General features: G+C 37.2%; 2 protein-coding genes, 1 long non-coding RNA gene and 1 pseudogene across 4 annotated transcripts; 3 read left to right on the top strand and 1 right to left on the bottom strand.

Annotated features, from left to right (window-relative positions):
* The first annotated feature begins 9,285 nt into the window (after nucleotides 1-9,285).
* On the top strand, nucleotides 9,286-10,474 carry LOC113318189. The gene is made up of 3 exons (XR_003344311.1): nucleotides 9,286-9,393; nucleotides 9,745-9,869; nucleotides 10,337-10,474. It is a non-coding gene; the product is annotated as an uncharacterized LOC113318189 (long non-coding RNA).
* Nucleotides 10,475-29,257: 18,783 nt separating this feature from the next.
* On the top strand, nucleotides 29,258-29,812 carry LOC113315584 (annotated as a pseudogene).
* Nucleotides 29,813-43,959: 14,147 nt separating this feature from the next.
* Nucleotides 43,960-44,328, top strand: LOC113315583 (multiple organellar RNA editing factor 6, mitochondrial-like). Its single transcript, XM_026563845.1, has one exon. It carries the CDS (start codon nucleotides 43,960-43,962, stop codon nucleotides 44,326-44,328), a length of 369 nt encoding a protein of 122 aa, XP_026419630.1.
* A 10,837-nt stretch (nucleotides 44,329-55,165) lies between these two features.
* Nucleotides 55,166-59,867, bottom strand: LOC113319580 (exocyst complex component EXO84B-like). Of its 2 annotated transcripts, XM_026567833.1 has the most exons (8): nucleotides 59,523-59,867; nucleotides 59,345-59,442; nucleotides 57,979-58,469; nucleotides 57,443-57,888; nucleotides 56,820-57,305; nucleotides 56,626-56,690; nucleotides 56,385-56,521; nucleotides 55,166-56,241 (listed from the first exon to the last, which is right to left on the bottom strand). In XM_026567833.1, exons 1-7 carry the CDS (start codon nucleotides 59,748-59,750, stop codon nucleotides 56,434-56,436), a joined length of 1,902 nt encoding a protein of 633 aa, XP_026423618.1. In that variant the 5' UTR covers nucleotides 59,751-59,867; the 3' UTR covers nucleotides 55,166-56,241; nucleotides 56,385-56,433. The 2 variants fall into 2 exon arrangements, with proteins under 2 accessions (XP_026423618.1, XP_026423617.1); XM_026567832.1 differs by having other exon boundaries at nucleotides 57,443-58,469.
* Between the last annotated feature and the right edge of the window lie 12,222 nt (nucleotides 59,868-72,089).

Raw genomic sequence — 72,089 nt, 5'->3', positions numbered from 1 at the left:
TTGAGGAACTTGAAGCTGAAAAAGTAGAACTCGCAAAGAATCTTTCTTCTCGCAATGACAAGTATTCTAGATTAAAGAATCAAATCAAGATCACTGTTGCGAACTTTAAGAATGATGCTATGCATTTTCGCAATCAAACTATTCTAATGGTTTGTGATGACCATAGTATTCCTCATTCTGATTATCCTTGTCTCTTGGAGGAGATCCTAAAGAACATTCCCAATCTGATTATTTCTGATAGCAAAGCTGATGATGAAGAATCTGATGGTGATGAAGGTTCTGATGGAGATGAAAGTTCTGATGCAGACGAAGAAGGGAACAAGTCCGATGAAGATGATGAAGGATCAACTAAGAAGTAGTCTTTGTTTCTTTCTTTAATCTTCTGTAATACTTTTACATTTATTCCTCCTTTCTGTATATTTGCGAATTCTTTTGGTTTTCCATATTCCTTAATATATGAGTTTCTTTCATTTTGACCTGCATTCATTAAAACAATTCTTCCTTACAATATGGTTAATCAATATAATCATTAATTTTTTTTTAATTTTTGCGTAAATCTATCATGTGGAGACAAATAACATTTTCTAATTTCATTCATTCCCATACTTGCCTCTGTTATTTGTATCCAAATGAGAGATTTTGCAGATTTTTCTTATTTTGTGCCTCAACTTCGCAGTTGTTTATTTATAATTTCGCAATCTTATGCGAAGTGAATTTTGATTCTTTTCAAAATCTCATTCATGTGTGGTCTTATTTTGCCTTCATAATTAAAGGTCTTATTATGCCACCTCTTGTCATTGCGACAAAATCACATGACGTTCTTGCACTCTCATGCAAAAACCCATTGATCTTGCCTTAACTTTTTATTTTGTATTATGGCCTCTTCAGGAATGTTGCGACAATATGATAGGCCTAAATATTCTTGCGAAAATAAAGCTCCATGACATTGCCTTCTTGCGACGAAATCGCAGGACGTCTTCGCACTTTCATGCGAAAACCCATTGATCACGTCTTATCTTTTTCTTTTGAATTATTGCCTCTTCAGGATTGTTGCACAAATATGACAAGCCTTAATACCCTTGCGAGTAAAAAGCCTCATGAAATTTGTGTATTAAGACACTTATCAGCTCCCTAATGGAGGGTGCCTCCCTTATCTTCCCCCTGGTTGCCCCTTCAAGGAGGCGTACTTCTACGATACAAGGTTAGCTCCTCCCATCCATCTTAACAACAACCAGTTGTTTTCGCATCCTATTATCCCTTTTACCTATAGGTCTTATGGTTATGAGACTGCACCCTAAGTGGGGTTTCCTTTGGGACGAGTACAGTATAAGCCAAGACTTGTCAAGAATGGCAAGGTACGCTTCAAACGCCCCTGGCACTCTTGACTCAACCGTGTACCTCGGCGCCTTGATCAGATTTTGCACTCCTTGGGAGAGTCCTTATTACCTTAGTCGCCCAACCTAAATCATATGCTTAAGCTGAGAATCCAAGGTGCCTCTCCCGGATGGGCTTTATTGACCCCAAATCTCCATGACTCAGGTTCCGGTGGCCGTGTAGCCTTTCCCTGAGCCATGCAACAGGTACCCCCTTATATGACGTACTTTAGGTCTTACATTTGCCTCTTGCGAAATTGTATTCGCGAACTAGGTTGTACGCCATAAAGGTTCGCCCCTTTCTCTTTTGTTATTGTTCTCTGATTGTCTTTTGTAGAATTCATTATCTCTGCGAGATTCTTGCACATCATAATATTGTATTTGCATTTCGCAATCTCAATTTTGTCATTCAATAAAATGTATTTTTGAGAATTTTATTTATTGCGAGAGTGTCTCAACAAATATATCATTCATACATTACCTTTTATATCCTCTGCTTCTTTGTTATTTCTGCTACTGTTTCCTTGGTAGTGGTATCTTTACCATTTTTTATTCTGAGCTAGCATTAGTTTCACAACATCTCTTCTTCTTTTCTTTAGATTGCATCCACCATCAACCTATCACTTCTTTGTGTCTCTTTGATTTTATGTCGCCAATTTTCCTTCTTGTTTCCTCTTCCTTCGCAAGATTCTATCTCAGTTTCGTAACACCTCTTTCCTTCAACCCAATCTCCCTTTATGATTCCTACACCGCTGGGGTGACGGAATTTGATGCACTGGTGGAAAGTTGAAACTACACCTAGAATCCCATGTAGCCAAGGTCGACCAATTAATGCATTATAAGGTGATTCTACATCAATGACACAGAATAGGATTTCAGAAGATATTCCCTTCAATGGAATTCGCATAGTAACCTCCCATTTAAGCTTATTGGCAGTACCATTAAAACCATATATCTTATATGTTGATGGTATAAGAACATCATCTCTTCCTCCCATAGTTTTATAAGTATGATAAAATAAGATGTTCACAGAGCTTCCAGTATCGATTAGAATCCTATTAATTTCCCATGAATCTTCAGCTTCATAATCCTCATATTCTTTCGGTTTTGGATTAATTTCTAATTTTACTACCAATGGATTATCATGTACCTCTTCACCTTCAAGGATTTCTTCTGCGGTAAAAGACATAATCTTTTTCTGCCATTCCTCTAGTGGCGAGATTTTCGCAATGTTCATAATTTCTCTTCCATCGTTATCTCTTGCCAACACTCTACTCAAAACATTGTCATGAAAATCTTCAATTCTCTTGTATGAATGTACGATAGAGTGACAGAATAGATTCTTTGCTTTTGCACCAACTTCTATGAAGAATGTTTCCTTCTTTTTCACCGTGTTTACTTTGTGATGTTCTGGTGGCGGTGGAAACGGTTGAGATTGTGGGTACCCTACCAAAAAGTGGTTTAGTTTTCCTTGATCTATCATTCTCAGAATAATTATTTTTACATTTCTGCAATCATGTGTAGTATGTCCATAAAAATGATGATAAGAACAAAACTCATGACTTCTGTGGTTTGGAGGTGGTTTTGTTCCCATGTTCCATGGTGTTGGTATATTCTCCGTCAAAATTATAGCTTCCCATATTTTCTCCACACTTGCATTTAGAGGTGGCATCTTGATTTCTTCCCATACTACCTTGTGACCTCCTTGTCCTCTATTATAGTTTTGTCTTTGCCTCCATAAGTTTCTTGTGGCTGATCGAGTCTTTGAATCTTGTTATTTCCACCACGATTGTAGAAATTTCTTTCTCCTTCATACTCCTCTTGATCTCGGCTTCCCATATCCACAAGTTTCTGTTGATTGTTACCCGTCACCTTTTCTTGTTGTACTTGCGAAGTGTTCGCCACTGTGTTTATTAGCTTGGGTAATAAGCTTGCATTCGCTGTTTGTGAACTGGTGTTCGCAACTGGGTATGATTCCATTTCATTTTGCCTTTCCTCTAGAGCAATATATTCTTCTTGAAGTTCTCGCAATTCAGTCATTGTGATCGTATTCTTGACTCTGAAAATTTGGACATATAATAGGTTGGTTGCAAACATAGCATTGATAAATGATAATATAAGATATATCTCATCTACACGGCCAGCCATTTCGCTACACATAGTCCTCCATATTTTAGTTAGGTGCTTCAAACTTTCGCCAATCCTTTGTTTTAATCCAAACACGTCTTCAATACCAGGTCGCGAAGAATTATTACTTATATATGCCCCCAGGAATGTAGTCTTCAAATGATTGAAGGATGTTATTGTATTCTTTGGTAGACCTTCAAACCATTTTAACGCCTCCCCTGTTAAGCTGGATGTGAAATACTTGCATGATACAGCATCATGATTTTCCCATTGCAACATGCACCTCACGTAGGCTTTAATGTGTTGAATTGCACAAGTTGTTCCATCAAAAATGCTGGTTAATGCAGGCAAATTGCATTTCGGTGGTATTCCTCCTAGTTGTACTTCCCTTGTAAATGGAGTTTTCGCAGCTTCTTCTATAGATTCATCCAATTGTCTTATGCCTACTTCTCCTCTATTATTTAGCATTCCTCTCATTTCTTCTAACTCTTTCAAGATTTGTTTATTTACACCTGAATTCTGATCCATTGGTCTTTTTAATTTCGCCTCCCTTATTCTGCGTTCATGTCTTTCTTCTCTCGCGAAATTTTGCATTTCTTCTTCATTATCCTCATCTCGTTTTCTTCTGCGAGTCTCTTCTTCATCTCTATCTTGAATTCGCATATGATTATGTCTCTCATTTTCCCCTTCATGATTTTGTTCATTTGTTATTAATTCCATTTGTTGTCTTTCAGCCATCCTCTGTATTCTATCATACTCTTCATTGATATTACCGCTATTCCGGTTTTGTGTACGCCTTCTTTCTCGATTGCCGTGATTGTTCTGGCGAATTGTCTCCTGAAGCTCTTGTTCTTCCATTTCCGCTCTCAATATTTCACGTTCGCAAATTAAACGTGCTTGTTCAGCATAATGTCTTTCAATTTCTTCTTCAATCGTCTGTTGATTTATTTGAGTTTCTCTTTCATGTAAAATTCTCCTTCCTTCCTCTCGATTTCCTTCGCCATCTTGGTCATTTCGTCCCTGACGTTGTCCGTTCTCTTGATTTCTACAATTTTTCCTATCATCAAAAGTTTCATTTTGTGGAACGTAACGATCATCAGTTCATTCTCTATTTTCGCGATATTCTTCATTAGGATTTGATATTTCTTCTTGAATATTGTTTCCAGCATTAATTGTGGGTGAGTTTCGCCTCATTTCTCTTCTAGTCGATCTTGAATATGATTTTGTAATACTTCTCGATCTTCTACTTTGTAGTCTCATATTTTCCATCCTCAATTCGTGATTTTTCCTTGTTAAATTCACACGTTCTTCTGCCTCAGCTCTTCTTTCTTCGTGTATTCTTCGTCTCAACGTTTCTAATGCTCCAATTTCCTCATCTCCATGAATTATTCCTTCATATGCTTCTTGATTTCTCTCTACCTGTCAATGGTTTCTGGTTTGTTGCTCTTCTTCTACTTCTTCTGCTGAATTTGATTGCCAAGTGTGTATACTCACCCTATCATAATCTGTATTCCTCCCTTGTACTAGTGTTTTTTGATCTGGTGGTTGAATTTGATTTTCTCTATTACTTCTCATTCTAGTAAATTCTCCTATTTCACTTCTTTCCCTTCCAGCAATTCTCTTGCTTCTTCTAACAGTAGTTGGTTGTTCTGATGTGTTTATTCTTCTAGCCATTTCTTCAATGTTAACGAATTGCAAGAAATTATGTAAAATTATTAATCAATCACTCCAAATCTTCACAAATCTCAATATTAATCTTTAATTTTTTTTAGAATAATCTTCAATGTTCCCTGTTTCTAGCACCATTATATAGTTGCAGGAAATCCTACACTACACCCCTCATATGATTTCACTAACATTCAGCTCATTTTAGATTAAAAATCTTAATTTTATTGATGAATCTTTGAACAATATTACAAGAAAAGATAAAGGAATCAAGAATAACCCTTGCTCTAGATTTTCTCTCTCCAATTTACTTGCTTCTCACCCAGAAAAAGATCTCTCTCTTTCCTTTACAACTGAACGACTATTTATATGGAAGTACATAGTGGATGACAGCTAATCTGTCCTTTATTTTCGGATATATCTTGCGACATTCTCGCAACCTTACTAATGTTAATCTCGCAAACTCTCTTATTTTCGCAGAATCATCACATTTTTCTCATGATTTTAGCTGACGTCGTTTATTATGTCATTTCTGAAATTGTTCTGCGACGCTGTTGTGTTGTGTTGTTGATAATTTCGCTGAGGCATTATTTCTGCGAGATTCTGATCCTACAAGTCCTTCAGAATTCTCGCGTACTTGGGGACTTGTTTAATAGCATCTATTAGTGGAATGTTCTCATGAATCTCCCTGAAAATATCTAAGATCTCCTTATCTTGTTCCGCCTTTTTAGAGTTAGCAAACCTGCGAGGAAAAGGAAAAGGGGGAACATAAGTAGAAACAAGAGTTTTAGAGTTTTATTTAGGTACCTCATCGGTTTGGGAAGAGTCAGTAATCTCTTTCTCCAAAACCAGCCCCTTAGGGTTTTTGTTTTTCTCAGCATCTTCCAGTTGCACAGTTCGTGTACCACTTCTCAATGTCACAACTTTGACATAATCTCTTGGGTTAAGAGGTTGAGAAGGGAGTTTCCCACTATTCTGCGTCTCCAAATGGTTCAATCTACCTGCCATGGTGCTCATTTGTGTCTGCAACTCCTTGATTGCACCATCAGTTGTTTGTTGATTCTTTTGCACCATTCTGGTTAGATTCTTCATCATAGCAAGCATCTCTGATGATTCTGGGTTCTGCGCTGGTTGTGGTTGTTGTTGGAAACTACTAGCGCGATTAAAAACTGTCCCTGGAGCTGTTGCTTGCTTGTTTGCATAACTGAAGTTGGGATGATCTCTTCATCCTGGATTGTAGATGTTGGAATATGGATCATATCGTTGTCTCAAGTGATTCGGGAATACCGCATTCACTTGTTCAGCTTCTTCCTCATAAGAGGGAATGATTACTGCGGCAATTTGTTGCATCATCTTCTCCATATTACCAATCATATATTCTAAGTTCGATGAAGAAGTAACTTCATTAACCTTTCGACTCATTGACATACCTCTTGTGTTGAATTGTTGCGTGTTTGCAGCCATATTCTCGATCAATTCTGTCGCTTCGTAAATGGTTTTGTTTGTCAAAGCACCACCACTAGATGCATCGATAAGATTTCTCTCGGATTGGATCAAACCATCGTAAAAATATTGCACTATGAGTTGCTCAAAGATTTGATGATGTGGGCAGCTCGCAACAACTTCTTGTATCGTTCCCAATAGTCGTAAAGAGTCTCACCAGTAATTTGTTCAATCCCAGTATAATTTCTTTAAGAATAGTTGCTGCTTAGAGGCGGGAAAGTACTTTTTTAAAAATACTTTCTGCATCTCATTCCATGTTGTGATACTTCCAGGTGGAAGACAATAAAACCATTCTTCTGCAGAATCAGTCAGAGAGAATGGGAAAGCTGTCAGTAAAGCTCTTCCTTGATCAGCTCCAGCTGGCTTCAAACTTGTCAACCTATGTTGAAACAGTTAAAAATAACGATTTGGATCGTCTCCTGAAAGCCCTTTGAACTTCGGTAACCAATGAATCAACTGAGATTTGAGCTCAATTGAATCTTCCAAATTGACATACAACTTATGTTGATCAAATGATGGGGATGTCAGATCTTTGAGTGTCTTATTGGGAGGTGGAGGTGGTGGAGCGCCGTCATTTCCATGGTTACCAGTGTTTTGGTTTTTCGTTCCGCCCATCTTCTTGTTGTGATTTTTGAGGTTCTTGTAGTATTTTTCCTCTGCGAGTTGAAATTTTGCACCTTTGGTAATCCCGATGTTTGGATGCCAGAGATCAAGTACATGAAACAATATTCTCAAAAAAAAAATTAAAAATTAAAAATGAGAAATCAAAAACAAAATAACAATCCGCTATGCCTTCCCGGCAGCGGCGCCAAAATTTGATCGATTGTCAGTCGATGCAAAAATAATGTAAGTTCTTTCACTTCAGAATTATAAATAATAGTATAGTTATAAGAACATATTTGTTCCACAGGGAGATATGGATTGTCAAATTGTTTTGATTACTTATAGAAACTTGGGGGTTTTGTTTGTGATTATAACTAAATAAGAATAAAGCAAATAGAATAATACGAATATCAAAGATAAAAAGTACTGGCTAGAGTTTTCATCTTCCATCTTCCAACATGTCATGAACTGAATCAATCTCAACATTCATTTTCTCTCAATATCAATAACCTTAGAGCGTCCTATCGCAGGCTTACTCCGGAAAAACTCCTATCTAACTCCTTTAAAATCCTAACTCATATGAGCCCCACATTGAACGGTGACCCTCACCCACTCTTACCCTCTCTTAGAATTGCTAAATTCCACTTTTCCTCAAAGGAGAGAAAAACAAGGCTTTTTTCCATAAAATAAAGAATTTTATTTATTTATTATCCCGAAAAAACAAAAAAAAATGAAAACAAAGAAAAACATTATTAGGGATTGCTTCTTCTTCGTCGTAAACGGATGCCACAATAAACGATGGTGTCCTAGAAAATCCCACAGCTGTTATATCTTCATTCCCTAAACACAATCATGCTTTCAACAACCAGCCAACGAAAGATGGTGTCCCAGAAAACCCCACAGCTGCTAGAAGATTTAGAAGGCAGCAAATTAATTCTCGCAGACATCAGCTCAAGCATCCTTTAAACCCTAGAGTTCCTGCAAAAAAAAACTGTAAATAAAACCAAGTTACGTTTTGAGTTAAGCTTTTAAAAAACCCTATTTTATTTTGTAGAACTTTTAGTCCATGATTTTCACCATGCTAAAGAAATAGATGACATGTATTCCTAATTACTGTTATTAACCTAATCATTGAAGGAAAAACAAACTTAATTGTTGTCACTGCTGCAGGTGTTTGCATTGTCTTAGTGGCACATGTATCGGGTCTTTGGATTCTTCCCTAATTTCTATATTGTGTGGTCTTGGGAGGCTTCTATTTTGTTTGTCAGGATCTTAGAGCAAAGGTGCTACTGACCCTGTCGACGGTGATGATATTTATTATACCCTTCTGATGAAGTCATTGATCTTGGTTCGTTTCCTTTTAACACGTTTAATAAAATATTTGATTTTTATTCCAATATCATTTTTATTTTTGTTTTGTTTTGATTTTACAGCCATCAACTCTATAACTCAAAAGGGTACTTTCAGTTTCTTTTTCTGTTTTCTACAGGTGCAAAATCATTATTGTTCTACTAATTTTATTGTTGTCTGTGAACTTATTGTGATGGTTATGATTTATGCAGTAGGTATGGATGTACGTGATCATATAGTATAAACCCTACTGCCACCAGTGCCTTTGCAAGGAACTTCCAATCGAAACAGGTATATCCAGCCAAATCTCTAATCTAATAAGTAGCATCTTTAGGATTTAAGGGTGCCTATATAGTAAACTTACACTAGCCGATCATGTGCACCTGTAGGTTCTCATGTAAGGTCACGTCATAAACCAGGTGGTAGAATCGCAGGGACGGAGGCATGTGAGCGCAAATGGGTGCGCTTGCATCCACTGAAATGCCAAATTTAATAAGATTAGGTTTGGTTTTTCTGTAATAATAGAGTCTTGTGGGTGCAAATATAAATCGCGTAATTGAAGTCTTACCATTTCTAAGAGGTCAAAGTTAAACTTATAATTTTTATTATTAGCTTAGTTTTCTTCATCTTTCCGAGTTACCGACATTATCTCTTTGCAGACTACAACAAAAGAAAAAAGAGAACCTTCTCTTCTCTGTAACTGTGTATCTCTTCCGCAAGAGATTATTAGCTGATGATTCTGATCACAAATCAGTTAAAGGTGACGCTTAAGGTACATTCATCACCATGATTTCCTTTTTATTCTAATTTTAATTCAGAAATATATACGATCATTTAGTTCGATTTGGGTATTTTCAAGCTAGGGTTTTTATTTTTTTCTTAATCAAAAGCAAAATTCGTCTTCTCTATAACTATAATCACAGTTCACATAACTAGAGTGAGATTCGTTAAAATACTCATTAATCCATAAGTAATCAGACCCTTGTCTTTTATTTGAATTTTTAGGGTTTTCTCAAAAAAATTTTTAATTCATATTGTTTTTAATTGAAGCATCAATCTTTTGTTTTGTTTGCTTTTGTAGATTTTGTTTATTTACAATGTTCTAATTGAAGCATCAATGTAGGTTTATGCAACCAATTCCGTGATCTATGAAAACTCAATTGTGGATGGAGAGGTATTACAAAAGGAAGGCGACAGTTGATTTATCATGGCCTTCAAAACGAGGTGGTGGCAGTACAAATAAACTTGGTGAGCTTGCTTTTTCTTTACAAACTGAAGTGCAAGAAATGGGGGAGGCTGTAGGTTGGTACTTGCGTATACAATGTGAAATGGGGAAGATGATATAACATAGATTAATTAGCATCAGGTTGGGTTTACATGAATGATTTATTTTCTCCATCTTTTGGGCAGACTTATGGTTATGGATCTTTTGATTTTTGCAGTTGATGTAATTACAGATGTATATTGTCTATCAGACAAATCAACTACAAGATCCTTTTTTTGTTAATATATATAATACTCTTTGGAAAAGAGATGTTACGTCTAATTTACATTTTGCCTATTAGATTCATGTTGTGGTTGGTGGGATGAGTTCATCTATTTTGGCGAAAATGGAAAGCTTTACATTTCTGTATATAAGTATATTAGTTGGAATAAGTTTGCTTGCTAGCTCGTTCAACAGTCATGCTTTTGAACTCCTTCTGTCTTTATTGCAGGTATCTCAACCCTGGATCCAAAGGATAAAGTTTGCATATGCAAAGCATAATCCAGTCCTGTAATTTGTTTGGTTGAGGAGGAAGCTGTGCTAAAAATGCTTTTGGAACTTGAAATATATCTTGATGGTTGTGTCCGAATACTAAATTGCAGTGGAACTTGTACGAAGGTAAAAATTTTAAACGACGATTTTGATTCAGTTAAAAAATTTTTTTGTGAATATTAGAAAAAAATTTTCGACCCCACAACCTTTAAGTCCTGGCTCCGTCCCTGTAGAATCGTAGATGTAATTGGAACAATATTGTACTCCGTAGACCATGAGTGGTATCAAATTAACTTGGATACTCTAAGAAAATCACTCAACTAACCATGAGGGAAATTTCTCTTGCTAATCGATTTTTCTTAGAAAGAAAATAAAAACTAATGGACTTCAGAGGCGAACCCCTGTCCCCATGTCTGTCAGCTTTAGATACAATACATAATAACCTTAGTACAAAGACTAAAATGTAAAACAATTTCTTTATTTTGACGTAAAATTACGTAAAAAAGATAATGGATCAGTGGCTAACTTGGACGTGACTAATAAAAAAGAGAAAAAAACACTTAAATTTATTGCCCCTAAGGCTGCTGGTAGGTTCTTTCCATATACTTTCAAGTGGTGGAAATATTTTCAGGTAGTTGGCAGTGCGGCGACGGAGCAAAAAAAGAAGAAGAGGAATTTAGTTCGCATCATTTGAATAAACAAAGCTAACAATGACACGTACTTAGTGAGAAATAGGGGTGGGTATTTATAATCATCAATCTTCTTAATGCACCTGAACCATCCACCGAATCTGTGAAAAAACCATCCAAAGAACCAGGTATGTATTTATAATCAATCTTCTAGCTTAAATTTTGTTTTGTTTCTGTTTAGGGGTTAAGTTTCACAGAAATTAAGAGTTGTTAGCTCTCTAACATTCAATTGCTGATTACAAGATGGATGTGCAATTTGTATTTGTGGCTTAATGATGCACGAGCATTTTATGTTTTTTTAGGAATGTTTTTAATCTAGGAATGTCCTATAAAATAGGGACGTTTTTAGTTGTTTCCGTATTTAGTTTAGGATTTCTTTCCGTAGGGGTTATCTTTCTAGTATAGATAGGTTATTAGGTTTTCTTTAGGAGGAAGACTTTATTATTGATTTAAGAAAATAATCTTTGAATTATCAATGAGTAATTTGGATTCTATCCCTAAACTCAATTTATCAACGTCTTGTTGAATTCCTATCGCTTCTATTCTTCTAATTTCTGTCTTCTATTAGTTTATGCCTGATTGTTACTAGCCATTCCGCATCAATTGGTATCAGAGCCTAAATAGATCCTACAAACTTCATTATTTGGCGCTAGAAAACAAAACCCCACAAAACCTAGCTAGTTATAATGGCAGAAAGAGCAAGAAGTCGTGGTGGAAGAGGTACTCAAACTTATCAAGCAGAACTTAAAGAGATTAGAGTTATAGTTGACAACATGTTGCGATAGTTGGATACACTAGAGCAACGTAGACGTGCGGAAGCCCTAACGAAGAACCTGGAAGGCAACCGTGGACCTGTTGAATTTTCGGAAGGCAGTCAAGAGGATTATCTTGTTACCGATCACACATCTATTGAATTATCGGAAGATAGTCGAGAGGATTGTGACCAAGGAGTTTCTAAACATTATAAACATGAAGACGTGGTAGTCGATGAAAATCTTTTTCACAGACCTGTTATTCATGAGGAAACACCATTCTCATTGTACGAGAGTGAAGACGAACTTCTTGTTCGTGAGGAAACACCATTCTCATTGTGTGAGAGTGAAGAAGATAAAGTTGTTGTGGATTGGGACTTAACACCAGTCTACGATAGTTACAAGGATGATGAAGTTCAAGACATAGTGTTGCTTACTTCTGCTGGTGTTGATACTTTTGTCAGGGAAGACACAAGAACAGTCAGCCGAAATCATATTATTTACAGTAATCAATCTTTGTATCCAGTACACAATAACAATTCGAAATCAGATTCTTATGAAAAAGATTTTAGTCATGAAGAAACTTGTAGAGAGAATTGTACCATAAAATTTCTTGGTCGGATTTTCTCTAACAACAAGATGGATACTACAGGGGTAGTTTTAGGAAGCTATTTCTGTTGTCGTAAGGAAATATGTGGAGAAAACTACAAAAGTAGAATTTGTGGTCGAATTTTATCTAACATCAGGAAGAATACAATGACTGAAGATTTACCAGAAAACCTTGAAGTGGAAACATGCTACTCTGTCGAGCATGAAAAGACTTGTGGTCAGTTCGTACTACAAGGTGAGACTTTCGATTACAGTATTAGTAAACAACCTGGTAAGACTGCATATGGATATTCTTATCCACTTGTTGATGGTGGATTTTAGTTCAGGGATAAAATTGTAAAACCAAATTTATGCACTGACATCCTGTAAAGGATAAATCCACTGATAAGTGATGAATACTTCTTCACTTCGCTAATTTACCTAGTGTTCATGGTGGATTTTCATTAAAGGCTAAAATTGTAAAGGCCGAAATTATGCGCTAACATCCTGCAAAGGATAAAGCCACTGATAAAATGGTGAATACTTCCTCACTATAAACTTATAGCATTATCAATTAATGCATGACCAGCCTTGTATTTTCTGTACTGCTCCACTCTCATTATTGGTGCGGCATGACGACCGAGTGTTGCTCTCAGCAGAGCAACACGAATCTCCAAGTGTTAATAATGAAGCATATACGAAATACCCGTACAGGCTGCAATTCTCGGAGTGTTATACTAACCCGATCGAGCATCTGGACTGTATACGTCAGTGTTGGAAATAATAACAACCACGCAAGTCGGCCACATAGGTGCAAAGTCACGCCTGACAAAATAATCACCAAACGCCAGCCCAGAATGGGATATCCAAACTGGTGTGGAGCATCTTGGAAAAGCTCGTGTGCACAAGACCGCCTACGGCAGTCTCAAATTCATCATGACCGTCCAACTTCACCAGCATGGTTGGACGGCGTAGATTATCCCATGACCGGTTAGGCAAAGCTTGTCATGTACACCGACGGACCTTCTTCCTACATGCATGACCGACTCCTCCCTAACCTGACCAGATTGCAATATACGATTGTCCGAAGTTGGGTCAGCGTGGGGAATTGAGGGTCGCCGAAAAGTCCACTAAAAACCTAAAATTGATCACGACCATCCAACTTCACCAGCATGGTTGGATGGCTTAGATTTACCTTGAGATGGTCGTACACATACCACCGCACTTAGCACTGGCCTAATAAGTGCCCCGCATAATCGGCCTCTCCATATGAGGTATATAACACGTATTTTCGGTTAGCCAAACTAGCTAACACGCAGCCGGCCAAAAACCCTAATTAGGGTTTTGTGTCGCAAATCGATCACGAGCGTCCATTTTCTCCTGCTCGAATGGAGGGTCCAGGAATAGACTAAGCATGTCTGGTGAGTATCAACACGATCACTGTGGGCCAACCTATCTCCACACCCGATCGGCCAAGGCATACCGTGGCTGGTTGCCCCGATTCACACACCCAAACTAGGCGTGGTCACACTTCCCAATTGCAAACCAATCTCGACCAATCAACTTCGCCGGACAAATTGAGTGGCTTAGATCACGTTTCTATGGGACAATAAGGTAGATACGTGTCGTCTGCGGACCTGAGTGATCATCCAAGACCGACCAGGCTTGGTCGTCTCGAAACGCGCTCCCGAAGTAGGCATGACGCACGGCCTTTGCGGCATGAGATTTCTGTCGCAAATCAATCTCATCCATTCCTATTTGCCTGAAAAATTCAGTGGTCTAGATTGCACCTTCATGAGACAGTGAGGTATAGGCGCCTACACCAGCGTGCCGTCTACACACATGCCCGATTGGCCCTGCCAAATATGTCTCACATGCTTGGATTCGACTAAGCTAAAGGTTGGTGTTTGAGCACCTCTTAAACCCTAATCCAACGGTGCAGATGTGGGTCACAATCCATCTCGTCCGTCCAACTTCACTAGCTTGGAAGGAAAACCTAAGACAGGAGTTAGGCGACCAGTGAGGCATCACCACAATCACCATCCACCACTCTTCCACAAAAAGTGATCAGCCAAGTCAGGACTTACCTGTACAGCCTCTAAACGATCACTCGAAGATGGCTAGACATGCATCTATTTTAAGACGCTTAATCGTGACTTACTCCGTTAAGCCTTAAAACATCGATGCTTCACACATGCTGATTATATTTGATGCATTACCTGCATAGAATACACACGATATTTCACAAATATCGACTTCCTAAATAACTTAGTTATTTAATCTAGCATCACATGCTACTTTTTGTGGGTCCCACGATCCACACACTCGAGACATTAATCATGTCACAAACTGGGGGATACATACTGGGGTATTGGTCTGGCGGTTTACAGCGTGCATCGCACAACGCGCCATCACAAGAACGTGTCAGTAAGACATGGACGATTAGTGATGATGGGAGAAGTGGGCAAGACTAATGCGTGTGACACTAACACACACAACTCCACTACTCCATCACTCCACTTTCTCCACTTCCCATGAGAGTCGTGGGTAAGGCTCAATGACTTGTATAAATAGGTTATCCTCCCTATTTCAAAGAGAGCAAGACAACAGAAACCAAGTGTTGATATAACCGTATTCAAACACCAGAACTGATAGCTTACATTCTGCAAGCCAGTTCAGCTTTCTGATACAAGTCATACACAGCCAACACCTCCACAATCTCAACACCTTCTTCGCTTCCCTCCCTAAGATCAACCCCATCTCCTTCACTTTGTGACCGAAGCAAGTCTGGAACGACCATTTCTTGGTTTAGGCCGGAGTTGCACAAATTGATTTCTCGAATCACAAGCACTCCCGTGCAGTGTATTTGTTTAGGGTTTAGATTCATTTCTCATCCACACACCCCAAATTACCAAAACCAGTAGAAATAGTTTTCACCCATAAACAATTGGTGACCACGGTGGGAGAGTAATCTCTCGGTTGCAAAATCAATTTTCAAATCCCATTCAATCTTATCAATTTCGAAATGGTGGATCTTAGGTCTGGATCAGCAACCAATCCTGACAGGACTAGCGCTGACAACATTCTCGGTATTGATATCCCAGTCAGTGGTGTCACCGTGCAGCCAGTCAATACCATCAATGTATCTCGTGGAATTACTTCCTTTACTACCAGCACCAGCGGATCAGGAGGAGATATTCCATTGGGCGTGACACCTCCTATCACCAGAGCCAGAGCAGCCGCAAACCCTGGCATATCTTCGAGTGTAACGCCTCCAGCCGTCACCAGAGCAACTGACACCCCTTCATCAGGACGAGGAGCTATAAGAGCAAGAGGAGGACCATCTCCCATTACCATCGCAGATTTGATGGAGAGGCAGTAAGTCCTTGCTAAGACTCAAACGGATATGGATGCAACTCAGAAAGAGGTACTCACTTTTCTTAAAGCATTAACTGATCGATTTCCACAAGATCCACGACATCCCCTGAAGCCAACAAGGAACGCATTCAATGCACCCAGAGAAGGTACTTCAGCGGCGCGTGCCTACATGGACCTGATCAAAGAAGCGATAAATGGTAGGCATTTAAAGATGTGAAAATAAGACAAAAAATGGATGCCTACAGTGATACCTGCAAGTGCACAGGGTCAAATTGTAGTAATGTGTGTAAGACAGGGTCATTCCACAGGGACTTGGGGTGTATTGAAGCATTCCTAAGCTATCAATGGGTGCAAAGCACTATGGCAGTGAGCAAGGCAAAGATGGGAAAACAGTTAACAAAGCAAAGCAAATGACAAGAAATTTAAGAACCAAAACAGCAAAGCAATATGGCAAAACAGTTAAGAACCAAGGCTGTAAGCCAAGGGCATGGAGGAGTTTGAGCACTGATTTCCACCTTGTGTCCTAATCAAGCAATGCAATTCTAGGTTGAGTTGAAGACCTTGAGCATATATTAGAATGGGAGAAAAATCAGCTTGCTCACTGATATGCCCCTAGTATTGACTGTCTTTTGACAGCACATTCAATCACAGGCATACCAGAGCACTGATTACTTCCCATTGCTCAAGCAAAACAGGCATCAAGATAACTATCCTAGCAATACATCATTCAACAGTGCACTAGGCTTCATCTGAGCCCTAACTGAAGAACTAGAACATGTTTAACACATTAAATAACTGGAATTGAAACATTGAACATAAACAAACACAGAAGACATAAGACAAAAACATGAACTGAATTGAAACTAAATAAGAGCAACTGAACTGAAACTAAACAAGAGTAATGGAATAAACATGAACTGAAACTAAATAAGAGCAATGGAATAAACATGAACTGAAACTAAATAGAATTGAAACATGGAATAAAAACAAAGACAGTTGAAAATTAAACACTAACCCTTGAGACACTGGCTATTCCAGTGCTCTTGGGTGACACACTGGCTAGTCCAGGCATGCGTTATACAACAACCCAAGGTCTCAATTTATAGTTGCACACGTCTAACCCTAGAATCCCCAAAATATCAGAATTAGGGTTTCAAAGAAATCAAAATTAAATCATACCTACTTTATGAAAACACTCAATAACGTCGACCCATTCTTCTATTGCGTCTTTTGTGTCTTCCCATGCCTTCAATTGCCTTTCTAGCTCACTAATTTCATCAACCCCTAAAACTAGGGTTTCAGTGGGAAGAATAGGTTGAGGGGTTGATGTAATGAGTGGCTAGGGGATAGGAGAATGATGGGGTGTAGTTTTGGCTGATATGAGAGCTCGGTGGTGGTTGGGGTGGTGGTTGAGCGGGGCAGTGGAGGTGATGGTGGTGGCAGAGTTTTTCTCTGCAGACGGAATGGAGAAGATGGAGTCGATGGAAAGAAGGAGGGGAGTGTTTGGCGATGGGTATAGGTTTAGGTTGTTCGAGTGTGAGGCGGGCTCATCAGATTTCGATGTTAGGCGAGTGATAGGCGTTTGATCGATACATCTGAAATGCATCCAACGATAAGATGGAACATAGCCTTCAGCGACCGTCGGATGAAGAGATACAACGAAACTAACGGCGTGAGATGGAGTTAGGTGTTGTAGTGTTGGTCAGGAATTTCAGACTTTGATGCACGAAGAGGAGGCGACCGTTGGATGATGATATGGATCCAATCTGACGGCTACATGAGAAGTGGGTTATGGATTTGGGTGAGGGTTTTGGGCCTTGGGTATGCCAAGCCCATATCTTCTTTAAGAACAATTCTTCCTCTTCAAGCCCACTTCTAGCCTTTTGGTCTTGTGCACAACATTCTTCGCGGCTTCCTTGTGTAATTCCTCCCGGCTTTTCACTACTTTTCTGCTCTTTTCGCTCCGCTATTCATCCAAACTTTATTTATTACCTAAAAATGCAAAATTAATTAATAAAAATATTTATTCTTGAAAACAATGAAAATACAGAATATGGGATAAAATGTAGAATTAATGCACAAAAGATGAGTTAAATGCCAAGAAAAATATATAGAAATATGCACTTTTTAGCACTCATCAAATACCCCCAAACCTGAATTTTACTTGTCCTTAAGTAAAACAAAACTAAGGAAATCCTACCTATACCACTGTCGCTGGTCTCTCGAATGCATTTAGCGTATGCACTAAGCCTTTTAAACCACTAAGTGTCCCTAGTGGACGAGTGAAGTCTCGTGAAGGTTTGCTTAGAACGTACCTACAAAGTTCTAGGCCAAAATATAAGCTCATATTCCATCAAATGTGACATGTGCAAGACAGTTTAAGCTCACAGCAAAATGGAGATGTCAATCTAGCTATCAAAGGCACAATCCTAGCACTGATAACAAATAAAGACATGTGATAAGAGTGTAAAGTGTATCTACATGTTTCTAGAATGACCTGAAGTTATGACTACTAACCACCAAGAGATAGTTTTTAGGCTAAGAACCGAATTCTAAGCCAAGCTAGCTGTCCGGCTTGACGAGAATTGTGAATGTTCACCCAATGAGTTGGTGATATTTCAGTTTACCCGCGTTATACATCGATGGCTGCACCCTCCTTGCTTATTACAAGACTATTTACAACACAAAGATGACTCTTTACATGACTCTTATTTACATTGATTACTCTCTTTTATTTTTGGAACAAGAGAGAACTATTGTCTTTAACATGACAAAACATGGAATAAATACTTGATTGAATTTTTTTTTTTTTTTTTTTTGGTTTTTTTTTGGTTTTTTGTAAGAAATAACTTTGATCTTTACAACATAGTGACACTTTTGATACATGAACAAAAAGAAAAACATAATTACATGACTCTTAGCAAGAGGTGGCTCTTATCGAATGCATCCGGTCAAATTCTATGGTTGCTTTTCTTAACGTATCCTCCAACTTCTATCCCAGCCAACCAAAGAACAAGCTAGTCAAGTCTCATTCAGTATTCTAAAGTGATTGGCAATCTAACTTCCTATCAAACACCTTGAAGATCGAGGCTATACATGTATTGGTAGATCGTGCGCGTGCAAATTTCTTATCACTATGTGAATTGTGCTAGAATCAGGGTTCCTAAATATCTAGACTAAGACTCCTAAAAATTACATATTTGCACAAGAGTCAACATTTCAAGGTAAATGAGCTCCATTTTTTTTTTTTTTTTTTTTTTTTTTTTTTTTTTTTTTTTTGGAATTTTTAATTTTTTCAAAAAGAAGGAGTTCTTGTTTTCAATTATAACATGTTATCGTGGTATCTACTCTATACCCCCAAACCTAAACTAAACATTGTCCTCAATGTTTCAAAATATGAACAAAATTATAATACAACATATGAAGAGGATCATGCTGAGTAGAGAAAAAGGAAAGAGAATACCCGATTTCGGCGAAAGCAAGATTAGAACTCCGTTATTCAAGGCAAAACCAACATTTTTTTAGCCGAGATCATATTGGATTAGCAAAATATATACAAAAGGAACAAAAGGGTTTTAAGAAATTTTATCTACTAGATTATGTACAAGAAAATTTGGTTTTTAATGGGATTGGACTTTTTGGGGAAAATTTGGTTTTGTCGGGAGACATTTGGTTTTGATGGGAAAAAGAAAAATTTTGGTTTTTAGGGAAACATTTGGAAAACTTTGGTTTTTATGGGAGAAAAACATTTGGTTTTTAATGGGATAAGGAGACCAAGCCCACTGTTGGGTTTTGCGAAGCCCAGCTACGTTTTTGAAAAACAGGCCCACTGCTGGCGAGTAAAGCTCACTGTTGGTTTTTGGAATTTTGAAATTTTGGCCCACTTGAACTTTGGTTCAAGCCCACAGTTCAGAAACAAGCCCAGGTAACAATTTGAAATTTGGGCTCTTAAATAGCCAAAGGTCGAGGCCCAACTGGGCTTTTGAAAACGTTTTCTGTTTTTGGGTCAAGCCCACAGTGTAAATGTTTAGTTTTCAAATGGATGTTAAGCCCACAGTCCCAGAAATTTAGTTGGGCTTTGGCTAGCTACTAACTAAAATATGAGGCCCAACTGGGCTTTCAAAAGTTCAGTTTTCTTTAATTTAAACAACAGGCCCAAATCAATCTAAAACCATGCCCACAAGAAATTAAACAAACAAGCCCACAAGAAATTAATTACAAACCCAACAGAAAAATGGAAAAAATTATTACAAGCCCACAAATTAAAAATGGAAGCCCACAGGTTGGGTTCTCTTAATGGGTTTAGGCTTACTTGCTTAAGCACAGCCCAGCTGTTCAGTTTGGTTGCAAAAGCCCAGTTGGGATTTGGATCATCCTAAGCTTTTGTCTTTGTTGAGGCCCAGTTGAGCTTGGCTTATGAATGGCAGCAGCACCACTTCAGGCCTAGCAGCAGGAGCAAATCAGCAGCAGCAGCAACAGCACAACAGCAGGCTTTGCAGGTTCACAGGGCCACAGCAGAGCAACAGGTGCAGAAGGCAGCAGCAGTTAGCAGCAACAGGCAGCAACATGGGCCACAGCAGCTCAGCAGCAGTCTTGGCCTGGCACAAGCAGGAGCACCACAGCAGCACAAGCACAGCAGCTCAGCAGGAGATCAGGAGTACAGCAAGCACAGGAGCAGCAGCAGCAGCAGCTCCACAGCAAAAGCAGCAGGATAGGCAGGTACCTGCTGGCTCAAAGCAGAAAGTGAGTAAAGATGCAAGCTATGATGCAGGAATGTAAGTGAACAATTTGCAAATGAGTATGCAATGCAGGGAAAGATGCAAATGCAATGAACTACGATGCAAATATGAAGATGAAAGTGAATGCAACAAAACAGCAAAGATCAAATCAACACACAACGCCAAGTCCCCGGCAACGGCGCCAAAAACTTGGTAGGCATTTAAAGATGTGAAAATAAGACAATAAATGGATGCCTACAGTGATACCTGCAAGTGCACAGGGTCAAATTGTAGTAATGTGTGCAAGACAGGGTCATTCCACAGGGACTTGGGGTGTATTGAAGCATTCCTAAGCTATCAATGGGTGCAAAGAACTATGGCAGTGAGCAAGGCAAAGATGGGAAAACAGTTAACAAAGCAAAGCAAATGACAAGAAATTTAAGAACCAAAACAGCAAAGCAATATGGCAAAACAGTTAAGAACCAAGGCTGTAAGCCAAGGGCAGGGAGGAGTTTGAGCACTGATTTCCACCTTGTGTCCTAATCAAGCAATGCAATTCTAGGTTGAGTTGAAGACCTTGAGCATATATTAGAATGGGAGGAAAATCAGCTTGCTCACTGATATTCCCCTAGTATTGACTGTCTTTTGACAACACAGTCAATCACAGGCATACCAGAGCACTGATTACTTCCCATTGCTCAAGCAAAACAGGCATCAAGATAACTATCCTAGCAATACATCATTCAACAGTGCACTAGGCTTCATCTGAGCCCTAACTGAAGAACTAGAACATGTTTAACACATTAAATAACTGGAATTGAAACATTGAACATAAAAAAACACAGAAGACATAAAACAAAAACATGAACTGAATTGAAACTAAATAAGAGCAACTGAACTGAAACTAAACAAGAGTAATGGAATAAACATGAATTGAAACTAAATAAGAGCAATGGAATAAACATGAACTGAAACTAAATAGAATTGAAACATGGAATAAAAACAAAGACAGTTGAAAATTAAACACTAACCCTTGAGACACTGGCTATTCCAGTGCTCTTGGGTGACACACTGGCTAGTCCAGGCATGCGTTATACAACAACCCAAGGTCTCAATTTATAGTTGCACACGTCTAACCCTAGAATCCCCAAAATATCAGAATTAGGGTTTCAAAGAAATCAAAATTAAATCATACCTACTTTCTGAAAACACTCAATAACGTCGAACCATTCTTCTATTGCGTCTTTTGTGTCTTCCCATGCCTTCAATTGCCTTTCTAGCTCACTAATTTCATCAACCCCTAAAACTAGGGTTTCAGTGGGAATAATAGGTTGAGGGGTTGATGTAATGAGTGGCTAGGGGATAGGAGAATGATGGGGTGTATTTTTTGGCTGATATGAGAGCTCGGTGGTGGTTGGGGTGGTGGTTGAGCGGGGCAGTGGAGGTGATGGTGGTGGCAGAGTTTTTCTCTGCAGACGGAATGGAGAAGATGGAGTCGATGGAAAGAAGGAGGGGAGTGTTTGGCGATGGGTATAGGGTTAGGTTGTTCGAGTGTGAGGCGGGCTCATCAGATTTCGATGTTAGGCGAGTGATAGGCGTTTGATCGATACATCTGAAATGCATCCAACGATAAGATGGAACATAGCCTTCAGCGACCGTCGGATGAAGAGATACAACGAAACTAACGGCGTGAGATGGAGTTAGGTGCTGTAGTGTTGGTCAGGAATTTCAGACTTTGATGCACGAAGAGGAGGCGACCGTTGGATGATGATATGGATCCAATCTGACGGCTACATGAGAAGTGGGTTATGGATTTGGGTGAGGGTTTTGGGCCTTGGGTATGCCAAGCCCATATCTTCTTTAAGAACAATTCTTCCTCTTCAAGCCCACTTCTAGCCTTTTGGTCTTGTGCACAACATTCTTCGCGGCTTCCTTGTGTAATTCCTCCCGGCTTTTCACTACTTTTCTGCTCTTTTCGCTCCGCTATTCATCCAAACTTTATTTATTACCTAAAAATGCAAAATTAATTAATAAAAATATTTATTCTTGAAAACAATGAAAATACAGAATATGGGATAAAATGTAGAATTAATGCACAAAAGATGAGTTAAATGCCAAGAAAAATATATAGAAATATGCACTTTTTAGCACTCATCAATAAACGACATACTCGATCTCCTTATAAAGATGACATCAGATATGAGCGGTCCTGTCATGGAGACTTCTACACTGGGGACTGATCCTTACAGCGATCCTCCTCAAGTCAATAGTTTCACTATGAACCAGAGACCGGGGGATCAGGAAGAAGCCTCAGTGGAAGGTTTATGCGAACTCTTACACCTCCCGAAGAATCAGCGGGCGGAGACATTTGTTGCAATCAACCAGAGGGAGCTCACAACCGGGCCCTACATATTACTGCACGCATCAAGGATTCAGAGTTCAAGAGAGACCCCATCGACACAGGAGCGTCTTCGAATGTGATTACTCAAGACTCTCAGGACAACCAAGGTCCTCCCATGCAAGATCGTACGACAGCCTACCGCAATGACAGACTTTGAAGGAAACCAGAGTAGCACATACGGGATCGTCCCTTAAACATATCACCAGTGCCTGAAGACTATGCTGAATGAAGAAGTCGTCCGTATTCCTGCATCATCGTCTCCATACACACCAATATGCGGGGTGGAACTGATCGAACTGAGGGGATGCTCCACAGGAAGAATCAGACAAGGACCATTGCATCCCACTCCCCACATGGGCGTCAATCCAGGAGGAGGACCGACTCGCATCATTGAGGTCTAAGCCCCACGACGCATCTTTGCTGAAGAAACATTCTTCTTCATCCGGTGAAGCCGAAACCCAAGTTCATACCAAGAGGGAATAAACTTTTGTGACGAGTCGTGACCAGAAAGGGAAAATGGTATACCGACACTTCCATTATCAATTAGCAGGAGAGATTGTTACCCAGTCTCTCCACCCAATGGAATGCTACAACAACAACGAACCACAAGAACAAGTGCTTGATGCTCCACAACAGTTGCAAGATGGCGCAAACTTCACAACTGATGAGATTGAAATCGTTGAGGAATCTCCTAGGCCTATCTCCATCAGCTCAACCTTGTATACGGATGAACGCACGAATCTCGTGGAACTTCTCAAAGAGTACCAAGACATATTCGCTTGGAGGTATGAAGAAATGCCGGATTTAGATGAAAATTGGTCACCCATCATCTACATCTCATACCTGGATCCAAGCCGGTTAAACAGTTGCAGTTCAGACACGAGGAAAATGGACAGATCAGGTGCTGCATGGATTTCAGAGACTTAAACAGATGTTTCCCCAAAAACGATCCTCCTCTACCTAACATCGACATGTTAGTAGATGCAACCAGCGGACGCTGCATGTTCTCCTCCATGGATGGATGTAGCGGCTACAACCAGATAAGGATGTACGAGCATGACGCAAGTAAGATAACTTTTCGAACTCCTCTCGGGAATTTTTATTATATTGTACTGCCATTTGGTTTAAAGAATGCCGGTGCAACGTATCAACACTCTATGGAGGCAATCTTCCACTGGAGCAGATACCTCAAGGGAGCAGCCTCAAGGAGATAACGATGTCCACGCGTCATGTCGAGCAAGATCCGGGTGAGTCACTCTATCAGACAGTGGTGCATGTCTATCGTGCTATGTTGGAGAATCTGCGCTTTTGGTCATCCTCTGGAGCTGTTGAACGCTCATCTACAACAGCATCTGCCTTGCTAGAAAGAACCAGTTTCGCTGAAGCAGTAAGAGGAAAACCACCGAGATACAACATCCTGCACGCCAACTCCAACTCCAGTACCGCAAACACGACTTCCACAATGATGAAACAACGTCCAAGATATTCCATATCTGTATCGACGGCAGAAACATTAAGAGACGCTTTCAGTCTCCCATAGAAGAAGTAGTTGCGTTACCAAAGGAGTGTGACTGGGGACTTCTTAGCGCGTTGTCCATCTCAAACATGGATGCAAGCACACTATCATTATGATTCCAAGATGTTCAAATACGAGTATACACTCAAGAGAACAGGCGTATTGTCAAAGATCGGTGATATTCCTGGATGTCTATGAAACACAACGTAGTAAAGACGGTCTCATGAAACCAGTGTGACAACATCTATCAAGTCGAAGGCTCAGTGGATACTCGTGGGCAAGGGACTGTCTCCCTCTTTTTTATTCCAGAGGAAACATCAAGAAGTTATCGGTTCCATCATGCTTCTCCCTCTAATAACGAGAAACCGCCAAGTTCGTGCCCGTAGATGTCACGCCCCTTCCTTCCAGTCTCTTATGATCACAGCTGTAGCTAAGAACCGTTGGTCTTTTTTTGATACCAGTGCCCGAGCTTCACCACAGCAACAACTACTACGAACATAGTTAATCCGAACTTCTGCATATTTTATTTTCCCATGGAGAAGTAATAGAGCTACGGAGGCAATATGGAAATATCTTTATGATAAACCCATCGACCATACAAACCATGTAAACCACGCTTGGGGACTGAGGCTCAGCATGAAGTTCCTTCACCATCAGTCAAGGACTTCTTCAACACGAGAGAGATGGTCAATCAAGAAACATGGAATTCGCAAGGGTAAATCAAACTGAAGAGGAAGCCACTTCAACGCTCCCTCCAGCAGGAGCGGCTTCAATGTTCTATTCAGGAGTCGCCTCAACGCTCTCTTCGGGACCCACGTTCGCTTCAGAATCCTGCTTCAATGCTATCTCCAGGAGCCGCCTCCAAGTTCACTCCAGAAGCTGCTTTAACGCTCTCTGCAGGACCCACATTCACATTTGAGCACACAAAGTTCATTTTTGAGCAAAGCAAGCATGCGGTGGGTCCCACGTTCGAGCAGGCAACAAGGCCGGTGTTTGGTAAAGCTAGCTGGGTCGGTGTTTGGTCGAAGTATCAAGGATGACACTCGAGCAAGCACATAAACCGTACGGGCAAAGAAAGCAAGGCTGGTATTGGGACACGTCAGCAAACAAGCACAGTGTTGCTCAAGTCTGCGAAGCTGGTATTGGTCGAGATCGCAAAACTAATATCCCGTCACGCAAACAAGACTGATATCACGTCATGCAAGTAGGCTTGTATTGGGTCACGTCAAGCCGATATTGGTCAAGGCCGATCAAGGTCACAAGGCTGGTATTGGGCCACGTCAGCAAACAAGGCCGGTGTTGGTCGAGTCCACGCAGCCGGTGTTGATCAAGGTCATAAGGCTGGTATTCGAATGAAATAGGCGCACACAGCAGGGCCGGTTTTCAGTCGAAGCACAGGGCCGACGTTTGAAGCATGTACACGGTGGACCCGTGTTTGATCGAAGCATGCATATCTGCCCATGTTCGAAGAAAGCATGCTTACATTGGGTCCCACATTCGACCAAAGCAGGCACAAGAAGCCCACGTTCGATCAAGCAGGCGCATTATGAGTCCCACGGTTGAGCGATGCAGGCCGACCCATATGCCTATCAAACAGGTGCAACAGGGTGACGTTTGGTCGAAGCATATACATGGTGGGATCCACATCCGTCCAGGGTTACACGCACGGTTTTCTATGGGAAGAGGAGCATACAAGTTCTATTCCCTTCTTGGCTCGAATACCGAAGGAGGAAACCGGTCCCACCAAGGTCGTCGTCACACCTGGCGTACTCCCACGAAAAAATCAGCCACAACAACCACACATTCGAGCGGAGCAAGCACGAAGCAGGCTCTCGACCGAAGCAGGCATAAAAAGGTCGATCGAAGCAGGCAAGACTGACATCATGCTAGGGGAACGCTCGCCTAGACGCCTCTTGAACGTGACATGCTCCAAGGACAGGACGACCCGTCTCTCCTGGTAACATCTAACTTTGTCTCATAAGTTTTATCTGTATATGTCACCATCTAATGCCTACCCCACAATAGTGTAACCATTATGTGCTAAGCAGGGGACTTAATGTTGATGGTGGATTTTAGTTCAGGGCTAAAATTGTAAAACTAAATTTATGCACTGACATCCTGTAAAGGATAAAGCCACTGATAAGTGATGAATACTTCTTCACTTCGCTAATTTACCTAGTGTTGATGGTGGATTTTCATTAAAGGCTAAAATTGTAAAGGACGAAATTATGTGCTAACATCCTGCAAAGGATAAAACCACTGATAAAATGGTGAATACTTCCTCACAATAAACTTATAGCATTATCAATTAATGCATGACCGGCCTTGTATTTTCTGTACTGCTCCACTCTCATTATTGGTGCGGCATGACGACTGAGTGTTGCTCTCAGCAGAGCAACACGAATCTCCAAGCATTAATAATGAAGCATATACGAAATACCCGTACAGGCTGCAATTCTCGGCGTGTTATACTAACCCGATCGAGCGTCTGGATTGTCTACGTCAGTCTTGGAAATAATCACGACCACGCAAGTCGGCCACATAGGTGCAAAGTCACGCCTGACAAAATAATCACCAAAGGCCAACCCATAATGGGATATCCAAACTGGTGTGGAGCAGCTTGGAAAAGCTCGTGCGCACAAGGCTGCCTACGGCAGTCTCAAATTCATCATGACCGTCCAATTTCACCAGCATGGTTGGACGGCGTAGATTATCCCATGACCGGTTAGGAAAAGCTTGTCATGTACACCGGCGGACCTTCTTCCTACCTGTATGACCGACTCTTCCCTAACCTGACCAGATTGCAATAAACGATTGTCCGAAGTTGGGTCAGCGTGGAGAATTGAGGGTCGTAAAAAAGTCCACTAAAAACCTAAAATTGATCACGACCATCCAACTTCACCAGCACGGTTGGATGGTTAGATTTACCCCGAGATGGTCGGACACATACCACCGCACTCAGCACCGGCCTAATAAGTTCCCCACACAATCGACCTCTCCAGATGAGGTATATAACACGTATTTTCGGTTAGCCAAACTAGCAAACACGCGGCCGGCCAAAAACCCTAATTAGGGTTTTGTGTCACAAATCGATCACGAGCGTCCATTTTCTCCTGCTCGAATGGAGGGTCCAGGAATAGACTAAGCATGTCCTGTGAGTATCAACACGATCACTGTGGGCCCACCTATCTCCACACCCGATCGGCCAAGGCATACCATGGTTGGTTGCCCCGATTCACACACCCAAACTAGGCGTGGTCACACTTCCCAATTGCAAACCAATCTCGACCACTCAACTTCGCCGGAAAAATTGAGTGTCTTAGATCACGTTTATATGGGACAATAAGGTACAGACGTGCCGTCTGCACACCTGACTGATCGACCAAGACCGACCAGGCTTGGTCGTCTCGAAACGCGTGCCCGAAGTATGCATGACGCACGGCCTTTGCGGCATGAGATTTCTGTCGCAAATCAATCTCAGCCATTCCTCTTTGCCCGACAAATTCAGTGGTCTAGATTGCACCTTCATGAGACAGTGAGGTATAGGCGCCTATACCAGCATACCATCTACACGCATGCCCGATCGGCCCTGCCAAATATGTCTCACATGCTTGGATTCGACCAAGCTAAAGGTTGGTGTTTGAGCACCTCCTAAACCCTAATCCAACGGTCGCAGATGTGGGTCACAATCCATCTCGTCCTTCCAACTTCACTAGCTTGGACGGACAACCTAAGACAGGAGTTAGGCGACCAGTGAGGCATCACCACAATCACCGTCCACCACTCTTCCACACAAAGTGATCGTCCAAGTCAGGACTTACCTGTACAGCCTCCAAACGATCACTCGAAGATGGCTACACATGCATCTATTTTAAGACGCTTAATTGTGACTTACTCCGTTAAGCCTTAAAATAGCGATGCTTCACACATGCTGATTACATTCGATGCATTACCTACATAGAATACACACGATATTTCACAAATATCGACTTCCTAAATAACTTAGTTATTTAATCTAGCATCACACGCTACCTTTTGTGGGTCCCACGATCCACACACTCGAGACATTAATCATGTCACAAACTGGGGGATACATACTGGGGTATTGGTCTGGCGGTTTACAGCGTGCGGCGCACAACGCGCCATCACAAGAACGTGTAAGGAAGACATGGACGGTTAATGATGATGGGAGAAGTGGGCAAGACTATTGCGTGTGACACTAACACACGCAACTCGACTACTCCATCACTCCACTTCCCATGAGAGACGTGGGTACGTAATGCTCAATGACTTGTATAAATAGGTTCTCCTCCCTATTTCAAAGAGAACAAGACAACATAAACCAAGTGTTGATACAGCCGTATCCAAACACCAGAATTGATAGCTTACATTCTGCAGCCAGTTCAGATTTCTGATACAAGTCATACACAACCAACACCTCCACAATCTCAACACCTTCTTCGCTTCCCTCCTTAAGATCAACCCCATCTCCTTCACTTTGTGACCGAAACAAGTCTGGAACGGCCATTTCTTGGTTTAGGCCGGAGTTGTACAGATTGATTTCTCGAATCACAAGCACTCTCGTGCAGTGCATTTGTTTAGGGTTTAGATTCATTTCTCATCCACACACCCCAAATTACCAAACCAGCAGAAATAGTTTTCATCCATAAAGACCACTACATGTGGTTGAGCTAGTACCACTCCATTTGGATCAACAGATTGGTGGGGGAAAAGAAAGTTGTCCTGATGACATAAGACTTACCCACCATGAGGTGTTTTCACTTATCAACAAGAAGACAACTACGGAGGATGCAGTATTTTCAATTGTTTTTCTGTTAATGGAGGTCGAGAGAAGACGTCCCAATGATTCAGATGCTACTAAGAAATTGAAGGGATGTGAGGACGAAGAATCCATTGTTGTACATGGCTTAGATAAACGCCAAGTAGCTGAATTCCTTCATTATTATACTGCAGAAGTGGAAATGCAGTATATTGGTGCTCGAATAGAGGGAGAAGTTGTAACCTTGTTACAACGAAATTATGGATATCAAATTGTATTGCAGACAAGAGAATTGTTGTGTACTTTGTCTTCCTTGATTAATGTATCAATAGCGGCCGTAAAGTATTTAACGGTTTGTGGTGATCAGCTGGACATATCTGAGCTTAATGGTCTACTTTCAGAAGATAATTCATACTTAACTAATGATGACTTTGTCGATAGAGGATCCTTTTCTCTTGACATCCTTTTCACACTATTTGCACTTGAGTGCATGCCTCCATCAGAAATTCATCTAGATCGAGGTAATCAAGAGAGTAAGAATAATGATATTATACGTATCAATCCCGAGGTGTATGCAATCATCAAGAAGAATAAAACAGTGTCGGTGGAATGACAACAGTTACTGGCAGAAGTTTGGTACTGGACGTAACCAAAACATCGAAGAATGGGTCATTTTCAGTTGAATGTGTTCACGGTGAGATCTGCCATAAGATGTTGGATGGTAGGGATTTGATGAGAGTTATGGTAATGGATATAGGTGATTATTTTAGAATTCAATTGGAGCTAACTTACTGTGCTACGTGCCGCTGTCCAAGGAAGCGAACAATTCTAATCCTAGGTGGGGACGCCGCTTATAGGGATTGGGTTATCAAAGTTGCAAGTCAATATCTAAAAATTCTTCCGAAAAGCCAACCTGTGTCGAATTTTGATATTCATTTGGAACTGCATTATAGTAGGAGGCTGGGAAGGGAACATGGAGTTATTGCACCTCAGAGTTTAACATCAAGGTATATCAGATTTCTAGGAGCTAATGGTGGTGCAATATGTTGTGACAATGTCAGCAATGATCGGAGAAATCCTAATCCATATCCATTGTTACAAACATCAAAGGTTGATAACTTTCGACAACAACAAAGGTTAGTCAATGTCAGCGCTAACTTTGTATATTATATATGGTGGTTATGCGTAGCTTCTATCATCTTGGAGATTATGGTCATCTTTTGGTTAAGAGTTCTGGTTGCCACGCGAAGGAATTTGTTAGAAGATGTTATTTCAGGCGTATTAATTCTGAAAGAACTAATGGATAGTGGAGTTGGAAATATAGGTCCGTTGTCTATATTAAGTGAAACAGTCAACAAGAATGAGCAGTACATGGGTACATCAAACGATAATCTAAGGCACCAGAAATTGTTACAAGGAGGACGACCTATGGTGTTCTTCACTGATGTCAATAGTTTTGTTTTTGACCGAGGAAAGTCAAAAAGGAAGATGGCGGTCACTGGTTTTAAAAGAGAAGACGGTGACCAGAAAGTATGTTCTGAATATAAAGACGGGATGATAGGATTAATGCTTGCTATGGGGATAACTAAGTTCAGCATCAGAAATGAATGTTCGGGTTTTGTGTTCGATCGTGGGAAAGCAGCAAAGATATCATATGATACGTTGGACACCATTTCTTGCTTATTGCGTCTTAGGATCTCCAAGGCTACGAGTTTTGTTTTTGATCATGCGAAGTCAGCTGGATGTTACACAAGGGTACTAAGAATTAGCCCGAGATAACTGTTCCCGCGATGTTTTAGAAATTAAGAAGACTTGCTCGTCGGAGTCGAGTTTCTTTCAACCTGGGGTGATTGATGCAGGAGCATTTTATGTTTCTTTAGAAATGTTTTAATCTAGGAATGTCCTACAAAATAGGGACGTTTTTAGTTGTTTCCGTATTTAGTTTAGGGTTTCTTTCCATAGGGGTTATCTTTCTAGTATACATAGGTTATTAGGTTTTCTTTAGGAGGCTGACTTTATTATTGATTAAAGAAAATAATCTTTGAATTATCAATGAGTAATTTGGCTTCTAGCCCTAAACTCAATTTATCAACGTTTTGTTGAATTCCTATCGTTTTATTCTTCTATGTTTTATTCTTCTATTTTCTGTCTTCTATTAGTTTATGCCTGATTGTTACTAGCCATTCCGCATCACTTAAACATCAGACTTGATTATTTATAACCCCAATTGCATTAGAGAGCTGAAAACCATCAAAACCTAGACCTAAAGTCGTTGTTTTCTCTGCATAATTTCGTGATATACTATACTCACTCCTGGATTTTCAGAAACGCATGTGTGAGATGTGTAGGCAAGCTTGGAATATGCAGCGAGGATCAACGAAGGGACTAAAGATGCATTTACTGGAAAATAGGTATGGTTTTGGTTGCCGGTTACAGTAGGAATGGATTATTTTTATACCATCTAGACTACCTCTAATATGCAGTGAGCAGTCTGAAAAAGGGATTGAAGATGCATTCACATAAAAAAAAAAAAGGATTGAAGACTAGAGAAAGGGTTACGCCCCTTTTTTCACACACCCATACGAGAGACTCCCTTTTTGTATACTAGGAGGGAAGTTGTTTATTCTAATGGGATCTCGACATGGTCAGAGAGTATATATCTATCTTTGTTGGCAGGATCTTTATAGCTCTACCAGCTGAGTCGACCTTTTCCAGGTATTCATAGCCATATAACACTTCCGGATTATGCAATGCTAGGTCACCAGAATATAAAACTTACAATATAATTTGTTCATGTAATTTGAAGTACATTTTTCTACGTGACCTGTTTTTTGCTTCTGTTTTTTTATTTTTTTTATGTTGTTTAGGTTGTATACGCAAGGTTGCTGCTTTCTTTTACACCAGTTGATAAATCCTATCAAGGCTACGTATGTTAGCATGAAAGAAGTCACTCGGAATCACGAAGTTGTAATGCAAGCACAAAAGATCGGCCAAAAACACCAATTTAAAAAGCAGAAAAGATAAATAAAAAGTGGCACCAAGCTGTGGTAAGAATACTGGTGTTGCTAAATATGGAGGCAGCAGTCTAACTGGCTGTAATAAATATGGTCAGTAAATATTAATGATGTATTTGTAGTCACGTAAGAGATTAAAGGTTAATAAATATTGCTTAGGCTTACTATTTTTCATAAAAGTCTATTTGTGAAGGTCTAACAGCCAAAATAAAAACTGACATTGCAGAGATATTGCATAGATTTCAAGTATATATACCAAAAACTACACCTTTTCTTTCTTGGTTTGAGGTCATCTCATCAGTTTGCTTCTTATTTATGATCCGCACTATTGTTGTTGTTTTTTTCTCTTTTTGGATCAGCAAAACTGCAGCATTCTTATTTATTTTTATTTTGATGAATTATCAAATTAATATTGGGCAGAGTTGTTTAAGTGTTCTACAATGCTACGTCTATTATAAGTGGTCCAAAACCAAACTTAGCGGATATTTCTGTGGTGGAGCACATCCACAAAGGTAATTAGTATTCAATAATAGAAGGATAGCTTCAAGGAATAGACTACTATCTGAGGTTTGAAAGTATATTGGAGTTAGTCCATACAGATTGCTAAGTGAAATATTGGGTGAAGTTGTTAGACCCCCAGTTTTTCATCTTCATCAAGAACGAGAACTGGACCATTGAAAGCTCGGGTGGTTCGCGAGATGGTTAGACCCACCCTTAGAACTTTTGGTGAGCTTGGGAGCTTCATTAATTCTGAAGGAAGGTGGTAAGAGTATGCAAATGCCTGTCTCTATCAGCATCAGAGGTAGACTTCTCATGGATCGTACAACGGCGTTGGCTACGACGAATTGGCTCGCTAAGCAATCTCCACTAGTTTCCCGAGTACCGAAATACGAGTCGTTGAGGAATTTTGCGAGCGAGTACTTCAAACTTTAGAGGATCATTGGGATTACAGGGTAATCTGAGTCCAGACTTTGACTGGCCTTGGCAGATGATAATCTTTGTTGGAGACCAATGCTTTCTAGCCAGATCAACAATCATGGAATCTTTAAAACCTTTGGAAAGAGCATAGGAAAAACTGAAGTTTGAAGACATAAATCTCTATAATTTCTTGAAGATGTTGCGATTCATACTCAATAGTAATAATTCTTCTCGATGATGATTTTCTGAAGAAACACAAAAATAAGAACATGCAAAAGAAAGAGAAAAGCAAAGAACAAAAAATAAAGGAAATAAAATCACTAAAAAAAGACCAACCTTGGTGCAGAAGATGAGCTTTGATGATGATCCATTGAAGTATAAAGAAAAGGATAAAAGATGAAGATCATGGAGATAACACATTTATATGACATAAATAACATAGAGTTTCATAGAGAAGAAACCATAGAAGAAGAAGAGTTAAAATAATTTATTCAACAACCCAAGGGAAATCCTGAATAAAGGAAATAAAATCTTAAGAAAAGAATATTAACCAGTTGTAGCAGGTGAGAAGGTCATAACGGCATGGACACGTGAGAGAATTTATTGCATGACGATTACCAAGCAACATTCTCGGGGCATGGAGGTAGTGAAAATAATGGGTAAGCTTTGCATCCCTTCATACCCTTCGGGAAGATGAAAAGAAATGAGGAAAATTGTGATAGTAAAATATCATATTACTACGTGGAGGAATATCAAGGCACCGGAGTAACGAGAAGCACATGACACAAGTTGGAAAGTTACCCCCCATGGTTCGAGATATGTACCGCTCTCCTCCGATGAAACCATATGGAAAGAATCTTGACTACATTAAAGGATGAGTTTGAATTATGAGACTAAGCTATAAATGCGAAAGACAAACGTGTTGGGTTAGGTTTGTCAGAAGCAAGTAGTGGTAAAAGACAAGATACGAACAGATCCCAAAAGACCACATAAGTCTCCTATACACGAGCCTAACACCATAATCCAGGACGTATACCCGAGCAAGCAAAGCAGTACACACGAGAGGAAATTCTCAAGTGGGAAACAGATACTCGCGCGAGGGCTTGCGCTTAGGAAAATAAGCAACTTAATAGGAATTATCTTATGATATGTTTAATGTGATAGAAAAATAAGATATATAAACAATTTTACCTTTAAATACCAGAGGGATATCAGTAGAAAGCAAGTAAGTTAAGCGAGAGAGAGAAAGCTCGCTAAGATTTTGAGAGTTTATTATCTATCTTGTATCTCTTGTTTCACCACTAATAAAGTCTTTATACTTCTAATATAGACGTAGGTAATATCACCAAACCACGATAACTTATAATGTTCATCTTTTATCTTATATTTCTTTATTGTAATTTAGTTTTTTTTTGTTTTGCTAAATCATATAATTTTGTTACTAAAATGAACTCAATTTATGAAAATTAGCCAAGACATTCCAAGGCTAATATTCAAGAAAACTAAAGAATACAAAAATAAAAGCTAAAGAAAGCTATACAACTTAAAATTTTCTCAAGAGAATCTAAAATAATGTGCATCACATTCCATTATTCCAAGGAAATCTGGTTTACCTTCATATATTATTATTTCCCTTCTTCTCATATTAGAACCCTTTTTAGCTAACTTATCAGCTGAAAAGCTGATTTCTATGTATGAATGTCTGAAATATATATTCCTCAACAAGGCCTGTCACTCTTTTCCATCTGTTTATTACTATCCAAGGAATTTTACCACTTGTAAAAGCCACTAACACTGCGTTGGAGTCTAAGCTGAAGCATACATCCATGAATTTCATTCTTACTGCGCATTCAGCAGCAGTTACCAGAGCCATAACTTCTGCAACATAATTTTAGCTATACCTAATCCACCAGCAACTGCACCAAGGAAATATCCTTCATTGTTTCTGCTTCCAAAACCAAATCCAGCAATTCCTGGATTGCCTTTTGCATCTCCATCACAACAAATTAAGACTTGATTTATATTAGACAACTTGAAAACACTTCCTTAACCACAGAAGCTTTACCCCTAATATCAAAACTCATCATAATATTTAAATCATAAACACGGTTCTTCATAACACCCTTAATTATTATTCCACATTCCTTTGTGAAATTCAAGATTTTATGTTTAAGATTTTCAGCATTAGGAGTTACCCCTTCATACATTTTCTAATTTCTAGTCAGCCACAGTTCAACGATTAAAGTGAAAGAGGTACATATATCTCCCTGACAGCAGAACTCTTATTTCTTACAAATTCAATCACTTCATCAAAATTGGAAGGAGTAGAAAATTTGAACATACCTCCAAGCTAATGCCAAATCCCATCACTGAAGATGCATTCCCATAAGATGTGCTCCATATTATCTTGACCATTACCACACAAGTAGCACTTGGACACATTATTAAAGACTTTTTTCCTGACATTTTCTCCAGCTGCACATACACCTCTGAACACTTTCCACAAATTACAAGATGTATATGGGTGAATACAGGCACTCCACAAATATTTAGTCCAAGATAATACTGGATAATTCTTCCTTATATGTTGTACAACATTTGCAATTGTGAATTTTCCAGATAAATCTGTTGTCCATATTCTTCTATCCCTGTCATTCCATATAGCTGGTAAGTCATTTTCTTCAAAAAAAAGTGAACCATTTCCTCTGAAATTTTCCATTCACCATTCACAATTAAGCCACACACCTTTAACTCTTTGTTTTGTAAATCATATTCATCAGATTGATGTCTTTCAATAAGAGCATATTCCTTCACCCGTTTATCTCTCCATACTGAAATACTTCCATTTCCCACAAGCCATCTACTACCTTCATTAAATTCATTCATGACCCATTTGTATCCAGGAAAAATTGAAGATTCCTTGTAGCAAGTGAACTTAGTGTTGTTTATATCTTGGCCTTCATGGTTTGAATCCACGGTTCATATCTTTATTTTTGTATAGATAGATAAATAGTTATCACACCTCCAATGCCTTGTGGTCTATCCCCAAAGACTTGGTTTAATTAATCCAATTAGCAATCTTAAACACCGTAGCATGGAGTCGGACCATGCTCACCCATAGTTCTGTTGAAATAAAATCTCAATTTTATTTTGATAAAAGAAAGTTATATTAAACTAAAGAAGAAAAGATACATTAGGGTTACATAATTTATAAAACCCCAAATATTTTACATATTTATCCCAATATATATAATTTATATTAAGATCTGTGTACCTATTCAATAATCTAGATAACTACTACAAGTTCTTTTAATGTAGGAGAAAGAAGAACTAGCAAAAAATTGATCGAAATTTAAAGCTTGCATCAGAATAGCTTTAGACCCCCATCCAACATCAAAATCATCTTTCTTCTTCATACTGCTAATAACATTCTTGTTATCATTAAGAAAAACTATTCTTTCATCGTTGTATCCCTGCATCCATTTGGCGGCTTCTTTACAGGCTCTGGACTCGGCTTCCTTGGAGCTTGAGCACCAACTTATACCTCCTGCAATGTCCATAATGTGACCAAGATTATTTGTTTTCACAATGCCGTAAGCAAAGTTATTTGTTTTACTCCGGAAAGCTGCATCAAAATAGATATAATACTTATCATGCAGAACATTATTATTTCCATAAGAACAGTTAGGATGAAGATCATCACATTTACTAGTACAGTTGTTTTTAACATGAATGTAGTTCTTGTTTTTGGTGTAGTTAGGAAGGTCCCTTCTAATAAACTCAATAAGATCTATATGGCTATCCTTAACATTATCAAAAACAACCCTACACCTGAATTTCCAAAGGTACCTAAGACATAAGCAATGTGACCTCTATTCATATTATCCTTCAACCACAGCAGACACCATTCTTTAAAATTTTGATTGGCAGCAGCATAATAAGTATTGGAAAAGGAAAGTCCCCTCCAAACAGCTTCAGAGAAGACACAACTAGTAAATAGATGATCAATTTTTTCTCTAGTATTGCAATTGCATAAAGGGCAGTTTATGTCAATAGGTGTATATCTACCCATACTCTCCCTAACTGGAAGAGCTTTCCAAAGAAATGTCTTAACTCTAGGCATAATATTTAGCTTCCATATACCAAACAATTCAATACTCTGGTTATTATGGTTTCTATTACATAAGTACACTACAAGAAACTTAACTTATTGCAGCACCCAATGGTTATGGCATAAACCCCTACTAGTTTCGCGATAATCTATGTAACAAGAAGTCTATTGCATCACCTAATCTTTATTGCTGCAGCAAGAGATTATGCTTTTTGCCACACTCTTTTCATATTGTTGCTACAGTTGTGTGGAAAAAGTTTCATTTTGCAGCAGTAAATTATAGCATTTAGCTGCAGCTAAAAAGTACTGTAGCTAGAAATTTGCTTTTGCAACACCTATATTGAAGGTGTGGCAATATATAGTGTAGCAATAGATAGATTTTCTTGTAGTGGTAGTTGTATGCAGATTTCACTGAGACATAACAATCTTTGGTACCAATCCATCTCCTCCTTTCCTCTTTTTCATCATCATTACAGGGTTCAAGCAAATTAATTTCCTTAACATCACTTTCATCAAACAAATTATTGATTAGATTATGATTCCAATTACCATTGTTATCAATTATATCAGAGACTTAGCTGACTACTTGGAAATTATTATTATTTTTAGGCTTTGGGCTTTTACCATTAGGAAGCCATTTATTTGTCCAGACCTGAATGTTTCTACCATTTCCCAATTCCCAATAATGATTTTCTCTAATTATATCTAGACCTTTACAGATACTGCTCCAAACCCAAGATTTAACCTTTTTCTTTTCATAAAACAAAGGATCATTCTTAGGAAAGTACTTATGTTTAAGAATAATACACCACATCTTATCAGGATTTTCTAAAAGGCGCCAAGCCAACCTGGTTAACAAAGCTAAATTGAACTTGTACGGGTTTTTAATACCTAGGCCACCATTAGCTTTACTAATACACATTGAATTCCAATCCTTAAGATATATACCTTTATTTATTTTTTTGCCACCAAAAATCTCTTTGCAAAGCATCAAGCTTGTCTAAGGTTTTTTTTAGGAATAAGAAAGCACATCATTTGGTACATATGCATAGCACTAGTAACAGAGCTGATTAGAGTATTTCTACCATCTTGAGATAAAAATTTAGCCTTCTATCCTTGGATTCTACTTTAAACCTTATCCAACATATTTTGATAATTAAAACTTCTAGCTCTGTTAAAAAATAGAAGAGTTCCTAAATAAGTATCATTCTTAGTTATTCTTCCTACTCTAAGGATTCTGGCTAAAAGTTTACAGTGTTTATTCTCCACTTTTTTGCTAAAGTAAACACCCGATTTTTGATAGTTTATGACCTGTCCCGGAGAATCACTAAAAGTATCTAACACATAAAGGAGATTTCTATCTTGTACTATACTAGCAGAAGTAAACAAAAAAGAGTCGTCAGTAAAGAAAAGATGTGACACTGAAGGAAAATCTTTAATAACCTTAATCCCAGTAATTTTACCATTCATTTCAGCATGAAGAAGGAGTTTAGATAAAGCTTCCATGCAAATAATAAAGATATAGGGAGACATAGGATCCCCTTGTCTGATCCCTCTTGAGGGGGAAAAGGATTCCCCTGGAGAACCATTTACTAACACAGAGTAAGAAACCGAAGAAATACAATTAAGGATAAGATCACGGAAATCATCTAAAAAGACAAATTGTTTAAAAACTAGTAAAATGAAATCCCATTCAATCTTATGAAAGGCCTTAGATAGGTCTAATTTTAGAGTCATATAACCATTTTTTCTTTTACTAGTTTTCACAGTGTGCAAAATTTCATGAGCCACTACAATGTTATCTGTAATTTGTCTCTTTGGAATAAATGCAGATTGATTCTGAGATATTAAGTTAGTTTTTGATGTAATCTTATACAGGGCACTACTCAAGCTAATAGGTCTAAAATCACTTGGGTTTTTTGGACTTTTAATCTTTAGGTATCAAAGATATAAACGTTTGACTTATTTTTGAATTAAAATTTTTTCTTTGAAAATTTTCTGAACCCAAGAAACAATATCATTTTTTAGAATGTCCCAATGCTGCTGATAGAATCTTGGAGGGAACCCATCAGGGACAGAAGCACCCCAAGCATTCATCATGAAAAGAGCATCTCTAATTTCCAGTTCACTTGGAATTTCACATAATTTTATGTTATCTACCATACTAACCGTAGGCTTTAGAATTTCCTAAAAAATAGGGTTAATATCCTTTCCACTAGATTGAGCTATATTTTTAAAGTGGCTGGTTAAAAATGAACTTAATTGCTCTTGACCTTCTATCCATAATCATGTATTATCCCTAAGGGCATGAATACTATTAAATATTTTTCTATCAGAGGCCTGTTGGTGAAAGAACTGAGTATTATTATCGTTTTCATTGACACACTTTTATTTTACATGCCGAGTCTAATATATCTAAGCTCATTTTGAAGTTGTTTTATATTGTGTTTCGTTTCTACACTGAAAAGTTTTTTGTTTTCTTCTTCAATGCTTTCTAATATTGTACAGATGTTCTTAAAAATGTTACCAAAATCAGATTTATTCCAAGATCTAAGGTTATATTCCATATTTTTAAGGGTTTTCAGAAGATTATTTTGTTTTTCTCTTCTTTGCGAAACTGACTTATTTATAACACTATTGTAATTTTTATGTTCTATCCAACACTCATATATCTATCATATATCCGTAAGGTTTAAAACCTTTGTCCTTAAGAGGAATTTTCTCTAAAAAAAATCAGTGCATGGTCTGAGGCAATTCTAGTAAGATGTCTATTATTCGATTTTGGAAACAGTTCTAGCCATTTGTGGTTAACAAATAAAAACTCCATCTATTCTTTCTTGTATATATTCTGTCCCTGTTCTTCTGTTAGTCCAAGTAAAGGGAAGGCCAATAAAATTTAGATCAACTAAACCTAAAGACTGGATGCAATGATAAACATAAGAAAAACTACTAGTAGAAGGATTATTACCACCTTGTTTTTCATCTTTATGCAATATGAAATCCATATCACCAATAATGGCCCAGGGAGATTCTAGTTCACTTATACTATTGATGAGACTCCACTGTTCATTTCTAACATTGTTATTTAAAGCATCATAGATAAAATAAATAAACATACAAAAATTATCTTTAATTATTTGAAAATGAAAGATATTATGTTTAAGAGCTATAAGTTTAGCAGAAACTCCTTGATTCCAGGCAATGGCAAAACCTCCTGATCTACCAATTGAAGGCATGATGAACCAATCCTTTAATTTCATTCTTCTAAAAACTTTTTCAACCATAGATAAACCTACTTTAATTTCAGACAAGAAAATGACATCTAAGTTATGAGATTTATTTAAATGATTTAGATGATCTTGTTTAAGTTGTGACCTAATACCCTGTAAATTCCAAGACAGAACCTTAAACTCATGCCCCCTAGTATTTTCTTCTGAAATGATATATCTAAATAACATATTACATTGTAAGGGAAAAATAGCTGAATATAAACCATTAATGAAGATGAATAGATATTTAAAGCAAAAACATAACCACTTATATAGTCTGCCATGCAGTATATTTTTGGTGTAAACACAATATGTCATGTCATTTCTCAGAGTTATTTTTTTCACTCTGAAATACTAGCATAAAGACTTGAAGTTAAACTCATGATTCCTAATATTCATACCCATGTAAAGAACCAGAAGTAAAAAAAAAATGATGAAGGTTTTGAGTAAAAAAATTAAGAGAGAAACCGAGAAGAATATTCATATTGTTTAGAAAAAGTATTATTTGTATGCAAGGATGTTATAGAGGCATTTAACACTTAAGATAATTTCCTTGTCTAGATTTGAAATCAGGTTTTTACATAGCATGCAGGTGTAGTAAATGTAATAATAAGCAAAGAGGAGTATGGAATAATAAACAATTACCTCAGTATGCTCAACTGGAGAAAGATAGTCAGGGCTATTTCCAGCTTTGGCCATGTCGGAGTCAGTTTCCTTCCATCTACTTTTAGGTAAAAACATAGACCAATCAATTGTATTTTCCTTTTCAGTGCAAGCAAATTCTTCTACTTCTTTTTCATTCATTTCAGTAGCTTCAGAGATATTTGCCAGAACTTCCCCAATTATTTTTTCTTGCTTGTCTCCTGAAACCTCTTTTGTGTTGTCTTGTAGAACTTCCTCTGCCACAATGATTGGTGTAATGTTTTCCTTTAGTTCCACTTCAATCCAATTATCATTAACAACTTCCATATTTTTATTTTCTTCATTATCATTTATAAGTATATTGTTTCTTCTACCCATGACGAAATATTGGCTTAGCATTCTGAACCATTCTGACTGTTTTTCTTTTGCTTTTCTTCTTTAAAGTTAATTCTTGTATTTGCCTTTTTTTCCTCTGACTCAATAACCGACTTTCCTTTTAAGGCTTTCATTAAATCCTCTGTTGTCACTGTTCTTCTATCTCCAATGACTCCTACTGATTTAACTTTTTTTGTTGTTTTCACCCTCCATAAAATTATTCACTTTTCCCCCACTATTTTCTTCGGTATTTCCTCAACATTCATTCTTCTCCCTTTACTTTCTCTATTCAGATAGTCCACTATGTCTATTTCACTATCATAAATTCTGAGACTTGCTGATGCATTAGTAAGAAGTTCCACTTTTTCATTTCCTTGAACTTTTTCTTGTGAAGTGTTGCCAACATTAACTGATTTACTTTCTCCTCTTCATAAATGAAATTTTTTGGAAAGTTTTTCTGGTAATCAATATATCTTGCTCTACACTTCTCTTTCTGAGTGATCAACATCTACATGCCAACAGTCTCTGCATGTTCCATGAGGTATCTCTAGAAAGAAAATCTTCATCTTAATTGTCTCTCTATCTGACCCGTCAATTATAATTATCTTAACTTGATGAACAAGGGATTTACTTATGTCAACCAATACATGTGCTTTATATTCTCCATCTGAGTTGAGAGGAACCATGAGATTGAGAATTCTTCTAACTTTGTTAGCCACCATTTCTGCCACATATCCCTTTTCAACTAAATCACTCTTGAGATTAAACTTGATCCAGTAGTCTTGAGCATTAATATCCACCTCTTCTAATTTTGTATCACTGCTCTACCAACACATAATTAGAAGCTTTCCATGAACTCTATTTGGAATAGAGTAAATCGCAGCAGCAAAATCTCCAGCATTAGAAAACTTTATTATAAACACTCCAGGATCGGTTGTTTTCTTTATTATGAATCCGCCAGTTGGTGACCAAGCCATGTTCAAATCATAAGCTAATTCTCCCACTCTTAAACCTCTTGGATCATCCTTCTTTTTTATTTCCTTAAAAAGTTTGACTACTACTCTAGGGAATTTTCTTTGCTCAATTTGTATAGTAGTAAACCTTAGAAATTCCACATAGTATCTAAAAGAATCAGAAAGAGGATTATCCTGATCTTCTAAGAGACTAGTAAGATGAGCTACATAGTTATCAGTGGGAACATCAGATATTTTTTGTGAAATTTGTAAGTACCAGAAATAGAGATTTTGATGGATTGCAGAAGAAAGGTTTTTGAGAGCAACTTTGAGTTTTTTTTTGTTTTAAGAGTATCATGAATGAATTGAATATCAGTCAGCTTTTTATAAGTTCTATTGGTGCATGCAAATAGTGATTTAGTGCTTTTGAATTGTACCGCCACTTATAGAGAGGAATCGATGTAACCGAAGTTGCAAGATATAAAATTACTGACATATAAACAGTGTATGACATAATCCTATGAGTTTCTATACGCAAGATTTCTTTTAGGAATTATACTGACAGAAATGCTTGCACTCTTTTCATCATGCTTGGAGTATGTCTGCAAGTAATTGTTTCTAAATATATTATTCAATTCCTTACTTGCGTTTGAGGTAATTTCCCCGATATTGAAATAAGTAGACCGGGGATACTGTAGCTTTTCCACTTATCTCAGAATTGAGTAACTGACCTGACAAAGGCCTAAATCGAGCATTATCTCCAACCATTCTTTCCCTGAAAAGCAGAAAAAGAAACAACAAATGTTAATGATTACTGAGGTAAACCTAAACATTTTTATAGAAAAATTGGAGATTAAAAATTAAGATTTCACATAACAAAGAAGATATTAGAAAAGGAAATTAAAAACTAGAGATTTGATATATAGATAAATATTAGACAAATCGAGTTTCATAAAAAGAAAGGACTAGCAAACCTAAAGACAACTGAAAATAAGAATATAACCGATTTAGAAAAAAAGAGGCTAAAGATAAGAACTCAAATTAAGATTACAATTAACGATTAAGTCATGAAAGAATAAATCAGTTAAATAAGAGATGATGAAGACATGAATTGAAGATGTTAAACGAAGAGAAATTGAACAGATTCAATTCATCGGTATAGAGAAGAATATTGAGTCAACTCAGTCTTTGTCGCCGATTTTCAGAGCTTCTCTTTCCTCTCTCGCCTCTCCAATTAAAATCTCGATTGCTCAATCCTAAAAATGTATCCCTTGATGGGCTTACAATCATTTAAAGTGGTGGGCGCTAATTGGTTGGGCCCAAAATGTTTCAGGAACTCCAAACATGAATTAATAAAATGAAAATAGAAAAGAATAAAAAGAAGATAAATATCATCATTTCCAAAACCCTTTTCTAGTTCTACTGTATCCATCCTCTCTCGGTCTCCTCTGAAGAAATTCTCTAACCTTCGCCCAACGATGGTTGCAGCATTAGCAAGAGCTATAATCACAAAACCCACTTCCACAACTCTCCCAAGTCGTCTTTTTTCATCATCATATTTCTCATCGATAGATCAATCCCCACCACTTCCTGGTTTCATTAGACCTAAAAGACAACATTTGGTTCTTTTATTTCATGTTGTTCAAGTACTTACACCTTGTGCATCTCTTTTGAATACTATACGATGTAGAGTTAATCGGTCTGGTTCTGATTCATATTCACCTATGAATTTTGGGTCCAATTACAGTGATCGTCCTCCTACTGAAATGGCACCATTGTTTCCTGGTTGTGATTATGAACATTGGCTTATTGTTATGGATAATCCTGGTGGTGAAGGTGTTGATTGATTGTTATGTTCAAACCCTAGCTAAGGTTCTGGGAAGGTAAAAGTTCAAATAAACTCGTAAATCGAATTGTTCGTTTTTTTTTTTCTAAATTAGAGTTTGTGTGTGTGTGTGTATTTCCAATTAGGGTTTATGCAACTCTGAGCATGATGTTTAATTTGGAGATTTTGGGTTTTCTGTAGTGGATAAGTTTTTGTCACTTTATCTGTGCCTGCCTGCATTTTGACTAGGGTTTAAGGCTTCTTGAAAGGTACTATCTAAAGAATAAACCATTTTGTAATTTGGGCTGATGGGTTTTAGGTTTAGGTTTGTGTTTATCCTGTTATTGTTGGTTTCTTTCGCGGTTGCCTACAGTGTCTTCTACTCCCTCCGTTTCCAAATAATAGGCTGGATTAGGTATACATGTGAAACCAGCCTATTATTTAGAAATTGAGGTAGTAACATTTCATGGTTTTGCGGTTGTGTATTATTTCTTTGTTGTATTTTTATGATGAAAAACCCAAAGCACTAAAAGTGTAGATTGTTACAGTTGTTCCTTTTTGAATATTTAGATTAAGTGCTGCTTGAGGGGCATGTCTGATATAAATTTCCACATATAAATATGATTTGTCTTTAGTTATATGCTAATTCTGTCAATATAATCTACTAATTCTGTCAATATTATCTACTGAAGACAGTATTCCGAGAAATCTGTGTGATTACATAATTCGGTTTCTTGAACTTCTTTAATTTTCTTGAGATTTATCTCTTTAATTTGTATGTGTTTACCTTGTATTGGTCATCACTAGCTTAGTAGCTTTTATAGTTTCTTTTTTTATTTTGTTTGCTTACCTATTAAATCTTTGGCATTATGAATACAGTGAGGAAGAAGCAAAGAGAAAAATATACAATGTTTCGTGTGAAAGGTATTTTGGTTTCGGATGTGAGATTGACGAAGAGACCTCAAATAAGCTCGTAGGTTGGTCTATTTAACATTCTATTTTTGTTGTAATTGGGGTTTGCAATTATGAATTGCTATGGATTTTTCTTTAATTGGGCTTGCTTGCTTTTATTATCTACAGGTTTGCCAAGTGTTCTATTTGTGCTTCCAAATTCTTATGTGGACGCTGAGAATAAGGACTATGGAGGTAAGCTTTGATTTACACCCTAAGGAAAATCTTGTTTTTTGTTTTTTCATCTATCTCGCCTTTCTGCCATGTAAATACTTCGAGGGCTGCCTTCTGCATCTGTTATCTTTGTTTGGAACTGTTGACCATGTGCAAATCTGACATCTGAGTGAGATGCAATCTGAAGCTCGCTACTTCTCGTTAAAACAAATCCAGATATGACTAGGGTTAATTTGTGTCTTACACGTTAGTGATGTTATACTTCTTCAGTTCATATATTTGTATTTCTATATGGCCCAGGGAACCTGTGGCTCTAAGCATTTCAAAATAACATGCAAACTTGTAATGTGCAAGGAGAATGAGAGTCCGAACTGTGTTCACTTATTAGCTCTTTTTCCTTCTATTTGTTGATTGAATCAAGATGAAGCATTTAACATTGTGGGTTGCTCTATGGTTTTCTATTTTGAAGCTGAACTGTTTGTAAATGGAGAGATAGTTCAAAGGTCACCTGAGAGACAGAGGAGGGTGGAGACATTGCCCCAGAGAGCTCAGAATATACCCAGATACAATGACATAACCCGATACGTTAGGCGCAGAGAAAACCAACAATAGATGCTCGCTGGGTCGATGAGTGTTTTAGATGTATACTGTGGATGGGAAGCAATTTTAGTTATTTTGGGTTGCTTCCGATGTTTGGTTCCTGACTAGGATATGTTTGTGGTTATTCTTAGTATTTGACAAGGCGTTGTGTCTGTCATTGAATTGTGTTTACCGCGCTGCCCCTTTTTGCTCTTCCTACATGACTGAATACTTCTTAGGTGTTTTCAAGAACTTCCTTATGCCGCATCAAAACAAAAAAACTGTCTTATGCCTATTTCGTATAATTAGTAAGGTGTTTTCCTAGTAATGCCTTTTTTTATAGTTCCTTGTATGTTTTGGTATAGACAAGGTTTGTCAGGACAAATATTTGCCGAAGCCTACAATGGAATTGTACAAATTCGGTTCCTTTTTCTAATCCATATTAAAGTTCCGCATCCTTTTTTTTTTTTTTGAAAATAAGACTTAGATTACTGGCTTCCGTTAATCTGCGGATTCAGTCTCTTCAGAGACCAACTCTTGTTGAGTAGCTCTTCCAATGGCTGAATTTCTAGAATTAACATCGACTTGAAAACTTACAGAAATATTGTCATTTGCGTTACAAAGTTCATATGCTTTGATAGTGTCAAAAGCAATGGAAGGAATTAAAAAACTAGGAGACTGATCATTCCAAAAAGTTGTAATGTTTGTGCTTCTTCCCTTCTTTGCTAACAAGTCTGCCACCCTGTTTGCTCTCATGTCTACATATTGAAAACCTAAAAAAGAACCTAGTTGCTCTGCTAATAACTTTACTTCTTCTAAAATAGATATGCATTGCCATTGGACTGTTGATTTTTTGGTGCCTGGTTGTCCCCTTCAATCACCAAATATGTTGTTTGTAACAACTCATTGGGTAGCTCTGATAAGAGCTACAGCTTCTGCCTCTTCTGATGAGAAGGTCCTGCAATTCCCCATTGCTGCTGCTTGGAAAGTTCATGTCCAATCACGCAATATGAAACCAAAACTAGCATTAGTAATTTCAGACAACCATGAAGCATCACAGTTAATCTTTTTTGTATTTGTAGAGAGCAAATTCCAGTTGATATTTAGGATCCTTTGCTTACTACTGATTGCTTTGATCTGTTTCCTATTTTCTGGGTGCCAATAAGCAAAATGTCTAGTAATATCTATTGTTAATTGTTCTGGTATTCTATTTTTGTTTTCAAAAACTCTAAGGCACCTTTCTTTCCATATAAACCAACACTTAGTTGCAGCCAATGCTATAGATATAGATTGTAGATTTCATGTTTTCCATTCATTGTAGTGGTCTAAGAAATATTTACTGTTAGAGATAAGATGTACTCCCTGTGATGGCATTGGAGATAGATTCCAAACATCTCTTGCATATGCACATTCGAAAAACAAATGATAAGTAGATTCCTTATCTGAATGACAGAAAACACAATTGTTGTCTTCATTTATAGCTGATTTAATCTTTTTTTTAGTTGGTAATGTATCTTGCAAGAATTTCCATATGAACAGTTTTATTCTCTGAGATGTATCCATACTCCATAAACCTTTCCAGAATCTCTTTTTTTCATGAGAAACCACAATGGAAGGATTGAGAAGTTTGGCATATAAAGACTTGACAGAAAATTCCCCATTTCTGGTTAGTGTCCATCTTAATTTGTCTTTTCTCAGGTGACCAGTTCTTATAGTAAATAGGTTGATATTAAGAATTTCCTGCACTATAGAGTTATCAAAGATAGAGTTGAGTAATTGAATGTTCCACTTCTTTGTGTCTGAGTTAATTAGCTCAGATACAAGTGGTATTTGGGTGTTTGTCCTTTGGACAGTGTTTGCCAGAGTGTCAGTTCTGGAAGGAATCCATTTATCTTCCCAAATGTTGATGGATGAACCATATCCTACCTCCCATATATTGTATTGCTTTATGTGTGCTATGCCTTGTAGAATACAGTTCCTATCCAAGAAGCATTTGATTTCTTCTTGGATAGTAAAGCTCCAGTTTTTTTGAAATATTTTCCTTTTAAAATTTGAGCCCATAAATCATTAGGATGACTAACTAATCTCCATGCTATTCTACTGATCATGGCCTGGTTAACTTTATTTGCTTCTTTAAAACCTAGGCCTCCCTGTTCTATAGGTCTACATAGGAAGTCAAAAGCTTTTATGTAGATTCCTTTAGAATTTCTGTGTTTTCCCCACCAAAAGTCTCTTTGAATATCATTGATCCTTTTAGTTATCTTTTTTGGTAAGACAAAACATCTCATGCTAAAAATGGGCATGCTAGATAGCACGAATTTATTTAGAACTATTTTACTAGGCTGGGACAGTATTTTTCCTAAATAAATCTTTATTCTATGTTCCATTTTTCTATTATGTTATAGAAAGCCTTGAGTTTTGATCTGTCAATGAACAGAGGGATTCCTAAGTGTGTGTCTTTCATATTGATCTTTTTTATTTTCATTAACCTACAGATTATGCCCTGGTGTTTGTTATGGACTTTCTTACTGAAAAAAGTCCAGATTTTGTAAAGTTAATAACTTGGCCTGAAGCTTTACTAAATATTTGTATAGATTTTAGTAAGTTATTACAACTGATAAGGTCTGCTTTTGTAAACAAAGTAGATCATCTGCAAAGAAAAGATGTGATATTGGTCTGGCTTTAGGAGTTAGTTTAATACCCTGAACTTTTTTTTGAGTTTCTAAGTAGTTAACCAATCTAGAGAATACTTACATACACAGATTGAACAGATAAGGGGACAAATGATCCCATTGTCTTATGCCCCTAGTGGGTTCAAACTCATTACAAGGGTTCCCATTTAGTAGAACAGCTATTGGGGTTGTTGAGATGCATTGGTGAATTAAAGTGCACCAATCTTCTGAGAAGCCAAAAGCTCTTAATGTTTTTATGAGAAAATTCCAATTTACCCTATCAAAGGCCTTGGACATGTCAATCTTTAGACCTATGTTACCTATTTTCTTTTTGTTTTTTCATAGAATGAACAATTTCATGTGCAACAATAATGTTGTCTGAAATCTGCTAGATGAAAGAAAAGCCGATTGTAGAGGTGATATTATGTTTTCTAAAGATTTTTTGAATCTATTTGTCATCAGTTTAGCTATTATTTTGTATAGAGTGTTACACAGTCCTATAGGTAGGGGACTTGGGGTTTTTTGTTTTTGGAATGAGGAAAAGAAAAGTCTTGTTAAGCCAAGTGTCATAGAACTTGAAAGTTGGAACTAGGATCGAGTGTGAAGGATTTAAAGTGAGACATATTGTCCCATGATCTGAGCCAATTGCTACCAAATTTTGCAAAGATGCTTGTTGGAATTCATCATTCCATTCTGCATTTGTTATAGCCCTATTTAACCTTTGTTTAATATTTGCAATTTCATCCCTTTTATTACTCCAAGTGAATATATTTCCAGTGAAGCCTAAGTCTTCTAAACATGTCCTCTGTATTAAGTTTAGTATTGGCTCTACTTTTTTCCTATCAAAAGGGAGACCTCCTTGTTTTTCTTCACTATTGAAAATTATGTTAAGATATCCTATTACAAGCCATGGCATTGTATTTAAGTTACTCTATGTGCTATGTCTTCTAGATAGCTCATAATTTCTAATTTATTATCATGTTTAGGTGAACCATAAAATCAGGTTAGGAGCCATTCTTTAGAATTGAAGCTATTTTTAACAATGATATTGATCATGTTAAGGTTCCACTGAACCACTTCAAAGTGAAAACCATCCACCCAAGCAATTGCTAGACCTCCAGCTATTCCATCTGGATCTACAATGTGGGTGTTTGGGAAATGATTTGGATTTTTTTTCATCAAGCTCCTCTGAGACTTGGTTTCAGAAAGAAAAAGAATGTCAGGTTTTTCTAAATCAAGTAAAGAATGTAAATGTTGTTGTGTTTTTTCTGACCACACCCTTGTGTGTTCCATGCTAGAATTTTCATGGCCCAAATCAATAGAAAAGCAGTAAGGTAATTCCACAGAAACAAGGCACGGAGTATAATCACATAACCTGAGCCTATGTACAATCTCAGTCCACAGAAGTATGTAGGAAATATAAGATGCATAGGCAGGAGAAATAAAAGCAGATTACTGAAAACTGTAAAAACTCAGCTCATAAGATTATAAGATTACTAGGGGTTTTAAAAACGTCAGGGAATATTGAGAGAGAAAGTAGGGTGATAACAGCTTACCTTTGGGTTTAATTGGGTCAGAGGAGCCGAGTTTTAGAGGTTATGTCCAACAGAGCAACAAATGTGATGATTTAATTCTAACTAAAAATGACTCAGCTTTTAATATCAAAACAGAAGAAAAGAATTTATCACCATCTAACGCCTAAAATAAGATCAATCAATCAAATCCAGAAGCATTTATATTAACTTATCCCAAAGAAGAAAATATAAATAATCCTAACCAACAAGCACAAGAAACCTTCCCAAAGATCTGAAGACAAAGAGCACTCTGATAATACATGAAACCACTAGCACAGAGACATCAAAAGATCATAAACGCAAATAACCTTCAAAAGTTTAAAACAACCAAAATTTCCAGAACAAGAAACATGAACATTTCATACACCCAAACTTTCTTGAGGTACCTTAGAATTCTTTAGCAGGTTCAGTTTCCCTACAAGTTTTAGGGCTCAAGGACACTGCTATCACTCCTACATACAATAGTTGTAAGAACAAAAAACCATTAATTTATTTTTGGATATATTATCCAAACTAAATCGATTCAATCTAATAATGTACCACAATTTTAGATTAACCCACAGACCTTACATAAAAGACATTTAACAAATGCCTTATTTTTAACAAAACTAAGATAAACATTTAAAGGTTTACCTTTTAAAACAAAGTGCACGTATACTTGATAATGAACCTCCACAAACGGAGATAGATTTTTTCTTTTTTAATTAAAATAAAAGAGCAAGTGGACTTACACTTGAAAAAAGATTCAATACGAAAGATTACCAGCTTTTCTTGGATCCCGATTAAAGGAATCAAAAGGAAAAAACAATAGTGTTCAAAAACATATTTAGAAGATTTTAAGATAACGAACAATATTTTTTTGATAAAAGGTTAATTTAAAATTAGGCCATAATAGACACCCAAAAAGAAAGAGTACGAACTAAAACTAGGATACAAAGAAGAACCCAACCCAAATTTGAATTTCAAATTAACTTCGGCAGCAAAGATCAGAACTAAACACCAAAAGAAATCAGGAGTACCATTAACCAACTTTGCCAGGACTCTTATCAAACAAGTATAAGGCACCATTAACCAACTTTTTCGGGACTTTTATCAAACAAGTATAAGGCACCAATAAACAATAAGTGAACAAAAACCAACTAACATTGGTTTGCAGAGACAATTTAAAAGGACACAAAACCACAGACCCAATTATTATTGGGGAACAATAAACGAGCTTATAATTTTAGGCACATATCAGAATACTAAGGTCAAAAAATTTTCATAATCGTAAACACAAATTGGGGAAAACATCCAAACTTCAAAACCCTTGTTGGTGTTGCATTTTCTACAACAACACCAACAACAACCTAGAGAGGAGAAAAAAGTGAGGAGAGCTTAAGACTTCTAAGCATGGCTAGAACAAAACAGGATTAAAAAGAAAAAGATAAGAAGGAAAATCTCACATCCCCCGTTGTTGATGTATCTATAACAACAATACCCTCAACAACCTGAAGAAGAAAAACTCAAAAAGAACTCACAATACCGAATCTAAGAATTACCTGTGTTAATGATAACCACATCATACTTTCATCCGGATTAAAGAGAGAAAACACTTAAAGCTGTTGTGAATTAACAACATATAATCTAGCAAATTGAATAAAATAATGGATAATTGGTGATTAACACCTTCTGAATCGAAGATCCAGACCTAAATCTGTGCAAATGTGCGCAGCCAAATAGTTATTGTTTCATTAAGTTTCAAATTGATCGAACATAGGGTTTTCTTATAGATTAAATACCAATGATTAACCCTACTAAACCCTACTATACCCTACTAACCAATGATTAACCCTACTAACCCTACTAAACACACAATCTTGGAAAATAATTGGTGTTGTATGAGTAAGGAGAAGACAATCTTTAGGTGTTCCAAGTGTTCCTCCATGTTATGGCTGTAAATAAGGATATCATCAAAGAAAACTAAGACAAATTTCCTCAAGAATGGCTTGAAAAATATCATTCATTAAAGCCTAAAATGTTGCAGGTGCATTTGTAAGGCCAAATGGCATCACTTTAAACTCATAGTGACCCTGATGAGTTCTAAATGTTGTTTTGAAGATGTCAAAGTCATGAATTCTGATTTGATGATAGCCAACCCTGAGATCTATCTTGGAGAAAATAGCATATCCACACAGCTCATCCAATAATTCATCTACAATAGTAATTGGAAATTTATCTTTGATGGTGATGCTATTTAGCTTCCTATAGTGTACACAAAACCTCCAAATGTTATCTTTCTTTTTGACCAAAAGGATTGGAGATGCAAATGGACCATGACTTGGCTGAATAATACCATAATGGAGCATATCTCTCACTATCTGTTCTACTGCATCTTTTTGAATATAGGGACATTTGTAAGCTCTGAGATTAACAGGTGTTCAATTTGGTTGAAGAGGAATTGTCTGGTCTAAATTTCTCTTTGGAGGTAACTCAGTAGGTTCCTGAAAGATATCTTGAAATTCAGTGAGTAAAGGAAGTAGGATATCAAGTGTTGGTGGTGTAGGAGAAGAAGAAATAGAAGACAAAGTACCCACCAATCCATGTGAAGTAGTAGAAAAAAATTTGTAATGGATGCACTACTTATTTGAAGTAAAGAGGCTTTCGGAACAATACCTTGTAAAGTAATTTTCTGATTGTTGAGCTTCAAATACACAAAGAGCTTTAAAAAGTTAAACACTACATTACCCAAAGTCTTGAGCCAATCTGCACCAAGGACAATGTCACAGCCTCCTAGTAGTAGAGTTCTCAAGTTTTCCTTAAACTGATGCCCCTGCATACTCCATTGTAAGTTAGAACAAATGCCAGTGCTGACTATTCTGTCCCCATTAGCCACAGTGACCATCGTTGGTTTGGTTGCTTCAATGTTGCAGTTCAATGAGTTGGCCAAAGCAGAAGCAATAAAGTTAGTGGTGCTACCAGTATCAATGAGTATAGAAACCTTCTTATTGTTTATTAGACCAGGAATTCTAATTGTCTCTCCAGTTGCATTGCTTGTTAGTGCATGCAGAGAAATATCAACATCATATTGCATTGGAGATTCTTGTGCTTCCTCATATACATCTTCCTCCTCTTCAGTGTCTTGAGGTGCATCAGTGTTCATATGCAGCATGTATACTTTTTGTCTCCCTTTACATAAATGGCCCGGTGTGTAGACAGTATCACAATTATAGCACAACCCTTGAGCTCTTGTCTTGTCCATTTCCTCTTGAGAGAGTCTTTTGACAATGAGGTTTTGAGGATTGGGCTTTGGTGGAGGTTGGAAGAAGGATTTTGGGGTTGTTGGAAGAGACTTAGGTGATGTAAGAATTGGTTTGGGTGACAATGGTGCAGAAGAGTAGTGTCTGGTAGATGAAAAATTTGGTGAGAAGGATTTAGGGAATGGCTTAGAAGTTGTACTAGTCAATTGTAGTTTTTTTTATTGTAATCTAGCTAAATTGAAAGCATCAGCCAAAGTTTGTGGATGAAACATTGAGACAGACTTCCCTATTTCATCTTTGAGGCCACTAAGAAAACTCATAAAAAAATATGTTTCAGTGAGAGATGGGTTCATATCAAGCATCAATGCTTTCAGAGATTCAAATTCTTCATAATAATCATCCACTGTGGTGGTTTGGACTAGTTTATTAAAACTGCCCACAAAATTTTCATCCACAGGGTTTTCAAATCTAGCACAGATGGTCTTAGCTAAATCAATCCAAGTAATTCGATGCCTATTAACTTGAAAATTTAAAAACCACTTTTCAGCCTTACCCTCAAGGTAGATTGTAGCTATATCCATCTTTTTGTGTTCTTCAATGTCATGTAATAGAAAGTATCTATCAGCTTTTTGTATCCAACCACGAGGATTTGCACCATCAAATCTGGGAAAATCGAGCTTTGGGAAGCGGTTAGGAGGGATGTATTGACGATGATGAGCAAAACTCTGTTCCTCTATATCATGACCATGAGATCCAGAAGCATCTTCAGTATGTGGTTGACGTTGATTATTGTTAGGTCGACTGAATAATCTCACCAGATTTCGATTGTTCTCTTGTAATGTGCTGTTAAGATTTGTTGCTAGTGAATCAAACTTAGTAGTGAGTTATGAGGATAGGGTATTGAAATCTGTTTGAAGCTGAGATTGAGAAGCTTTTAAGTGAGCTACCTCTTCTTCGACAGCTTTAAGAGTCATTGGAAGAAAAAAATTGGTGGATTCGAACAGTTCTGAATACCAATTGTTGTGAATTAACAACAGATAATCTAGCAAATTGAATAAAAAATGGATAATTGGTGATTAACACCTTCTAAATCGAAGATCCAGACCTAAAATCTGTGCAAATGCCAAATAGTCATTGTTTTCATTAAGCTTCGGATAGATCGAACATAGGGTTTTCTTATAGATTAAATACCAATGATTAACCCTACTAAACACACAATGGATGGACAACATGTGTCGCCTATCTAACGGACACAAACTCACCAATAACTAACAACGGAAAATACTAAAGGCACCTAACTAAATACTTAGAGCAGCCTGGTGATTACATGTCACACTGTGACAAAAGCATTAAGAAGGAACAGTAAGAAAAGACCTAAAATTCATCACATCTATGTCTATCAAACCTTCCGCTCCGTTCCTCATTGCTCGTGACCCATTAATCCCCGAAGGTTAGCTAAGTTTTACTCTTCCATGGCGGAAAAGCTTCTGTGTTTTTTTTTTCTAGAGGAGAGAGGTGAATTTTATTCAGGACGGTGAAATTGAAACTCAAGTTCCGCATCCTTGATTACAAAATTGTCAAAATATTTAAAATGGCCTGAAACTTTGTACTACTTTTGAATGTTATCGCTACCTGAAAGGCAAAAGATCGTTATTTTATTAGATTTAACAGTTATTGGCAAGGTCTTTAGATATTATCATAAATATTATACAGCATGCCCATCAACTGAGGTATAAGAATCATTACATTGGTTATTATTAGTACCAGCCTCCTCGTCAATGAACTCTGCCTTTTGCCTTATTTCATCAGACACCTCGTCAACTACACAAGCATTTGGAAATTGCCTTCTTTCAATCTCCTCTGGCTTTGCAATGGCTGCATTTGCAGTCCCAAAGTCTTCTTTGAACCTTCCAAGCCAGCCAGTTAAACTCTGGTCCTCATCCTCGTCTTCATCATATTCATATCAGTTGTTACCTTGGGGTTCCTTGGAAATAACTACTGCTGAATTATGCATTTGATGATCTAGTATGATAGCTTTTAACACCTCAACTGCTAGTCCGCCAATGCCGAACTCCACAGATTTTTCCAATGAAGATCCAGAATCCTTTTCCTTCCTCTGCTCTACAACATTTGACTTCAAAGACTCTTTTACGTCAAAATCTTCTTCAAAAGTCCTTAATGGTGCTTCGTCTAACTTTATTGTTTTTGCCACCTCTAGCTGGATGACGACTTCAAGAGCAGGGGTTATGCCATCAAATTGCCGAAGCTCTTGGTTTATTAGGGCAGTTTCATTTACTCCAACTACTTCATTTTCCACCTCCGTAACATCTTCTATTGAACTTCTAGCATCTTCATAAGAGTCACTTAAATTCTCAAACCCACACTTCTACTTTTCCTCTACAGAAATCCTTGAAGGTTCCAAAGGTGCCAACTGAGTTTTGTCAGTCATGTGTATCCTGCTCATAGCTTCATCGGATATGGTAACTTCTAATTTTTGAATTTCTTCATCTATTGCCAAACCTTTTGATAAATTCTCTGTTATTCCATCTTCCAACTCTGCAAAATCTTCAATAGAACTAAAATCATCTTCCCTGACAGAATCGATTGACTTCCCACTCTCAATATCCTCTAAGAAAGTAGACACTATAGGTTCTACTACGGATGGAGACTTTAATATCTCAGACTCCAATATTTTCTTGATAGCGGCATAGCAATATCTGTGGCCCATTCGTCTGTAAGTACATCCCTATGAAAAAAAAAAAGAACTCAACCTGTTAGGTGTGGTGGAAATAACAAGACGAACTAATTAAACTGTAGTCAGCTATCTGGGAATCCAGATTAGTGGAATTAGAAACTCACACTAAACATTAGCAGGAAAAGTTGAACTACCTGTTAGGATCACATTCTACACAAGCAAATGCTGGTTCAATGCGATATATTAGATCCAGAGAAGCATCAAGCATGTTTTCAGAAAAGAACCCTCCAAACCTTGATATTTCCACCAGAAAGTGCATGTCCACAATAAACTGTTACATGGGAAAGAAGCGTTAGAGAATTTTGTGACGAGAAATTCGTTTGGTGGTTACCGGCCGCAATGACAGGAAACATTAATGCTGGATAAACTAATTACCTGCTCGAAACCTCGAGATTGTTGGACATTGATGGTCGATTTATCCTCAATGGCTTTCCAAAAATCTTGGCAATTTGAATGCCAAACAAAAACATATGCAACATGTTTAACAAGGAAAACTGTTATTGAGCTTAAAAGATTATCTTGAACACAATAAATATAGTTTCACTGGGGAGTACAGAAGAACATGACACCTGAAATGCAAAAGAGGGCATAAAATCTTGATCTAACTCAGAGTCTTCTTGACCATCAGTATAAGTTTCTGCACAAACTCTCGATCCAGCATCTGGAGACATAACTCTATGCACAAATTGCTGGCAGAAATGAGTGGTAAGTTGATTTGATATTTGTTGAATCACAACTATCCAGTTATCAAGTTCCTTCCCGCGGCTACCCATATTTTCTGGCTGAAAACCTAAGTTCTGATTGTCCATGAATATGCTCTTGAAAGTGATTGAGAAAATATCTACAAGTGCTGATGCATTTGCCAACACAGAAACTTGTTGGGATAAAGCTTGAGCCAAAATTACTCTTGAACTGCCTGCACCTAGTATGTTCATTTTACAAGGGATGACTTTAACAAGAGTCTCAATATATTCTCTGAAGAGTTCCATTAGTCCATTGAGAACTGAGATCTCCATTTGAAGGTCGATTAATGGCAAAACTTCACTAATGATACCCTGAACATAATTAGAGAACTTTTTAGAACATGCACGATAACGTTTTTTTTTTTTTAATGTGTGATTATACCAAGAAAACTAAGGCAGTCAAAACGAGGAAAATTATAATATTACTTGCAGAAATAATTCAAACACACCTGCAGCATTGATGTTAATTTCCTTCCGCTGTTGGTGAGCATCCAATATTCCAGTTCACGACCAGTTATCATGGGCAAGGCTCTCTTATTCAGAATTCCTGAAATAAGGTATTTACCGAGTACCCAATCATCAGTTGCTGTGAAAATACCAACAACTTTCTTACAATGGTCAATATGCATCTTTAGAACTTCGTTCATACAAGGTCTCATTAGCTTCACCAAGCACGGTTGCAACATTATGCTTTGAGCTTCAAGCAGGGAACAAAATGAGAAAGAAATTTCTACAGCTGCTACTGCCGTTGACAACCGACCATTTATTTCAGAATCAGACTTAACATACTTATCAAAACATATAACAAAGACTTCCAGTGCTTCACGCATCCACTGAATAAATTCTGAAGCATATGGTGATTTATCTCCGTGTATAGTTTCAAAACTCTTTGCTCCTTGTGAGATCACAGAAAAAACAAACTTTGTGAGTTCCTTAAAGTAAATCCCGTGCAAATATTCTTTCGAAGACTGCAAACTACTTATACCATTAAGAAGACGGTGATGATAATATTTAAGCATTATATGTGTTGCAAGCTGACTTTCACCGAGTCTTTGTAGTCCGGCAAGTGCCTTCTGTAATTCTGGCGCAGCTACTCTTGGATGACTGGCGACAAGGGCAAGTTGATTCACAAGTCTCGACTTCCTTTCCAGTATTGCAGAACTATAAGAGGCCAAAACCTGCATTGGAGGATTCTCTTCCAACTGTATTATCTTTAGAGGCCGAATCCATATTTCCAAAATCCCAAGAGCTTCATCTAGTCTATGTTCTGACAAAAGTATGTCCAGTGTTTCTGTTATCTCTAAGTTGCTCGGTTGATAGTGCTCCTCATATAAGGATTCTTCAATAATTGATTCTTCTGACACCAAATTGTGGTAAATGCCGTCTGTCAGGTTTTTCACTAGTTTCCTTTGTGTTAAAACATGTTGTTTTAGATGAGTGAATTCGTTTTCCATGGTTCCTACCTCGTTGAATATTCTGTATGGAAGAGGTAGAAGTCCAATTACGAAGTGAAGGAAAAAAACATTAGATAGAGAGAGATAATATGGGATGAGTAATCTCTTACGGTTATCAATAAAGCTCTCAGAAACAAAAACTTGGACCTATGAAAAGAGCTAATCAGCTAAACAACGAGTAGACAATAAAAGTTTGTTTTATCATGCCCAACAAACTAAAACAACATTTTAGTTCTGAGTGCAATTACATAGAGGAAAGGAAGATGTGATGAGTAATCTCTTGCGATTATCAATAAAACACTCGGAAAGAAAAACTTGGGTCCATCAAAAGAGCTAATCAGCTAAACAGTGTCCAACACACCACACATTTTGGTAACACTGCCAAGATTTGAAACTAAAACTACATTTTAAGCCACAGACATCAACTAGTTTCCGGTTTCTAAATTTATTCATCAAAAAAGAGATCTGAAACCTTGATGCTTCAATGACCATAAGTTGTGAATACTCTCAAATTTCACCGTATAAGTTTCCCTTAACATCAAAACTACCAAGTAATTGGGAAGCTCCACTATATGGAAACCTGTCGCACGGGAAACATGGAAAAAAAGGGACACTGTGCCGGAGATTTGTTGACACTTCTCTGGCACGCACTTGCACCTAATCGCGTTTGAAGTAAGTTGCAAATCAGAGCTGCTGACTTGCATGTAACATACGGTATTCAGATAGAATTACAAATTATAACTAAATGTAAGTATATATGTACAATAATGTTCGCGTTTTGACTTCCCAATCCAAACAAGATCACGTATAAGTGTCACGTAGCAAAATCATGACAGTAAGAATTTGGAACGGAAGGTCGAACTATTTGTGCAAAATTACAAAACTAATAAGCATTACCGGACAAATGACGAATAATTCGAGCAAATATTTCTGTGAAAATCTTCATCTGATGCCCTCTTTAGCTCAACAAGCTCTGAACAAAGACGTTTTATCCCCTAACCATCAACAAATAAAAATTCAATCATTTTGTTTTTTCAAATCATGATTATAATCAAATTCTGAACTAAATTATCACCTTGCCAGTCATTGATTCAAGACTAGATTCATCGATACTAGAATCTGAATATTCATCCGATGTGCTATCATCACTGTTTTCAGGATCCCTGAAACGAAATCCTCTAGGAAGTATCCATGCTGAAAGTGTTTCAACAAAATCTGAAAGAGAAGTATAATGAACCCAGTTGAAATTAAAGCTGCAGAAGAAACAAATATGTTGTAAAATCCGGTAATCGTTGTCAGCCATTTTTAAATTCAGAAATTTGCTTCGGTTTCTTCGATAACTATAGATTAAAAAGTTCAAGATTTGGGCGATTTTGCGCCAGAATATGGGTTTTACTGTCTTGGAAACAGAGATGTTTAAATGCCATTTGTCATCAACTTCTGACTGGTTATTGTTTGACTAAAAAGACGAATAGGCTGACCAAAAAACAAAAGGCAAATGTTAACCTCTGCATCCATGCAAAGGTTAAGCAGCAGTTAATGACCGCCCTGTGCTTTGGTGTTTGAGAAACTTTACTACTAATTAATATTTTTATTACATAAACGTATAGTTTTCGATTATTGCCCTTGCATTGAAAATCTTTTTTTTTTTTCTCTCTAGATATTTATTCCCATTTTATGAACGATTTTTTAGGGATCATGGTTTTTTTTTTTGAGGATCATGATTTTATTAGGCCACCTTCTCTATAGTTATAAGGGGTGTCCTAAAGCATTGAAATGACTAACCTATCCTTAACCTAATTTAATTTAAAATCAACCCAATAACCACTTATATATATAACCACCACCTCCTCCCACCACCACCACCACCGCCCACCACCGCCGATCATCACCACCACCACCTCCGATTATCACCACCAACAACCACCGATTACCACCACCACCTCCGATTACCACCACCACCAACCACCATTATCTAAGTTTGAAGCCTACCTGGGTACCCAAATACCCTTTCTCCGATTGTGGTTGGTAAAATCCATCGTTTTTCATGTTTTCCTTCTTCATCTTTTCTAACTTTACTCTCTCAATAATTCTACTTATTTAAAAAAAAAAACCATCTGATTTTTTAATCTCGCTAATTATCTTTAACTTAATCACTAATCATTACACTAACTATTATTAACACTAACTAACCATCACCCAAAATTAATCAGGAGGATAATTTAGGATTTAATATAAATATCTAGATAAGGGGTGACCTAGATTTACTTCTAATGTCTTTACCCAAAATAAAATCATGGTCCCAAAAAACCATGGTCCCCAAAAAATCGTTCCATTTTATTCCCTTTCTAACCGGAATTTTGTTTCTCTTAAAATCTCCATCTGTAGCTCTTTGACACTGGCAGGCTGCAGCCCCATCTATATTTACATTCCCTGATTTTCGGGGCTATCTTAAGTTCCTTTAGAAATTCCTAACCCTATATATACTCTAAAGTTCCATCTCCGTTGGACGGTGAAAAAAAAACGATTCCAATTGTTACTCTGTTTTAAAATCCGTTGTATTAACCATCAAAATTTGAAAAGAATTGGATTCAAGCATTGTTTTCTAATAAGAAGAGAATACCAAAGGCACAACGTCCAATTGTATGTAGGATATGAAATCTGCTACAACCTCTACAATGGTTAAAATGGTTTCTTTTAGATTTTCTGAATAAGAAAATTAAATGGTTACGAGGCAGATTTTTACGGAGGCTATTGAGTGAGAATTAATTAATTTTTCTGAATAAGAAAAGCTACATTTAAATCCTTACGGAGACAGATTTTTACCTACAAAAAAAAAATATCAAAGAGTTTCAAAATGGAAAAGGAAAAAAAAATCTTAAATTTGTTTCTGGATCTGAAATTTCAGGAAGATGAAGAAGACGAAAGAAAAGAAGAAGACGAAGAAAGAAGATGAAATGATACCAGAGAACAAAATTTATTAGCTTAAGGGTAACAACGGAATCTATTAATTTATGAAACCCAAACTTGTTTTGTTAGTATTCCGGTATACACTCCACGGAACCCTATGTAAAATATAGTTAGTAATTAAGTCATATCCTATGCGTGGGTGCATAGGATAACAGGACCCAAAACAAAAAGTCGAATAGCACAAAGTGGGAGCTGGTTTAACCAGAACAAATTTTGTCTTCAGCTTAATGACAGACAAATTTCGTCTTTCTTGTGAAACTAGGAAATAAAGAAGGAGATACAAAGTAGAGGGAAAGTTGAAGGGAGAAATTATATTCATTACGTGTATTAGATAAACACTATGTTTTTTCGTTTATAAAATATTATTTATATGTTTGAAAAATTAATTTCATTATAATAAATAATATTATGGTAAACAAATAAATTAAGAAAATAATAACCCTAAAATAAATTCTTCGTAATTCTACAGGTAGTGCAAGAGGAGCAAAATGCATATATGTTGATCAAGCATTGAGTCCGGAGCATGTTGAGGGACTGGCGTTATGGGAAGTTGTAAAGTGGATTGAGCAGCTGAAGTTGGAGGCAGTTAACTTTGAGATAGATTTCATGATCCTAGTCGAAGCTATAAGTAAAGGCCACTTCAATATTAACTCGCAGTTTCATAATTTTATCTACTATCTTATGATATTATGGAAATTATAGATCTACAGATATTATAGATATTCTGGAAATTATAGATATAAACCAATTCCGGCCCCACCATTTTAAAAACTGGAAATGCTATTATGTTCCTAAGGAACAAAATAAAGTGGTAGACATCCTTTCTAGACTAGCTCGTACTGAGAAGCCAACAAAGGAATGGTCTAATTATCTATCTTGTTGTATCTCAGCTCAACTCCGTCTTGAAATGAAGCAGTGATATTCTGACTAATAAATTTTTCTTCGCATAAAAAAAAGAATGATAAAAAATTCAATAAACTGATAGATATAGGGCTTAAATTTCGTCATGATCTTGTTCGTGATGCTTTGTCAGATATGTGCTACAAAGTTGGTGTTGCTGCTAGAAAAGAAGTATCCTTAAGATTCTTATACGACAATTGACAATAGTAGTGCTTTACTTCCTGTTGATATCTTGGTTTATAATTGGGAGAATGTACATGATACTGATTTCGATGTCGTCGGTGTCTCTCCCTTCACTACGGGTTGCTCCCATATTGTCACTCCCGGTCAAGCCATTTCTAATGCTTCTCTTCGTAAGCATAACAAATATCTTGGAAAATGCACTTCCCACGGTTATGGTTTTGGTGTTTTGGCTGTCACTACCTTAGGGGAACTCGGTGATGATTTGATTACCTATCCTAAAGAGATTGAGAAACCGTCATGTTAGCCATGATGTTAATGCTAGAATAGATTACTTTCTTTTTCTTAGATTAAATGTAGATATTCAAAAAGGATTTAGTGCACAGTTTATTGCTAGGTTACCAACTATTTGATTGTACAACGATTTGATTTCTTTTATTCAATTTAACTGCCCTCTGTGGCGTTCCTTTTATAAACTGAAAATAAATAAATAAATAAAAACAATAATAGAAACATTAAAAAATGTCATGGTCTTATAATTTAACAGCCTAGAACTTTTATTATAGCTTCATAATATTTGTAATTGGATAAAAATTTATGTCTGTTTTAACTGATCCTTCTTTAAATTTTGATATTTTTAAAAAAAAATTGAGGTCAATCTTATCCCGTGGAAGTGCTTCATTATTCGTGACATAGAAGTCAAGCAAAGGAGACCCAAATCCCGGGGAGGGATCCAGAAAACCATATAAGAATGTTAATTTATAAAAAAAAGTGACAGGGAAGAGAACATGTACGTCTGCACAGAAAACTCCACTTATTCACCTTCGGAACAGAAAAAAGGATCTCTTAACAAAATAATATACCAGGATAGAATCCGCGTACCAAAAGAAAGCTTGCAATCATTATAGCCCGAAAATATATTAAAACTAAAACCCTATAAGACACTATCCCATGGAACGGAGATATGACATTTGAAGTAACAAAAACAACTCTGGGACTTGCAGAACTGTTATAGATGCGGGAGCGTCGCATAATAGCTATATGCTTATATGAACGAAGTAAACTTTCTTTAGAAGATAACTAAAAATAATCCACAACATCATGAAAAAAAATGAAGCATATAAGAGAATTTGTTATGAAGCTTCATTCATGTCTTAATTTTTTGAAACTAATGGTGGAGGATTGTCCTGTTGTGTGATAATATCCGTTGGATTGCAAAAACTCGTGCCTAACTAATTATTCAAAAGTAACATTATTAGGGAAATCTTTTAAAAAGAGTCATAATTTGGAAATAACAAACAAATTCAGATGATAGAAAGGTGGGTTAAGATTCCCGGATGCCATATTTTCCCAAAATCTGGAGAAACGTATTAAAAGAATGTGCAACCGAAAATCAGGGTAAAAATGAAAAGTTTTGCAATTGGTATGTTAAGATAATTAAACCTCGTTCGCGCGACTAAACATCATCAGCCAAGAACCATCAACTCTTACACGCACGCTGAGAAAAATGTGAATAAGACATACAAAACACACAATGCATAACTGGGATAAGAAAGAAAAGGGTGGATCAAGATATATAGGGAGCTCTCTTCATTAACATCTACACTGCCAATGCAATAAATGGGACATTATTAGTAAGTCTTACAACTTACAACAAAGAAAAGTCGGATCAAGACAGTGAACTTTTCTCATTAACATTAATCATCAATGGGACACAACTCATAAGCCATACACTTAAAAAGACAAAGAAATAGTTGGTTTAAGATGGCGAACATTGCTATGAAAAAAAGATGAAATGAACACGAAAGATATTAGATATGAGATGAAATGGGCCTGTCATGGATGCTAAACGAACAATTAAACCGAATATTTTTTATGAAGAATTTGGGTCACAACCAGTAATGATTAATGAAAACTCTCTGATTAGGATTGGAAAAACGACATACATTTAGCATATCTGCCCCGCCCAAGCATTGCATGTGAGTCTTACTTACCCTCGTCCAAAAGCCCCATAAGTCAACCACCAAGACACATCAACCACCAACACGCAACTAAAGATAAGCTAAACTTGTTGGTTCTCAAGTTCACCCAAACAGATCCATTAATGTCCTAATAAAATAGCAATTATAGCTAACAAAAATGTTTTTGCTATCGTTTATCATAACAAAACCAGTTTTGAACACGTATACGAACATGAAGTGATTGGTAAATTAGAATAAAATGATACCAACTGTGTACCAATCCACAGTCTCAAGGCTGATTTAACTCATGAATCAAAATTCCTCCGATCATAGATGACTTCCTCATAAGCCCGTAGTTCTTTTCAAAACAAAAAGAAAAAAGTTTGACAGCCTCTTTTGTAGATAAATGTGCTGACAACCAAAAACGATATGTGCAAAACAGACGTGTGCATGTTTGTTTCTTCATCGACCCCCACTGATGTAGTGGTCATCTAATATTGGTGTTTGACAAAGATTGTCATGACATGTATATTCTGAATATTAGGGTTGTATTCAACATAAGAAACGAGTTACAATACATCTGTTCTTATATACAAGAAACGGAGATAAACAAGGAAATAAGATATACATGATAGGGAAATAAATAAACAAAAATACACACAAAGATATATTTGCCATGCAGAAGAAGATATACATCCCAAGAGATCAGGATAATATCTCTGAACAACACCCCCCCCCCCTACCCCCTCAAACTCAAGATGGGGCAGAACACATGTTGAGTTTGGAAGCCAAAAACTCCAGGCGCACTGAAAGCAGTGTTTTGGTAAAAAGATCAGCAAGTTGCAGCTCTGAAGGGACAAAAGTAAGTCGATAGTCTGTTTCTTGAAATGATGGCTTACAAAGTGACAGTCAATCTCAATATGTTTTCTACGTTCATGGAAGACATCATTATGAGCAATGTGAATAGCAGCCTTGTTGTCACAGTACAATGGAGTTGGTTTTGATAGGTGAACTCCCATATCTTCAAGAAGCCATCTCATCCAAACAATCTCAGAGGTTGAGTGTGCAAGAGCTCGATACTCAGCTTCAGCACTAGAACGAGAAACTACAGTTTGTTTCTTACTATGCCAAGAGATCAAATAGTTACCTAGAAATAAGCAATATCCTGTAGTTGATCGTCTATCTGTGATGTCTCCGGCCCAATCTGAATCTGAATATGCATGAAGACAAAGATCAGAGGTGGATGAAAATTTAATACCTTGATACACGGTGCCTTTGATATAACGTAAGATCCTGATCACTGCTGCATAATGGGTGGATCTTGGAGCTGACATAAATTGACTAACTATATGAACTGCATGGCTGATGTCTGACCGTGTGATAGTCAGGTAATTAAGACTCCCAACAAGCTGTCGATATAATGTAGGATTGGACAGGATTTTTCCATCAAAAAGATTGAGCTTGGTATTTAGTTCAAGAGGTGTAACTGCAGTTTTGCTATCTGTTAATCCAGCACTTTGTAAAATATCAGAGGCATACTTGACTTGTGAAATAAAACAGTCATCAGATGAATTATTAACTTCTATACCAAGAAAGTATCGTAAAGGACCCAGATCTTTCATTTCAAAGCATGAACTGAGATGAGATTTAAGAGCAGTAATTCCTTCTATAGCATCGCCTGTGATAACCATATTATCTACGTATAAGAGTAGAATAACCATACACTTCTTAGTTGATCGAGTAAACATAGTTGAATCATATACACTTTGAGTGAATCCGTACTGTAGGATGGCATTGGAAAACTTCTCAAACCAAGCACGAGGTGCTTGTTTAAGTCCATACAAAGGTTTACGAAGCTTGCACACTTGATTTGGAGAGTGAGGCATTCCAGGTGGAGGTCTCATATATACTTCTTCTTGAAGATCTCCATGAAGAAAGGAGTTTTTGACATTCATTTGATGTAGATCCCAGTTGCGAGCAGCAGCAACAGCAAGGAGAGTACGAACTGTAGTCATACGAGCAACAGGAGCAAATGTTTCTTCATAATCTACACCATATTCTTGAGTGTACCCTTGAGCAACCAAGCGTGATTTGTATCGAACTATCTTTCCTTCTGAATCAGTGTTGATTTTGTATACCCATTTACTTCCAATAACAGACTTTCCTGGTGGTAAATCAACCATATCCCAAGTATTAGCATCCTTGCGTGCAATCAGTTCTTCTCCCATAGAAGTTTTCCAGACTAGAACTATAGATGCCTCCCTGTAAGACTTTGGTTCATGTAAAGATAGAATATATGATAAAGAACAGTGATAATCTGAAAATCTGGCTGGTGGTCGACGACTGCGTGGTGGTAAAGCATCATTTTCAGTCACAAGATCCGCTTCTTGAGAAGCAGTGTCAGGATTGTCCATAGAGTGGTCATGTGTAGTTTCGAGACTTTCAAGAGGAATGTTTTTTGTGGTGATGGAAGGAATATGTGTTGGTTGAGAACTAGGTAAGGGCATATCCTCAAAAGAATCTAGATATGAGAATTTTTCAAGACTAGATGACTTACTACTGGGGAGAGACCAAAAAGGTATATTTTCCCAAAATATGACATGTCGAGAAATACGTAATCGTCGACTTTCTAGATCATAACAGCGATAACCCTTTTGTTCAATAGCATACCCTAGAAACACACAGATAGCATTCTTTTTACTAAGTTTGTTTCGTTCTCGTTCTGTGAGAAGAACAAAACATGTTGAACCAAAAACACAGAGCTCAGAGTAATTAGGTTTCTTGTTATAGAGACGCGCATTTGGAGACATACATGCCTTGTGTGACTATAGATGGAATACGATTTATTTTATAAACTGCAGTTAGGACTGACTCACCCCAAAAATTGGAAGGAACAGATGCTGAGAGGAGTTGTGTTCTAGATGTCTCTATGATATGACAATGTTTTCTTTCTGCTATACCGTTTTATCCTGGAGTCTCAGCACACGATAACTGAAGAAGAGTACCTTCTGTTTTAAGAAAATCTTTGAAAGTAGCTGATATGTATTCTCCTCCTTGGTCAGCACGAAAGGTTTTGATGGATTTTCCAAATTGAGTATTGACCATTCTAGAGAAGTCTGTGTATACTTTCAAAAATTCTTACCTAGAACTGAAAAGATATACCCATGTGCAACGAGAGAAATCATCAATGAAGATAACATAATATAAGGCTCCTCCCTTAGAGGAAATATGAGACTTTCCCCACACATCTGAATGAACAAGATCAAAGGGTTCGACAGAATGAGTACTACTGTTATTGAAAGAAAGAGCAGGTTGTTTTCCCAACTTACAAGAAATGCAATGAGGTTCTTTATCAACCTGAGTTGTTCCTAATAGTCCTTTATTGATCATATAAATAAGACGAGAGAAAGAGACATGGCCTAACTTAGAGTGCCAAGACATAAAAGGAGATGCAGTTGAAGGTACGGAGTTTGCAGTTGTGGAAGCAGATAGTTCATTCTTTGAATGTTGAGGAACAATGAGTGTTTCGAGAAAATATAGTCTCCCAATTCTACGGCATATCCCAACAAGCTTCTCTGTCTTGGGATCCTTATCACACAACCAAATGAGAAGAAGTAAATTTTAAACCCCTAATTACATAGTTGTCCAATTGATATAAGATTTATCTTGATCTTTGGAACAAGTAATACATCAGATATATGTATCTTGTCTGAAACTTTAACCTGACCAATATGACTAGCAACTATTTCAGATCCATCTGCAGTTTGGATTTTAGGTGTAACAATAGGATGCTTGTTTTCAAATATGCTAGAATCGAAAGTCATATGATTAGAGGCACCTGAGTCATGAAACCAACCATTTGAGAAGCTACCTGTGGGAACTGAGAATGCAGAAGTTGTTGTAGAATTATTGTTACCAATTGAAAGTGCTTGCTTGATCATTTCTTGAATATCAGCAAGATTGTTTGGTGTAGGTGTTGATGACTCATAGTTCCTTTCTAATGTTGGTGCTGCAAGAATGGATGGTGCAGGTGTGTATCCAGTTCCATTTAGCCTTTTTCTTTCTCTCATGTTTCTAGAGGATGGAGACGTACAGTTTCCTACTGTATGACCAGGCTCTTTGCAGTAGTTGCACTGGATTTGAAAACTTGATCCTTGGTGGTTTGAAGCTTGAGAAGTTGATGTTTGTGACACACTCTGTGTTGGTGCCAAGGTGCAGTTCTTGGCCAAGTGACCAGGTTTCTTGCAGTTATAGCACTGAGTTTTGAAAAATCACGATGATTCTTTTGAGGATTGAAGTGATTATTAAAACTTGCACGTGAAGGAAATGCAAACACAGCAGGTATTTCAGGCTTGATTATTTTTCGAGTTTCTTCAGTAATAAGTTCAGATAATGCGGCTTCAACAGTTGGGAGAGGTGATCGATGAATAATTGAAGCTCTTACAGTCTGAAAATCATCTTTTAATGCCATTAGAAGTTGTACCAGTCGTGACTCTTCTCTGTACTTATTTCATAACTCAATATCGACAGTCCGATTGGGTTCCATTAGTGCTAGCTGATTCCATATAATCTACATCTCAGAATGGAAGTCTGAGATTGATTGATCAATTTGTTATTTCATAGATAGGATATATTGTTCTAGTATGTAACGAGCAAAGTTGATTTGGGTATACCTTTTTTAGAGAAAATCCCATGCATCTTTGGCAGCTTCAAAACCTGTGAGTTGCATGCTTATGGAGGTTATTACTGTGTTGCTTATCCAAGTCAATATCTTGTGATTGTTGACTTCCTAGCTTTAAGCAAATTCTCCCTCAGCTTCTTTGCCTTTTTCTCCAATAACAATACCAGCTGCACCAGCTGCACCAGCTGCAGGCTTTTTGGATTTACCATCAATGTATTTCCACATAGATTTTCCTTTGATAAAGCTTCTCATGAGGAAGGACCAATGATTATAGTTTGTTCCATCGAACTTAACGGTGATCGGTTGATAATATTCACGCGACATATTGAACGATATCAGAAGAGATATAAAGTACTAGGGTTTGAGTTGTGCGATCTAATACTGATGAGGCTAAACTAAGATACGAAACGAATAATGGATTGGTAGAGATTGGGATTGATCTTGTTGTTGCAGCGGAAGATGGATTGTTAGATCTTGCCAGGCTCTGATGCCATGACAAAGATTATCATGACATGTATATTCTGAATATTAGGGTTGTATTCAACATAAGAAACGAGTTACAATACATCTATTCTTACATACAAGAAACAAAGATAAACAAGGAAACAAGATATACATGATAGGGAAAGAAATAAACAAAGACACACAAAAAGATATACATGCCATGTAGAAGAAGATATACATCCCAAGAGATCAGGATAATATCTCTTAACAGTGTTATGCACATGAAACTGATTACATCAATAATAAAACAATTTTCAGGCAATAGATTTGTTAGAAACAGTGACATTGTTTAAGTATATGATTATATGAGGTCGTTACCATAAAAATACATGGAAAACACAACACTATTGTTACCTTGTGTATGTGAATCTTTTACCTCCCTTCATTCATAAGTTGTCCATGAAAACATCGATCTCGGCGACACCGTTTTGGTAGTCATTTTTTTCCCATCCACATGGTTGCTCAAAAGTGTTTGGACGCAATACCTAGTCTTGAGCCGTCAAAGAGATTTGGTCTAGAGTTTTTGAGGCTATGATGTGAGTCTGCGACCATTTGGCTTGACCCGGCATAGAAAGCTTACCGTGTTCTGTTATAATTCATTCAGCTTAGCCTTTTACTATTAATCTAGATCACATTTAAGATAAGATTTTTACGGCTGAAGGAGAACTTAAGGCAGGAGAATAGATCATGGATGTGTTTTTTCGCACAAAAAGGGCATTTGAAAAAGGAAAGAACTCAGCAACAAGCTATCATCCTGGAAGTTAAGTCGAAGGTATTTGCGTGGTTAAAAGCCCAACCTGGTCTCTCTAACTCATCAAAATCGATGTCATTTTTCTGATTTTGTAGATTCATACACTAACCAGCAACAAAAAGTGAAATAGGAAGGTTAAAATCAAATAAAATCCCAAAAAAATATCAACAAGAAACTATCTATATCACTTCTCTCTTTCTTTCAACTTGGCGATTCGATCGTTTTCTCTTGTGGTAAAACAGAAGAAGAAAGAAACGACAAAAGAAAAAGAAAAAGATTAGTTGGGGTGACTCTTTTACTCTTCAGTGGGTCGTCTATTTATTTTGAGATGACAGAAACATATGTACCAAGATTTTAAAGAGACTGAGATTTACCATTTCTTCCATGCGAAATTATTAAAATCCAAATGAAATAACATTTGCAGTTCCAATGGCTTCGAGGATTCCTACAAAACACAAACAAATCGCGGATCGAACAACAAAATATAAAATTAAGAAGAAAAGAAAAATGAAGCCGCCATCAGAAGAGAGAAGCGGCGTCGAAGATGGGACTCGTATTATGCTCTTATATAAAGAGCTACTTTAGCCATAAATGAAAAGATTTTATTTTGAAAATAATGTTAATCAATATCTTTTAAAAATATCAGTGATTTTTATATTTTTGGCTAGTTGTACTAACCTATTGGATTATTTTCGGCAAGCTACAAGTATGAAAATCCAAGGTTTACCTATATTGTTATTTTTTTCCTTAAATTTTCATATTAAGACGAAATGAAAACATTTTCTTGAAAGCATTTATAATAATAATATTTTTAGACAGCTTATACACGTCTAAAAATGGAAACTGTTTCTATTTTTCTATTTACTTTTATGAAATTAAAAGAATAATATTGAACCCCAAATCCCCCTTCTTCTTTTTTTTTCTATTACCTTTTTTATCGACTTTTATTGTCTCCCTGTTCTTAGTTTTGCTTAAATGATGCTACGATACTTCCATTATTTTTTACTAACGATTCTGTACTTCTAATATTAGACAGGATTTGTAATCGATTTTTGTGGAATAGGAATTTCATTACATTTGTAATTTAGATTGTAATTAAGGTAAATTTGATAATAAGTAACTTGGAATTGTAATCAGGATTAATTTAATTATCGAAAAGTGTAGTTGGACAATGGACATTTTTTCTTCTTTATTATTTTGTGCGATTGATTTATTTTTGTGATGAAACCATGATCAACAACATTTATCTTGATGTGATTTTATTTTCTATTTATTTATATGTGAAAATTAATGTTAAATTTATTTAATTAAGATAAAATATGTTATGACCAATTATAAGATATTATTAGAGTTTGCTATTTTAGGTAGTATTTTCTCTTTAATATGATTGGTCAAAAAAGCTATTGTGGGGTTAAAAAATCAAACCCTTTAAACCCCCAATTCATATAAGCCCCCACGTCGCGCGGTGAGAATACCCACTCTTGGGTGAGCGTCACCACCCCTTGAAAATTCTCCATTTCACTTTCCTCAAATTATATGAATGTAACATTAAATACATTTTTCGGTTAAAAAAAACTGCACAAAAAAAAACAGTCTTTGCCAGGACAGAAAAAAAAAGAAAAAAAAAATCAAAAGACCTAACGGGGTGTTCGTATGGATTTCTTTTACGCTTTTCATCTACAGCAAATCAGTGTT

The sequence above is a fragment of the Papaver somniferum genome, chromosome 10, assembly GCF_003573695.1.
Source record: "Papaver somniferum cultivar HN1 chromosome 10, ASM357369v1, whole genome shotgun sequence".
Taxonomy (NCBI): Eukaryota; Viridiplantae; Streptophyta; class Magnoliopsida; order Ranunculales; family Papaveraceae; genus Papaver; species Papaver somniferum.
This window is presented reverse-complemented; position numbering and strand designations above follow the sequence as displayed.

Bases quoted from the DNA above. Each gene is read 5' to 3' on its own strand.
- LOC113319580 (XM_026567832.1), bottom strand. From the start codon at position 59,750: ATGGCTGACAACGATTACCGGATTTTACAACATATTTGTTTCTTCTGC. The intron at 59,443-59,522 runs GTGATAATTTAG...GTTGATGGTTAG, and splicing joins TTGAATCAATGACTGGCAAG to GGGATAAAACGTCTTTGTTC. The intron at 58,470-59,344 runs GTAATGCTTATT...TCTTCCATACAG, and splicing joins AATTATTCGTCATTTGTCCG to AATATTCAACGAGGTAGGAA.
- LOC113315583 (XM_026563845.1), top strand. From the start codon at position 43,960: ATGGTTGCAGCATTAGCAAGAGCTATAATCACAAAACCCACTTCCACA.